This window comes from Andrographis paniculata, unplaced genomic scaffold, assembly GCF_009805555.1.
Source record: "Andrographis paniculata isolate CXL003 unplaced genomic scaffold, ASM980555v1 Contig79END, whole genome shotgun sequence".
Lineage (NCBI taxonomy): Eukaryota > Viridiplantae > Streptophyta > Magnoliopsida > Lamiales > Acanthaceae > Andrographis > Andrographis paniculata.
In genome coordinates, this window is record NW_026137616.1 from 4,373,257 (window position 1) to 4,445,345 (window position 72,089).

The 72,089-nt window shown below is 31.2% G+C and overlaps 3 protein-coding genes and 1 long non-coding RNA gene across 4 annotated transcripts; 3 read left to right on the top strand and 1 right to left on the bottom strand.

Annotated features, from left to right (window-relative positions):
* Nucleotides 1–10,092: 10,092 nt before the first annotated feature.
* Nucleotides 10,093–10,718, top strand: LOC127240527 (uncharacterized). Its single transcript, XM_051259247.1, has 2 exons — nucleotides 10,093–10,316; nucleotides 10,406–10,718. Exons 1-2 carry the CDS (start codon nucleotides 10,093–10,095, stop codon nucleotides 10,716–10,718), a joined length of 537 nt encoding a protein of 178 aa, XP_051115204.1.
* A 3,295-nt stretch (nucleotides 10,719–14,013) lies between these two features.
* On the top strand, nucleotides 14,014–15,958 carry LOC127240593 (uncharacterized). Its single transcript, XR_007836343.1, has 3 exons — nucleotides 14,014–14,107; nucleotides 14,540–14,596; nucleotides 15,717–15,958. It is a non-coding gene; the product is annotated as an uncharacterized LOC127240593 (long non-coding RNA).
* Nucleotides 15,959–17,105: 1,147 nt separating this feature from the next.
* LOC127240528 (uncharacterized) lies at nucleotides 17,106–18,324 on the bottom strand. Its single transcript, XM_051259249.1, has 2 exons — nucleotides 17,941–18,324; nucleotides 17,106–17,802 (listed from the first exon to the last, which is right to left on the bottom strand). Exons 1-2 carry the CDS (start codon nucleotides 18,322–18,324, stop codon nucleotides 17,641–17,643), a joined length of 546 nt encoding a protein of 181 aa, XP_051115206.1. The 3' UTR covers nucleotides 17,106–17,640.
* A 34,949-nt stretch (nucleotides 18,325–53,273) lies between these two features.
* LOC127240625 (SAGA-associated factor 29 homolog A-like) lies at nucleotides 53,274–56,975 on the top strand. Its single transcript, XM_051259404.1, has 9 exons — nucleotides 53,274–53,565; nucleotides 54,793–54,886; nucleotides 55,100–55,173; nucleotides 55,662–55,774; nucleotides 55,879–55,964; nucleotides 56,071–56,124; nucleotides 56,247–56,397; nucleotides 56,512–56,528; nucleotides 56,621–56,975. Exons 1-9 carry the CDS (start codon nucleotides 53,448–53,450, stop codon nucleotides 56,766–56,768), a joined length of 855 nt encoding a protein of 284 aa, XP_051115361.1. The 5' UTR covers nucleotides 53,274–53,447; the 3' UTR covers nucleotides 56,769–56,975.
* The last annotated feature ends 15,114 nt before the right edge of the window (nucleotides 56,976–72,089 follow it).

Consider the following 72,089-nt stretch of genomic DNA (forward strand, 5'->3'; position numbering starts at 1 on the left):
TAAAAGTTATTAATAATAAGTGATATTGCTTTATTATTGTTTATATGAGTAGTAGTTGATATTTTAAATATTTTTAGGATTATATTTTAATAAAAATGCATACAATATGGATATTATATAATACAAATAAATAAAAATATACTCCCTCCGTCCCAGAAAATATGAGACTATTACTGTAGATACGATAATTTAGGTAAAGTATAATTAGTATATAATTAAGAAGTGTATTAGTAAAAATAATTATTATTTAGTAAAAATAATTATAGACGAAGATTAATATAAGTAAATTGTTTAATTAAAATTAATAAAATTATAAAATTTAAAATTTAAAATGCGATTAAAGTGCATAATTATATTTCCAAAAATAGAAAGGACAAGTTATGGGACGGACAAAAATAGAAAATAGGGACAAATTATGTGGGACGGATGGAGTATATTTATTTATTTATAATTAACTTAAAACAGATTATATAATAAATGAGAAGTTTTGAATATAAATAAAAATATTGGTTTATGGAAGAGAGATATAAATAAAAAAGTTTTGAGTACGTCATACGTGTAAAAAATTAGAAATTTAATGAAACTGATTTATATTTGTTAAATATGTTTAAAATGAATAACTTTACTAAAAATAAAAATTGGCATATTTAGGACGGACAAAAAAGAAAAATGTGTGATAAGTGGTGGAATGAATATTAATATTCATTTTTACTATATTTTTGTTGTGTTTTGGTATTTTGTTATGTTTTGATATTAATACATTTGGATTTAAATAATTATTTGATGTAATATTAAGTACTTATATAATATCTTATATATTAATATATATATTATATACATTGTCTTGAACGTATGTATATTTTAATATCTTTTTAATATTAATTGAAAATTGTATCAGTAAAAAAAATATTGGATAACACACTATTTTTGATATTTTTCTTATATTGAAATAAAGATAATAATTATATAGTATAATATCAATCAATATTGATATAATTTTAGATAAATAAAAAATAAATACTAATTTCGTTCGGCTTTAAAGGTCTTATTTACTTTTTACGTGTTGATATTTGTATATTAATTATTATATGAAAACATAATATAAATTAAGAAAAAATTTCAAAAATAATTTCATTAGTGTCTTATAATATTAATAGAAGGACATTTGTACAAAAAAAATTATATAAATATAAGGAGATTTTTAATGGTAAGTATAATGACGCAAAAGGTAAATGTGACCTTCGGAAGCGGACGGAGGGAGTACTATAATATGATTTTTTTAAAAAAAATAAAATACTATACTCCCCATTCCCTTAACAATATATTCATTTTTTCATTTTAATCTGTCTCATAATAAAATATCAATTTCCTTTTTTTTTTTAGTAACTTTACTATTTACCTAACATTATAAATATCTTTACAATTTAAAATATATTATACAAATATCATCACTTTTATATCATACAATACTAATAAAGTTTGTTAAGTCTTTTTATCTTTATTTCTATTACATTCTACTATAATATTAATATTTTTAAACCTCTGCGTGAAAAAATACAAGGATAATAGATAAGATACATAAGGAGTATTAGTTTTCATTATTATTTACTTTAGTATGGAATTTAATGAAAATATTTTAAATGTAATCTGCAATATTTTTTTTATTATGTAAAAACCCCCTTCATTCGGTAATTTAATTTTAGCATTTTTGAATAGACACGAAAATTTTAAAAATAAAATTTTTTTACTAAAAATTGATAAAAATATATAGATAATTAGATGTACTTATGAAACTTATGAAAGAGAAAATATGGATAAAGTGTAATACTTCCTTCGTCCCATATACCGTGTCTGCTACATTATAGACACGGTATTTTAGGAGAGATGTAATTAGTAAATAATTAAAAATGTATTAGTAAAAATAATTATCTTATGATATAAATAATTATAAATTAAAATTAAGATAACTACTTACTTTAATTAAAATTTAAAAATAAATAAAAAAGTTTAAAATGAGATTAAAGTGTGTAATCATTTTTCAAAAAATGAAAGTGACATGAAATGTGAGACGGACAGAAACGGCAACATAGACATGGTATGTGGGACAGAGGAAGTAATAGTGATATTTTTTTTGTAAGTAGATATTGAATGAGATAATAGTTAAATATTTATATTTTGACTTTTTCAAAATTACTAATGGACTGAAAAAAGAATATAAGAATATATTGAGCGGGTGAGGGAGTACTATTTGGTCATTGTGTTTTAATTTGATATAATATTATTGATGTAAATAATCGTAAACTCAAGAATATTTTAATATTCTATATGTCCCAAAATAATAGGAACATTTGAGTTCGATATGAAATTTTAAAATTAATAATATTATATGGAAAGTGAATATAAAGTTCATAGTAAAATATTAAAATATCTTTGTGAGTGTATTTGTGTAATAATAACGAAAAAATAGATGCATTTTTATAGTGAGATTATTTATGAAAATGAAACAATTATTTTAAAACGAACATAAGAAAAAAAAATTATTGTTTTGAAACAGAAAGAGTATAATAATTAATATTTAAAAGACTTTAAATAAAAAAATTTTAACATTTCAAATAAATAGAAATAATAATTATAATAAATAATTAAATGAAAGACTGCTGCGTCAAGTTAGAAGTAGTCAACTCCTTAAAGTGTGGTCATTCTCAACTATAAAGGTTTCTTGATCTGTTTTTAGAGTCCATTAGATTTAGAGCATTTGAAGTAGCTTGTAGAATAACCTAGCTCTACAGTCAATTAAATATTTCACCTACTTTTCTATCACAAAGTGAATGTAATATAGGGGAGAAGATCGTATTCGTATGAATAATGTGATATACTTTCTTTTATTTAGTGTAATAAATTATAATGGAGGATTTTTTCTTTTTTATTAAAAAAATAATCTAATGAAATAAAATAAAATAACAATTAATTTAATAGAGGACTTTCGATAGAAGTGCCTAGCTCAAGAGATATGCAATTACGGTACCAATTTATTATTAAACTTTTAAAACTTATTAAACTATAAAAATTAATTTTTATTAAACTATTAAAACTTATTATAATTATTTACAAGCTTTTATAACCATTTTGCCTTACAACGTAGATAATAAAGGCACATTTGTTAAGTATTCATAATTAAGCTAATAAACGTAGGTATAATCTTAAGAATTATTATCTATTCGCATTCAATCTAAAAAAAATTAATTCAAAATAATTACTACCTAAGATGATAATTTATATTTAATTGTCTAATCTCCGAGAAGGAGTTATTTGATTTAACTGTCATATATTCAAATACGAATACAATTATAAATATTATATTTGAATTGATTGTCGATTATTAAATTGAATTACATATCAATACCAAAATATTCAATCAATCAAATAATGATAAATTTTATTTCAAGAATGAAACAAATAATGTACGGACGAAATAATAATATTATTTTTTATTTAAAATAATAACACATATTTTACTATTTCAAAATAGCTAAAAAGTACCATACTAAGAAGAGAAACATCTGTAGGAATCAAGAAACTCTCGCCTAGTGTGACTTGCCTTGTCGGTTCTAGTTTACAGGATATTAGGTTTGGTCGAAATTTATCCAGTGCACGCTTTTGGATAGCGATTACGAATTCTCATATTATATATATATAAAAAAAACCACTCAACATAGATAATTTTAGGGAAAAAAAAAGAAAAAAATATTAAATATCTTTCATTTGCCTATAAATAATAATACCTCCATTCAATTAATGTAAGACACAATTAATTTACTAAATATCTCACCTCACCCATCCGGCTCTCTACTATACTTTCTCTCTCTATTATCTTATAATACATTAGATATAAAATTTAGACTAATATATATACTTACATATATATTTATACTTACCTATATATATTATATATTACGTTATCAGCAAGAAGACTCTTGCCTATTTTATTTTTGGTAAGTTTTATTTTTATACTTATCTATTTTCTCTATTATGGAAAATTTTGCAAATTTTTTTTTTAAACATTTGTCTCTCACTGAAAATAATTTTCTGACTTAATCCGTAGATGTAGAAATGCATCTATTTTCTATGGGCCTTGTTCATACAATTGCCAGTGAAAATACGACTACAATCCAAGATCGGGCTTAGGCTATTATTTTCATTTGTCATCATTTGGACATTTCTTTACAGCCTGAATATTTAACGGTGAAAGATCCACTTGATCTGTGAAATGAATTAAGGGAGATATTTGGACACTTGAAATATATCATTATCCTGAAAGCCTGACATGATTGGCTTAACCTGCGATTGAAGGATTTTAAAATTATTACATGGTACAACTCTGCTATCCATCAGATTACATCTCAGTTAAAACTCCGCAAAGAAAATGTTACTGTGAATGAGAAATTGGAAAAGACTTTCTCTACCTTTTATGCTTCTAATGTTTTGCTGCAACAACAATATCGTGAGAAAATTTTTCAAAAGTACTCACATCTCACTGCATGCTTTTTATTAGTTGAGTAAAATAATGAGTTACTGATGAAAAATCATTAATCCCGGCCCACTTGTTTCAGTCTGTTCCCTGAAATAAACATGACATTTTCTGAACGAGGCCGTGGACGTGGTCGTGGTCGTGAAAGTCAACGCGATCTATTAGAATATGAAACTGAAACTCTCTATTTCATTTATAAGACATACATATATGAAACTGAAATTCTATATTTCATTTATAACACGTACATATTTATAGTGATATACAAATCGTCTAAATAATGCAAGAATCCTACAAATCTCTTAAATAAGACAACTACCATAAATATAATATATTGCTTCTAAATATATTTTAACACCCTCTTCAAACTAAAGATATGATTGAACAAACTTGAGTTTGTCAGAAGTGACCGAAAAAGATATACCTGAGATTTTCCACGTACAAATTTGAATTCGTCAAGATTGACGGAAAGTGGTGTAGTTGTCCACTGGATGAGAGTCAGAAGCAGAACTCTCAACATTGTTAGAGTTGAAAACAGGACTCGCTCACTCTTAATAGAGCTAGAGTTGGAAATAAGACTCTATCGCTCTCAATAGAGTTAGAGTTGAAAACATGACTCTCAATGGCGTTAGAATCGAAATTAGACTCTATCAGTGTAGTAGTAGAGACGGGGACAACATGAAAATAACATCATGACCGTGAATGGAAGCATATACATCAATAAAATATAAAAATATATATGGGATATAACGGGTCATAGATGTACCTGGAGATAATTTGATTCTGATACCATATTAGAATATAAAATTGAAATTTTCTATTTCAATTATAAAAATGCGTACTTATTTATAGTGATATACAAATCGTCTAAATAAGGCAATAATCCTACAAATATCTTAAATAAAACAACTATCATAAATATAATATATTGCTTCTAAATATATTTTAACACGGTTGACATACCCCTTACAATTGCTGTAGTTTTAACATGAACAGGATACAGAGTAAACCCCAATATGAGAATGTAGCCGAAAAGGCTAAACAGGGAAATAGGAAATCAAAATTTGTAATCGGTGTGGCATTTAAGGTCATTGGACCAATACCTGTAGAACAACCAAATACCTAGTTGATCTTTATCAAGCCTCACTGCAGAAAAAATGGGAAGAAAGTCGAGACTAATCACGTTGATAATGATGACGACCCCGATGATGATCTTCTAGATTACAACGCATCTTAATATAGCAGATTTGGTCATAGATCCAGCAAACCCCCAATGACAGACATATTATGTCATTTTACATTATGTTATTTTATATTATGCAATCTTTAAATTATCGCATATATCTTTTTGCATTGCATTTTGTAATATTTATATTTGCTTTTATTAATGTTGTATTTATTTATATTTGAAGGTTAAATAGATTCCAATCAAAATGATATTAATATGTGTTTCATTGACAGTGCAACGACACATACTATATTGAAACACGAAAAATATTTCTTCTAGTTTTGAAAAAGAAAATAATGAATGTCAATACAATAAGTGACAGTGAGAAATTAATTGAAGGCTCTGGAAAAGCCATTATATTTCTCTCTACGGGGACGAAAATTGTGATACAGTATGCGTTGTTGGCCACTAAAAATGGAAAATACTGAGCTTTTATGACATTCGGAAAAATAGTTATCACATTGAGACTATGAGTGATACCAATGGTAAATTTTTGTCAATCACCAATATTATTGATAAAAAGAAATGCATCATTGAGAGATTACTCCCACTCTATACTGGTTTATATTATACCAGTTAGGTGTTGTTAAAACACACCTCATGTAGATAAAAAGATTACTGATTTTCAAATATGACATGATTGCCTTGGCCATCTTGGCAGTATAATAATGAAACGAATAATTGAAAATTTGCATGGCCATTCATTAAAAGGTCAAAAAGTGTTAAACTCAAATGAGTAACATGTGTTGTCTGCACTCGGGAAAAATTAATAACCAGACCATCGCCAACTAAAGTAGGTATTTAATCACCTATATTTTTTGAAAGAATACACAGGGATATATTTGGACCAATCGACCCACCGTGTGGGTCATTTAAATATTTTATGGTGCTTATTGATGCTTCTACCAGATGGTCTAATATCTGATTATTATCCAATCGCAATATGACATTTCCGAGATTGTTTGCCCAAATTATTAAATTACAGACACAATTCCCTGATAATCCAATTAAGATTATACGTCTGGATAATGATGGTGAATATTCATCGAATGCATTTAATGATTACTGCATGTCGATTGAAATTCATGTAGAGCACGCAGTTGCTTATGTTCATACACAAGTTGGTCTGGCGGAATCACTTATTAAAATGTTGCAATTGAGTTCTAGACTATACTAATGAGGTCTATGTTGCCCGTTTCAACTTGGGGGCATGCAATCATAGCTATTCCCCTATGCAATTAGTATTTGGTCACAAACCAAATATATCTCATCTATGTATGTTGGAGTGTGTTGTTTATGTTCTTATTCAACCTCCCAAAACGTACAAAAATTGTCCTCAACGTAGATTGGATATTTATGTCGGATATGAATCACCGTCAATTATAAAATATCTCGAACTTATGACGGATTATTTATTCACTGCAAGATTTGCAGATTTTCATTTTGACGAATCATATTTTTCGACATTAGGGGAAGACAAAAATGAACCGAAAAGGGATATTAATTGGAAAATTCCATTGAATTTTAATGATCCTCGTACAAAATAATGTGAACTAGAAGTTCAACGCGTTATACACTTACAAAATATTGCAGTTTATACAAATTGTTCAAACATCATATTAAACTAGAGGTCTCTGGACCAATTGTTCAAACATCATATGGTATAAAACCAATTGGATACAAATGGGTGTTTATACGAAAAAGAAATGAGCATAATGAAATTGTGAGATATAAAACCCGTCTTGTAGCTATGAGATTCTTATAAAGACCTGGAGTAGATTTTGATGAGACATACTCTCTAGTTGTTGATGAAATAACATTTAGATACCTTGTAAGCGTAACAGTGCGAAAAAAACTCGACATACGTCTTTTAGACGTAGTTACTGCATATCTTTATGGCTCATTAGATACTGATATTTATATAAAAGTTCCTGAAGGATTCAATATGTCTGAAGCATACAAATTAAACCCAAATGAATTATATTCCATCAAATTGAAAAAGTCAATGTATGGACTTAAACAATTAGAGCGAATGTGGTATAACCGTCTCAGTGAACGTTTAATAAAAAAATTTTATACTAATGATCCAATATGCCCATGCGTGTTTATAAAGACAAATAGATCAAATTTTGTCATTATTGCAATATATGTTAATGATCTCAATTTAATTGGAACCCCTATAGATATTCAAATTGCAGTTGAATATCTAAAGAAAGAATTTGAGATCAAAGATGTTGGAACGACAAAATATTGTTTGGGATTACAAGTGAATTATGTTAATAATGGAATATTTATCCATCAATCTACATATACTCAAAAGGTATTAAAGGAAGTCCCGTAAGGAATAGCCTGGTGATGTGGGGAGTGAACTTGTGACCCTGAGGTCATGAGTTCAAACACATTTTTTGTTATCTTCAGGGGACTCATGATCTCGGTCTATTTTATTCGAGTGAATCTCGAAATGAATTAATTGGTTATGTTGAGGCTGTTTATCTTTATGACTATTTATTTACATCTAATAAAACAACACTCTCGTGAAGATTTGCTAAACAGACGATAACAATTACTTCTTCAAACCATGCTGAGGTATTACCTCCTACAATATTATTCGAAGATAATGCAGTTTGTATAACTCAATTAAAGGGACTATATTAAAGGCGATCGGACAAGGCACATACCCCTGAAATTGTTTTTAACTCATGATCTTAAGAAGAGTGGTAAAATTAATGTACAACAAATCTGATTGTCTAAAAATTTTGCAGATTATTTACGAAGGTACTAGCGAATGCAACATTCAACAAATTGGTACAATAACTTGGAATGTGTTGGCTGAAAAATATCAAATAAAGTCCAAAACAGGGTGAGCGTATTAATACATTAAACATTGTATTCTTTTTTATTCACTAGAATTTTTTTCAATGGATTTTTTATTAGTAAAGTTTTAACGAAGCATATTCTTTGTATAAAAATATACAAAGAGAGTGTTGTACACTACGTATATATGGTATAAGTAATATTACGTGGTCTTTATTGTATATTTCATTAGCCTATAAATGAGCATATCTTCATTCAATTAATATAAGATACAATCAATTCATTAATCTCTCACCCTCCCATCCGGTTCTCTATCTCTACTATACTTTCTTTTTCTATTATATTATAATACATTAATATATAAATATTACACTAATACATACATATAATATATATATATATCTATACTTACCTATATATACTATATTTATTATATAACATTAAACTTATATTGAAGTTGCTATGCACAACAACTTAAGAGATATTTTATCCTCTCCAATTTATAATTAAACTGTTGGAACACGCAAGAACACAAAGTCATACGCTGACACTACATGGTATTCATGTGGATGCATAATATCCATTCTTCCATCACTTTCCTATCTATAAATACCTGTATTGATATAAAATAGATGAATTTAAAAAATCTCTCGCATTACTCTCACTCTCTCTTTATCCTTTCATTTATTAGTATTATATAATATATATCTATATACCTATAATATATATAACGCACACACAATACACTTATATATATTATTACTTGCACACGCCACACCTATATACCTTTATATACTATATATGTATATACAATATTATATACAATATATAAAATAGTGGTTAGCGGTAGAAATAATCAATATTTTTATTGGCTAATCCTATACTAATATTACAACATAAACCTTATTTTATATTTATTTTATTTATTTATAAATATATATTATATTTATTTATTTATTTATGTATGATATACATATTAAATATATATATTTTTAAATAATCAATATTTTTAAATAATCAATATTTTTAATCAATATTACAACATGTTATCAGCATGATTGTGCATTTTAATTTTTGCAAGGTAATATTTTATATTTTATCTGTTTATTATGTCTAACCTTGCCAACCAAAAATTTCGCACTCTTCTCGTTTCTAGCCAAAATTATATGTAATGACTCGCGATGTTAAAATACATCTAGCTTCAATGGGCTTGGAAAATACCGTTGCTCAGGATAAAAATTCCCCGAGTCAAGATCGTAAAAATACCATGATTTTTTTGTGTCATCACATCAATGAGGCATTGATAATGCAGTATGTGAAGTTGGAATTTCCACTTGAATTGTGGGAGAGATTGAAAGAAAGATACGATCACTTAGGGCTGACTTTGATGCCAAGGGCACGAAGCGAATGGTAAGGCTTACGGCTTCTGGACTTTAAAATAGTCCAAGAATACAATTCTACTATGTTTAAAATAACATCACAGCTGCGCCACTGTGGCGAAAATATATCTGAATCTGATATGATGGAGAAAATTTTATCCACTTTTCATGCCTCTAACATAGTTTTGCAGCAGCAGTATCGCGAAATAGGCTTCCAAAAATATTATGAGCTGATCACCTGTCTTTTGCTGGCCGAACAAAACAATGAATTGCTGTTGAAAAATCACGAATCTCGGCCGACAGTGCAAATCCATTTCCAGAGGCAAATGCAATACAACCGGCAAATCCGGTGCGTGGTCGTGGGCAGGTCAGGAATCAATGAATTGATCGCGATCGAAATCAGAATCTTGGGCGGGGCCCGACAAACGCATATGGTCATAATAATGATCAAAACAGGCCCCGATATGTGCCAAATCGGCATTATAATGACAGAAGGCCGTACAGACCTCAACAAAGGTTCAACACGGGGAGAAACATAAACAATGACGAGGAATGCACCCGTTGTGGAATCAAAGACCATTGGGTCCACGTTTGTCGCACAGCCAATCACTTTGCTGAACTGTATCGGGCCTTAAAAGAAAGGCAGGGAAGAATTGTTGTCGAAACAAACCACGCTTCCCACGATGACACATTCGATGATGTGATGAATGAAAATATCACGCACCTGGATGCTGATGATCTGCTTGACATAGCTGATGAAGTTAAATGATAAAATATTGTTGTATCTCTTTTGTTATTTTACTGTTTTTTGCCCCCCTTTTTTTGTATTACCCCCTATAATATAAGTCTATTTTGATTATGTTACTAATACATGTCTTTTATTATTTTTACCTTATTCCAAAGATATAGATGTCAAAAATTTTGGAGCCGATGACAATATATGTCTTATCGACAGTGCTACAACTCACAACATTCTGAAAAACAAATGTTATTTCTCTCACCTAAATATGAGAAAGACCACTATTGTTAATATCAGTGGTGCATCAAAATTGATTGAAGGCTCAGGAAAAACTATTGTATTTCTCCCTAAAGGGACAAAAATAAAAATTGAAAATACCCTGTTCTCGAGCAAAGCTCGAAGGAATTTACTGAGCTTCAGTGATATTTGGAAAAATGAGTATCACATTGAAACATTAATTGAGGCAGAAAATGAGTATCTCCTGATAACTCATTGTGAATGACAAAAGAATTGTGAAAGAAAAATTGTCATCATTTTCTTCCGGCTTGTATTATTCAAAAGTCAGTGCAATTGAAACATATCACCTAGTAGACCAAATGGCAACTAGCGAATTTAAAACGTGGCACGATCGACTTGGGCATCCTGGCAATGTAATGTTGAGGCGAATTGTTGAAAATTCAAATGACCACTCATTGAAAAAGAAAATATTTTGAGCCCGAATGAGTTTGCTTATGCTGCCTGTTCCCAAGGGAAGTTAATAATTAGGCCATCTCCAACAAAGGTTGGATTTGAATCCCCAGCTTTTCTGGAAAGAATTCAAGGTGATGTTTGTGGACCAATAGATCCACCGTGTGGATCCTTTAATTACTTTATGGTACTAATCGACGCGTCAACACGATGGTCACACGTATGCTTGTTATCTACTCGCAATCTAGTTTTCGCTAGACTACTTGCACACATAATTAAATTGCGAGCACAATTTCCAGATCATCCGATAAATAAAATATGTTTAGATAATGTTGGAGAGTACTCATAACATACATTTGATGATTACTGCATGTCAATTGAGATTACTGTGAAACATCATGTTCGCCATGTACATATGCAAAATGGCCTGGCTGAATTTCTTATATTGCAATTAATTGCTAGACCATTGTTAATGAGGTCTAAACTTCCCGTATCAGTTTGGGGACATGCTATATTGCATGCTGCAGCCCTCGTTAAAATAAGGCTGACAAGTTATCACTGTTATTCCCCTACTCAATTGGTATCTGGAAAAGTACCAAATATATCTCACTTGCGAATTTTTGGGTGTGCTGTTTATGTGTCAATTGCGCCACCTCAACGTACGAAAATGAGACCTCAAAGAAGATTGGGTATATATGTCGGGTATGAATCACCCTCGATTGCAAAATATCTTGAACCAACAACGGGTGATTTATTTACTGCAAGGTTTGCAGACTGTCATTTTGATGAATCTCATTTTCCGACATTAAGGGGAGATATTAATCAACTGAAAAAAGAAATTTCGTGGAAAATACCACTTGAATTTGATCATCGTACGAAACATAGTGAACTTGAAGTTCAAAGAATTGTGCATTTGCAGAAAATTCCAAATCAATTGCCTGATACTTTTAATGATGCTGCCTGAGTAACGAAATCATATATTGTAGTAGCAAATGCACCAGCTAAAATAAATATCCCATAAGGGAAGGTGTCGAGTGCTAATGAGCATACTGCACGCGTAAAACGTGGCAGACCGTTAGGTTTCAAGGATAAGAATCCACAAAAGAAGAAAATTGTAAATATTGGTGAAGAGATCAACAATGATCAGATACCTGACCACAACCCCTGAAGAGGTTGATACTAAAAATTCTGATGAAAGTGATGGTGAAGTTATTGAAACTTCTGTTAACTATACCAGAAGTGGAAAATATTGGAACAAAAAGAAAACAAATGTTAATAATGCATTTGCATATTCTATAGTACTCGATATAATGAAAGATGACGAGGATTATGAACCTAAATCAGTTGATGAATGTCGGAAAAGAAATGATTGAGGAAAAAAAATAATAATTAAAAAAATAATAAACGTTAACTGTCACTTCTTCAAATCATGCTGAAATATTGACAATACATGAACCTAGTCGAAAATGTGTTGGTTGAAATCAATAACTCAACATATTATGAAAAATTGCGGGTTAATACCCGACGATAAAGTTCCTTCAACTACATTGTATGAAGATAATACGGCTTGTATAATCCAATTGAAATGGGGTTACATTAAAAGAGATAGAACAAAACATATTTCACCAAAATTCTTTTTCACTCATAATCTACAACAAAATGGTGAAATTAATGTGAAGCAAATTCGATCAGATAATAATTTGGCGGATATATTAACCAATTGCATTACTGACTGCAACTTTTGAAAAATTGGTGAAGTAAATTGGAATGTATCGGTTAAGGGATCTCAAATAATGCTCAGATTAGGAGAAGCGAATTGATATAAGAATGTTGTACTCTTTTTCCTTTACTAGGATTTTTCGTCCCACAGGATTTTTTCCTAGTAAGGTTTTAACGAGACACATTCTTCGTATAAATGCATCCAATGAGAAGTGTTGGAACACACAAGAACACAAAGTCATACGCAGACACTACGTGGTATTGTGGATGCATAATATCCATTCTTTCATCACTTTCCTATCTATGAATACCTGTATTGATATCAAATAGATGAATATAAAAAATGTCTCCTATTACTCTCACTCCTTCTTTATCCTTTCATTTATTAGTATTATATAATATATATCTATATACCTATAATATATATAGCGCACATACAATACACTTATATATATATATTATTACTTACACAAGCCACACCTATATATCTTTATATATTATATATGCATATACAATATATAAAATAGTGATTAGGTATGAAATAATCAATATTTTTATTAGCTAATCCTATACTAATATTACAACATAAATGTAATACCCCAATTTTGGAGTGTATAAAATAATATTATTATAGCAAATAAATATTTTTATAATATTTTGGAATCAAGAAATTAATACTCTGGAATAAATTTTATTCCTATTTTATATATTGATTATGATTGAAAAGACTGTTAAACGGATAAATATCGATAAATATAAATATAATATATAATATATATATAAATATAATAATATAATAATAATAAAGATAATGATGATGAAGATAATATTTATAATATTAATAATAATAATAACGTTAATAATAATAATAATATAATATATATAATAATATTCACAAACTCAAACCTTACTTGCGAAGAACGATCAAAGCAGAAGAATGCGAAGGAGAAAGAAGAGAAAGAAGAAAAGAAGAAAGAAAAAGATTTAGCCGTCCGATTCCAATTCCGACTTGGGTATGGTATTCCTTGCTATTCGTAGAGTCCGATTATAAATTTTAATACGAATTTTGATATTGGAGTATTAAATTAGAAATTCTTCAAAAATTCAAAATTGGCTATTTAGCTATTTAATCGATGAATTTCTTTAGCTAATAGCCTATTCGTAGCCGACATTATATTTTGAGAATTTCGTACCAATCCAAGTCGAATAAAAAACGGCAGTATATCGCACCTGCCTGCTTGTTCATACCTTTGCGTATTTTTATTTAATAATCGGGCAATATAAATATTATGAGGTAGAAGGATTTTATAGCTAGAATATCATATTCTACTAAATATAAAAGTTTGGAGCCCGACGAGTTAATTATAGAAATTAGCTTTTGAATAAGCAGGTAGCTCCTGAGAATAAGCATAAAGCTCATCTGATTTGAGTAAATAATGGGACAGGTGTACGTTGGAGGAGATTTGGGTGAAGTTATAAAATCCAGAAAGTATCGGTAGGAGGTAAGCAGTAGGGAATTAAATCTAATTTTAAGAAATTAGGTATGCATGTTGCATGCGATTCTGATTAATATGTTAGTGTGATATTATGTGAATCATTTTGTCAGTGCATGTATATATTTATATATATGTGTGTGTATGCATGTGGGAGACTTCACGGTTTATAATATTTGATATACGTATTTGATCGTGTTGGTGAATTTATAAAAAGGAGGATAGGTGGGCCGTCTCACCAGCCCTTTTCATTAAATTCACTTATTGACATGCTGCACACATTGCACGATTTATCGGATATGTTTTATGGATCTATCGTTTAGTCGCCGTGTGCGGTAGTGCTAGGCGAGGGCATCATCTGGGGTTAGGATATTCGACCCCGATGTACCGTAACACTTTGGCGATAGTGGACGATAGTAGTCGGGCAACTGGGTGACTTAGTCGCACGGTCATTCAGGGATTAGACCCATTGCAGTTGAGACGTATTTGGTCTAATCATTCGGGTTCGGTGTTGTTCCACTCATTGGAGTAGCTACTAGTGAGGTCTACCGGTAGTTTAGGATCAGATGCCAAACTCCAAACGCGATCCCGTTAGGGCGTGCGAGGAGGAGTAGAGTTTCCGGGTTTCCTTCGGGTGATTCCAGGTTGCATGGATTCTACTACGTTACACGGGGTAGGGCTAGACAGGAGGGTCCTATCTTCGCTATCACAGACTATGGGGTGTCTTGTGGTTAATGGCGACAACGTTCGACTATCCATGTATTGATTGCGGGAGTCGTATGGTGGGTATATGGGAGTGACCGGGTGACCGTTATATTATTATGGGTTTACCAGGTCCTTCCTTGAGCCGAGGATTTTCCGGCTATTTATTGATGATAGTCTAGTGAGCTGTTATTATGGAGCCGAGGTTATTCCGGCTGCTCACTTTGACATATGTATATGGGTATATGTGCATGAGTTGTCGATTTTGACATTATTGTTACATTATTTCAGTATGGGCATGGCATGGCATTTATTTTGCAAATGACGGAAATTAAACTCTATTTTCGAGCATGACATGGCATATTTTATGTTAGTTCTTAAAATGGATTTAATTCTAGACTGCTTTTAAGAAAAATATTTGATTCAGGTACGCATGGCACCTCCGGGACAGGGGACGTCTCGGGAGATAGAAAGACGGGCTGAATGAGTGAACTGCATCTGATGTATTATATGTAAATTCTAACTAGAAAAACCTCCCGTTTTGGGAGTATGTTTTTGTAAATATTTATAAACTATTTTTTTTTTGGGAATAATAAAATGCTTATATAATTAATTTTAGCCTTAACACTGTGTTGTGGGGCCCGAAGTAGGAGGTGACGACCTCATGATGCAGTGTGGCGGTAGCATTTCCAGTATGAGCCAACTGGGGGTGTTACAATAAACCTTATTTTATATTTATTTTATTTATTTATAAATATATATTATATTTATTTATTTATTTATGTATGATATACATATTAAATATATATATTTTAAAAATTTAATTTTAAAATAAATAAATTTGATATAAAAATAAAAAAAATGTATGTGGTAAAAAATGAGTATCACATCGGCATTGTAGAAACGCTTGTATGTATTTCTTGAACACAGATGGTCTAAAACAATGTCAAAACTCATGCTAACAGAAGAGTAGTTGGAAAGCAACATCATAATTTTACATGGAAATTTACATCAACTTCCTTCCTTCCCTCTCTCTCAACTTAACATTTAGTACACAAATGGCAGTGGCAATCAAATTAATCCTGTGGGAAAAAAATGTGCCAAAACTGGATAAGTTTGGATATTTTTGCTCATGTTTACCTTTCTTTTGGTTTAAATTATCAATTTTGAATTGAGAAGGAAGATTTGATTGATGTTCTTGTTTGATTAATTATGGATTTGATTGGATGCAATAGGAGACTCTGTAATCTAAAATTATTTACAAGCCCTGTAAGAAAGAGTGTATTTTCCTAGGCATTTTTTTTAATCTTTCTTACTTTATGAACTCTTTATTTTCAATATATATATATATATCATAAAATATCATATAAAATTGTATTTAAATACAAATTTTAAAATTAAATCTTGTCAAGCATAGCCCAAAAAGACAAACCCTCGTTTTCTTTGTTGTGCATTTGAGTTTTAGTAATTAATAATAGAAAAACTGACAAAAATAAGTACGGACTGAAAATTCAATTCAAACCCAATACGAAAAAAATCGTGTTTGGGCCTATAAAACAGACCTGAAAAACTTCGGGGCATATTTGGGTCGGCAGGAGAATGAACTAGGCATGCCCGGCCCGACTCTAATTTAAGATTAAATATAACTTTAAAAAATAAATTTATAAATATATTAATAAATGATTTTACTTTAAAAATTAAGTGCACTTAATGAATTATGTAGTGTAGATAATGGATTCAATTGTCAAACTTAACATATAAAATTTTATTAAATTATTTTATAATTAAAAAAAATAAAACTAAAACCGGACCGTGCCTAGCAGCTCCAAAATATTCTCGGGTCAGGCTGGCAGGCACGAAAAAACGGAGCCGGCCCAATTTGCCACCCCTAATTAACAACACCATAAAACAGGTACCAAACCAAATAGGAAAGAAAAAGAGTCAAAGCCAGGATCTAAGCTAACAAACAAGCACATACCCACACTAACCAATTGATTTGATCATCCACTATAAGTTTCTTCTGCATCAAGAATTCCAACCTAGAAAGGCCAATCAGATCAAATCACCAGGCGAAAAAGAGAGAAATGGAAACAATGCCTGCAAGACACATTAGGGAAACACAAAGTCAGGAAAAGAAGACATCCATTGTGGACTAGCCTGTTCTTCCACACAGCACAAGATTTTTTTTCGAATGGTTACGCTCTACAGGATCACTGATTAAAGATAGATTAGAAATACATACCACACAAACATACAACTGTAGCATTTAGCAATGGATCATACAGCTTTGCCTAATGGAAACTCTCTCAATCTGAATTATACCTTCATATGACCAAAGTACTTGCTGCTAGCTATTTTTCACATAATTCAGCCATCAGGTGACGCGGGGATGATTCCCAAATTGGTAAGTCGCAGAACTGTTGTTTCAATCTGTCCTCTTGGGAGTTCAACAGTGCTTCAGCTACATCACATAAATCTGAAAATCTTTTGATTAATGCCTCCTGAACTTGAACCTACACATAAGAATTGAATAAATTCATCAACCTCTCTCTAATTTTTGGGGGCAAAAGCTTCAAGCAACGAGGAAAGTAATTCCAAAGTAAAATAGTATTCGCAATTACGTTTGAGTTCCTGTGTGTACTGAACATTACCCGGGAGAGAAGATTATCAACTACTCGATGTCTTGCGGAATCTGACGTGCACCGTTGTTCTGAGCTCAATACCTCATCAGACGATGTAGTGGTTTCCAGATCCTGACACTTGAGTGAACACGTCATGGCTTCCTGCTGCGTTTCCTTCAACTTTTTTGATAAAAGTTCCCAGCGGCTTATCTCTTGTAAATACTTGCTCCTTAGCTTCGCGAGAGCTCTCTTCTTCCGTTGACGACGGTACCTCCTTCCTGCCGTTGGATCCAGTGGGTGATAAGCAACGGCGAGGTCGAGGCGCGGCCGCTTTTTGCGCTTGTGCACGAATCCATCGTCGTTTATCAGCTCCCACCCGTCGGCGTCTTGGCAATCGGCCTTGAGGAGAAACATACTTGAAAATATTTAGAGATGTTTGGGCGGGAAACGTAAAAGTGTATTTATTCCAATTGTCATTTTGGGACTTTGCTGTTGAACCCTTCATTAGAATTAAAATATCACAATCGCCCCTTTTGTATAATTCATGTAACATTTGCAATTAAGGGTGTGTTTGTTTGGGGGATTTAATAAGATTTCTACTATTCATCCAATTTTTTCCCCCCCAAAAACATCAAATCAAACACCTATTTTTCATTTTTTATATTATATTAAAAATCAATTTTACATTCAAAACATCACATCAACACCTATTTATATCACATCATACAACTATTCAAATTCAAAATTTTTACTATTCAAATCCCAACTCAAAATCCAAACCCCCAAACAAACACACCCTTAGTCAAATGGTCATGGCTGGCTATGTTTAGTATATAGTACTCTTCCTTTTGTCAAATATAAGAAGCAAATATTGGAATTTCCGTAGAAAAAAATAAAAATTAAGTGATTAGATAAGATAAGATAAAAAAAAGGTATATTTATTTTTATTATTTGAGTAATTTGATGAGTTCAAATGTTTAGTTATATTTTATTTTAAAAATATTGTAATATATATGAGACCTATCAAAATAGAAAATATTGAAAAATATGTACGTAAGAGGGAAAGAATATATGAATATTTGGTAGATTTTATCATTGTTGTAATATCATTAGTTAATTCTTTCATTTTAATTTCAATAGATAAATAAATAAATAATTTTAAAATTGAAAGTGAATATATTAATATATAATACTAATTAAAACAAATAAAGATTCAATTTGATGGATATCTTGTTAGATAATCTCTTAATTATTTAATTGATAAAATTTAATTTTAGAAAATTATATTCAAAATTTACGGAACCTATTAATCGACAAGTGAAAATGTCATAGACCGGTGAACCAAATTAATTAATTTTGATTAAGTATACAATTTTCTTTTTTTTTTGGTTGTCATCTAAATTTATTTTACTTTTTTAATAAAAAGATATCATTTTTCTACTTTATTTTTTTTACCCTAAATAAAATAATTTTATTTTTATCCACCTTTCTTAAAACACGTGTCCGATCAAATGTGCATATATTTTGATGACCGAGGTATGTATTTTGGATATGTGACTTGGTTAATATTAACTATTTTTCTAGACAAATTAAATTGTGAATCTCAAAGTTAAACTCAGGTGGATGACTAAGTCGCAGGATTCTCTAAATAAAATTCTATCCGACGGATGTATCCATTACAATGTCAAACAAAAGGTTTGAAATTAATGTATATTACGACTGTCTGAATCAGAATGTTTGATATTAACATAAATTACAATACCAATTACATTGATAATTAAAGCCATAACTATAATAATAATTAATCACATGTCATTTTGATCGAGTGGAGCCGCTTAGAGCACATAAAACGATTCGTCGATAGAAGCTCTTCCCTACCATCCCAAAGCACTTCCTTTCCCTCCTCGAAAAATGTCATCCACACAAATTTAATTTTCGACCGTAGAATTTCGATTAGAAATCGAGTGAGTCCTCGTGCAGGCGAGACCACCATCGACGGCATCACTTCTCTCTCCTTTGCCTCTCTCTCCCCGCTCGCTGGCTCTGGTGTTCTCTTCTTCCCCAAATCCATTCTCATTCCCATCTCTGACGACCACTCTTTTTTCTTTTCTTGTCATTTCACCGCAACGTCCCTCTGCCCGACCGCTGCTCTCTGTTTTTCCAACAACCCAAATACACATCTCCCTCCACCTCTCTCCCTAATTTTCTAGTTTTCAACTGTTTAATTTCCGGAGAAAAACAATAAATGTACTGAGGAAATGGTTTTCTTTAATGGCGATAGAGGTATGGTAAACTTTGCACACACTTCTCCCTACTTCCGATGCCAGAAATCGCCGGTTTGATTGGGGATGAAGGGTTTGGTGAAGATTGATAGTGAATATTGTGTGTGAGGAGGAATACTTAATTTTTCAAGAAAGAATTTTGAAGCGAGGAAAGGAAGAGCTACTGTGTTGTTTTCTGAATTAAAATCGTTAGATATAAAATTAGGGTTTGACACGTCGGACACACGTAAGAAATAGAGGTTTTTAATCTCATCTACTTCTGTATGTGCTATTATATAAAGGATTTCCCCCTTTATTCTCAAAATACACTAAACAACAAGTTCTTTTATCTTCTTTAATATCATCGTCTTCTTCCCAAAAGTAAAGCTCAATTCCATCCTCATTCTTGTTTGCCGGAGTTTTGACTTATTGAGGTACCAACTAAGCTGGAGACAAAAATTATTTTATCTTTGAGGATAAAACATCATCACCGGAGGCACTGTTGAAACGTAATTTGTCTTGTGGATAGAGACTATCGTAAACTCGGCTTCGTTCTAACTTGCATTATTCTATGCAATATTTGATTTTATTGTATTAATTAATAATGTTTAATTATTATCCCACATAATAATAATATTATTATTATTATTTTTCAACATATTCAACCATTTCTAATAATTTTTTCTAATCTCATATAATCGTTATATTGTCATAGAGTCGGCATCAGTTCACCTCTGCAGACACCCAGCCACGACTGTTCGAAGACAAAGATTTACATTATATACTTGGAATAAAATATGCAATATAACTGAAATAATTTAATGTTAAAATAATATTTTAATTTATTATGAACAAAATCAATTAAAATATATATAGAAGTTATACATATATTTGAATGTGTTTAGAACTTGATTGATTATGAAAATAAAATTATTATTCATATACATATAACAATTACAATAAAATCAATCCCCCATAACTTAATTACAATATTGTAACTCTTTATGATAAAAAAATAATAAAAATAACATATAATTTAATATAAATTATAATCAATTGCTAATAAGAATTTAAATTACACTTAAATATATAATAAAATAGCTAAACACCTGAAAACAAATCACTATGTGAAAAAATTAAATACAAAATGAAAAAGAATAACCATAATTAAATATAAAACGAAAAAGAATAACCATAAATAAATTCACGTCCAAAAATAACCTCATAAAAAGAAAACATTAGGCAATGAAAATAAATCAACAAACCTAAACAAAATTTAGAAATAAAAGCGAGCGAATCATCCTACAAACAATTTAGAAAACAACCACTACAAAGAAAAAATCATTTTTGTAACAAAACTTTTTTGTCTCTAAATCTACTTTTTCCGTTACTAATGACATTAGAGACGGAATTAGTAATGGAATTACGTTAGCTACGTTAACTTTAGGGACGGAATTCCGTTACAAATATATTATTTTTTTGTAGTGAACTTTATACAAAAATTCAAAAAAATATAATTAATAAAAATTTTGTCTTCTATCATATAAAAAACATGGCTAAAAAATTATACAAAAATTCAAAAAAATATAATTAATAAAAATAAATATGAATCAAAACTTACTTACTGACTTCTGCTTGGCAAGCTTTTCCAATAGAAAAATTTTGTCTAATCAAATAACAGGAAAATTATAAGAACTTTGAGAAAAAAAGTAAAAATTAAATTAAAAAAAAAAAGAACACACCGTGTAAAATTTATTGAAAAACTTAAATTTATTCAAAAACTTACTTCAAGAAAACGGAGAGCAATGACAAATTTATTCAAAAGCTCAAATTCATTCAAAAATTTACTTTAAAAACTTACTTCAAAGAAGATGGAATTTTGCGGCTGGAGACCTTAGAAAAACTTTGTCATTCTACCATTAAAATAACAGGACTAAAAAATTATATAAAATTTTAAAAAAATATAATTAATAAAAATGAATATAATGAAATAACAGAAAAATATAAGAATTTGACAAAGAAGTAAAAATTAAATTAAAAAACAGAACAGTGCTAAAAATATTATACAATAATTCAAAAAATAATAATTAATAAAAATAAATATGAATCAAATAATAGGAAAATATAAGAATTTGAGAAAGAAATAAAAATTAAATTTAAAAAAAAAAAACACCTTGTAAAATTTAGTGAAAAATTTAAATTTATTCAAAAACTTATTTTAAGAAAACGGGTTTAGGATTTATTTGTGATTGAATATGAAGATAAGTCTAAATTTATTGAAAAACTTAAATTATACAAAAATTTGGATAATTCATCAATGAAAATTTATTGAAGAAATTAAATTATTCAAAAATTTATTAGATAATTCATCAATGAAAATTTATTCAAAAATTCAAATTCATTCAAAAATTTACTTAAAAAACTTTCTTCAAGAAGACGGACTTTTGCTCATGCTCCTGTTCCGGTGGCAATCTTTTCCGTGTAAAATTTACCTGAAGAATCTTCTTCTCCTGGTGAGAATCTTTTCTAAAAATAAAGCAGAGCAAAAAATATATACAGCAAAAAATATATACAAAAATTCAAAAAATATAATTAATAAAAATGAATATAAGAACTCGAGTAAAAAGTGAAAGAAGCCATAATTTAAATTTTAGAAAAAGAATAACATTATGTAAAAACTTGCCTGAAGATATTCTTCTCCCGGTGGTAATTTTTTTATAATAGAGATAAAATTTCAGATATAACTTCACTATAAAAACTTATAAAAACTACTCTTTGAAAAACTCATCCACTTAAAAATAAACTTCCAAACTGTATCTCATGTAAAAAACTGTAAAAGAAAAAATCAAATTAAAAAACAAAAAAAAATCTCAAAATTCCGAGATTGCAGCATTTGAGAAATATTGTAAAAAGTGAATCTGCATTGTGCTGTTTTATATATATATATATATATATATGATATGTTTGCAACTGCAACAAAAATTGTATCTATCACAGGTGACGGTTGTTGCGACATCCATGAAATTAAGAAAGAACATATATCGCCCCCAATCACGCTAGATTGAATCATGATTGAAAGAGCACTTGATGTTCTTAAAAAAACTAATTGTAGTAGCCGATGCTTTTCGAGAATCATAAGAATCTAAGTTATTGAATGTTATCAATAGCTAGTGAGAGTCATGATGAAAACCTGGAAGAGAAGAGAATGGTAAAAGGAGAAATCTGTATTGTCGAAAGTGAAAGTCACGATCAAAACCTCCAAGGAAAAACATTAAAAGAAAGTTGAGGAAGGATCGCCTAGCAAAAAATTGTTCATTAGAGATGAAAAATGAAGAATGAATGTGGAATATGATATTTATAAAGTAGGTAAGAGAGCCAAAATTTTCCTTATTTATGATACAATTTTCTTGTTTTTGAGTGCTTAATTGTATAAACTCTTGTACTTTCAAATTATTCATAGTAGATCATTTTGCTCGTGGGCAAATAAAGTCATGACAATGACGACTGATAACGTAGAGACATAATTGGTACCGTAGCTATAGAAGAGCCTTTGCTGCCATCATCACTAACACTACAAGAAAATAGCATTTTAGAGATGGAAAAATTCCGTTCCTAAATCTATTTTTTTCGTTACTAATGACATTAGAGACGGAATTAGAAACGAAATAAATTCCCTCTGTAAAGTTCTCGTAGCTAACACTAATTGTTCCTAATTTTGTCTCTAAATTAAAGATGAAATTAGGGACGGAATTTTCCATGCCTAACCTAAACAAAAATGTGGTCATAAAGTCAATGACGAAAATTTTCCGTCGTGAATTCCGTCCCTAATTTAAGGAGAAAATTAAAGACAAAATTAAGAATGAAATTAGGGACGAAAATTTCCATTACTACACAAACTACAAATTTGGTGCCCAAAATAGTGACGAAAACATTTCGTCGCTATTTCCGTCCCTAATTTCGGGGATGGAAATAGATTTTAGGATGGACAAAATTCGTCGCAAATTCCATCCCTAATTTTACACAATTTTTCATTGCACAATTTACCGATGTATTTTCCAACCAATACACGAATATGAAATCAAATTTCAAATCACAATCGAACAACCGTACTACAACCTGTACACAAGTACAAAACGAAATTTGAAACCACAATCAAACAAAATATGAAATCAAATTTCAAATCACAATCGAACAACCGTACTACAACCTGTACACAAGTACAAAACGAAATTTGAAACCACAATCAAACAAAATATGAAATCAAATTTCAAATCACAATCGAACAACCAAACTACAACCTGTACACAAGTACAAAACGAAATTTCAAACCACAATCAAACAACCATACTGGATCAACTAAAAATCCATATTAAACGTCCAAAATATCTAAAAAAAGTTTCAATTACAGAATTTGAAATATTCCAACATCACATATGGTCCAAAACATATAACACTACAAGAAAAAATCATTTTTGTAACAAAATATTTTTGTTCCTAAATCTACTTTTTCCGTTACTAATGACATTAGAGACGGAAATAGGAGTGAAATTACGTTAGCAAGGTGAACCTTAGGGACGGAATTCCGTTACAAATATATTATTTTTTTTGTAGTGTAATCCAGTCATAATATCATCAATACTAAATATTAATCGTGCGGAAAACATAAATGTCAACAAACCGGAGGCGCACTAGAGTCCCCATCATCGTTGCGCTTGTCCAAGCAAGCATTAATCATCTTGAGCTGCTCAATGATGGTCATGTGATTTTTCTCGAGATTCTCCAAATGTTGGGCGTAACTCGGACCACTCGGGGTATGCCCGTCACTAGAATCGAAAACCTCCTCTATTGGCACCGCCGCTGCAAGTGATCCAAGCCCATAAATTCTTTTCTTTTTATCCCGGTGGACCAAGGAAAGAAATGCCTCATCGCGGCTATATTCTGTATCACCGAGCTGAGACATTCCTTCATCGATCGCAGTCATACCTTCCTGAAGCAATGAATATAAAAAAAAAAAGTTATAGTAAAAATTGATAGTCATAAAACATTAATACGGCATACCTTTAAATAATTTTCATATGCATTAAGAAAAATGAACATGCTACTTAACAAAGTAAGTTTCATATTTAGCAAATTCCACATAAAATGCAATAATTGAACACAATAATTCTAACACAAGACAAAAATAGAGTGTGTAGGGGTGACAAACCTTCAACTTGCTGCCGGTGGAGCGATGTAGGGACTATCCTAGTGTAGGGTGACTATCTTCTGGTAGATGATGGCGGGGAACTGCATAGCACAGGGCAAAGCATTGGTGGCAACATTGATAGTTCACTGTAAATGAAACTTAAAAAATAATGGCAACATGATAACATCTTAACATAGAGATTGAAGCCCTATAATGCATATAGAGATCATGATAGATGTCTTTGTTATCACATAAAGAAATGTAGTAACAATGAATTAGCATGTTCTTGGTGTTCCAGAAGTGAAGACACAAGAAGTTCCCATTCCATTCATTTCTAGTAACTCATAAATGCAAAATTGGAATGTAATTCGATGAATCCGCAAATATCCATCCATTAATTCAATTCAATAAAAAGGACATAACATAACATAATATAATAGAACCATAAGAATAAATGTGAATACCAACTCCATCTCCATGCCATTGTTATAAACAAAACTAATCACGAATGCAGGAAACCCCAACAACAAATTGAAAACATGATAGAATGCTACAGGCAGAGCAGAATTTCACATTTGTCTTTTCTCGGGCAATTCTGAAAACTGCACATATATATATCTATATATTTATGACATAAAATAGTATTATTACTTTATTTTACAAAATATTCTTATTGAAGTTACCATTCGAATAAGATATAAATAAAAATATATCAAAATCAAAATAAAACACCAAAAAATGTGGGCTGAGAAGCAATCAAATTCACTCAAAATATATAAAACCAGTCTCATAAGCATATGACTATTTAATAATAAGTAGAGAGATTGGCGTACCTATATATACCCATGAGTTTACAATTAAGTTCCAGTTCCAGTTCCAGTTGTCTGAAAGTATGCATAATATTTTAGTACTTGTTTGTAATATAATATAGCCACAATTATAATGAAGATAGCACTGCAGATTCCCTTTTGAAGATAAAATTTACGGTCAACAAACAAATAAAAATATCACTAGAATGAATCAAAGATAGAATAACAATATGAAGAACAGTGAGCAAAATAAAATTCTTTGTAATATACTATACATCATTTTTTCTAATAAATACATTTAACTATCCATTTACATCGCATTACAAAGTTATACAACATCAACAGGTAATATTTCAAACCTTGTTGAAGAAACAAACCATTTCACTTATTAGTCTTCTATGAGAGAGTACAACCAACGCAGTATCAACATCTTCCTAAGAAACACAATAAAAAATCAAATCAAATCAAATACATACACAACACAACATCTCTCTAAGAAATACAACACAAAGCAAAATCGGTACCCAAATCGACACTGTACCAGTAGAAAAAAATGAGAGAATGAGAGAAAGAAACACATACACAGAAACCGACGGTGATTTGCTAGGTCTACGGTGAGATGCGGCAAGCGGCTGGTGTGGCTAGCGACGATTTCAGAGGTATTATGCGAGGTAGAGCTGTTGCTTAATCGATTTCAAACCGGAGGTGTCGAACCAAAACCAAAACCAGATTATCAAATCGGCTAGTTTATGGTTCGAACCTGGGTTTGTAATTTTTATTTTTTATTTTTTAAAAATTAATATACTAACTTGGTGGGAAGTTGGGACCAACGATAGAACATTTGGCTGGTGGATAAAGAATAAGGAAAGTAAGAGAAATGGAGAAGGAAGAACGAGAGATTTGAGGAAGAAAAAAGAGATAGAGGAAGACCAGTGTGTTGCTGGCGATTATTAATGTGTAATGTAAGTGATTAGGTAACGTGCCAAAAATATTATTATATATTATTAATTTTTTTATGAAATTAAATAATAGTAATAAAATTTTATTAATAATTCATATTTTAGATTTTATAAAATTCTATTATAAAATTATATTTAATTTAAATTATATTATTATCTAATACACTAATATTTTTATGTTTTGATAATTAATTTAAATTTAATTTAATTATTTATAAAATTTATTACTATTTTAATTATTTTTACACACTTTGGGAAAATCCAGTTGATAGTAAAAATTAGGGTAAAAAAAAATAAATTTAACATTTGGATTAAAATCCCTCTGAGCTAATACACATTTAAATTCAGTCCATTTTCATTTTCAGAGTGCACTGCACTCCCTACTTTTAATTTTAGTTTACACTTAACTCCCTAATACCCATTTTACCCCTGAAATCATAATATAATGTAACAAATGTTGTATGTACTTCTGTTAATTTTATATAAATCTACATAATCTAATTACATACTCCAAAATTATCCCGCTGTACAAAGAAAATGTCAATTCATGTGCCTGGAAGTTTTATTTATGTATTGAAATCAGTTACATAAATTTAAAAAAAAAAGAAGAAAAAAATAAAACTCTAATAAAACCCACCATCTGAAGTTGTGGCTTGGTTACTTTTTAAACTCATCTCACTCTATCATTCTCCGTTGAATCCCCCGCCAAAGTAATCGCCGTCAATCCTCATCGCATAGACTTTCGCTGCCGTCGAAAGTCTTCACTCGCCGGCCAGAGCTCCGTTCCCGCTCGAGATGTCGAAGAAAACCTCCTCCTCGAAGATAAATTTGAAAAATTAAGTTAAAGTTTATATTTTTGGTAAGATCAAGTTTTTTAGTTGATGGTGTACTTGGATTTATTTTATTTGTATCTCACTTGGGTTTGTACAAGAATTGATAACGGATAATTTTACTTTGACATCGTATTGCACCATCGATCGAATATGAGTTATTTTGATGTGTATAAAATTTTAAATGACCTTGTTGTCTTTAGAAGTACATTTATTTGCATTTTTCTAAATTTATATTAAGAGTTAAATGGTTGAGATGTGAGACGGTGGTGCTTCTTGTTTTCTTCAAATACCGTAGACAAATTATTTCTTGTCGGGTGATTTTTTAAGTACTAAGGTGTTGGACGATGTCTTTGTTATGAAGTTGGTTAGGGTTTAGGGTCATAGATGTATCTATTTTGTCAATTAGTAAAAAATTTGTTTGTTCTTTATATTACTTTCGAGTGTCTCTCATTGTCTTTGGTGTGCTTTGATTGTTGATTTATATGTCTCAAATAGAAGATTACTTATCTTCGTAGTTATGTCATAAACTTGTGTTTGTGCTGGGTATACTCATGAAGACATGTTTTTGTTGAAATGATGGCAGACCTGAAAAAATATACAAAAGTCTTACCTCTAGATTATCTATACATTTCTTTCATATAAAGATAACTAAACTTAAGAGACTGTACATATGCCAAGGTGCGAGTCTCGACTGTGGGCCACTTGTATGCATAGCTGAGAGCTACGCTTTAGAAGATAAAGACCGTTACCCACCGGGCGGTTGGCGTCCGAATTCGATGATGTCAAGACTTGAGGGCTAAAATTGTTGCAATAATTTTAGCAAAGGGCACCGGAGGGTCTGTCTAGTCCAATTTGAATGTTTATGATGCAATTTGTTACAGTCGGATTGATGAATAGCTTAGATTTGTGGTCAAGTATGGGTATTTAACCATTGATGTTATATTTTAAAGTAGATTTTGTTGATCACCGACTATTTTAAATTAACACGTGATATTTTAAGAGGTTGTTAATATATACTTACATTTTGGTCATGTATATGTCTCTATTCATTATAGGTAATCCAAAATTTCTAATATATACGTCTATATGTTACTCGAACACCCAAATCATGTGCACAGATATACTGGAGGGGATCAAGTACCCACAAAAGTAAATGATATACTTCAGTTGGGAAAATTCCATAATTGAGTGTCGAAAAACCCCTAGATCGAGATCATATACCCCTATGGTGATATTTGTACCTTCATTTTTAATTTATATACCTCTGAACTAATTGAATCTACTTGTACGAAGGAATATGATATCTAAGTAACTTTACCCAGAATCAATGTACATTGAAAAGATGTGTACTCACAAATTATTCTGAAAACACCGATGGACCGATGACAAATCCACATCAATGACTAATATGTTCTCTACATTTTGGAAAGTCCAATATGTCTCACAATTAATATATTCTATGTTGTCTAGTCCATTTACTCTCATTTGGTGTTACTTCTCACTCTAAAAAAATGCTTGGACGAACAATCACATTACAAAGAACGTGTTAGGTCATTAGTTATGCAGTGACTTCAATATGTCTATTACTATGGATCATCTCAACATATTTTATTTCATATGTATCGTGAGTGACATTCTTCATCCACTATTGAATGCATTGATAGATTCTTTCGTATGTTATCTCAAAAGAATTTCCTACTGTGCATTCACTGCCCAGAAAGTGGATATGATGTAACCATCTGATAGTTATTTGATCTAACAACAATCATTGACAAATTTTGGCCATGTTGGTTGAATACCCGTGTTCACATTAATAATACCTGCACTCAAATATGAATACTTCTATACACAAAGATGCATCTGCTTACTTGTACTATGTATACCTCCGGTATTAATAAATATACTTCTCAAACATCATAGAATACTTGCATTGTCATTGCAAAAACTCCGTCGAAAAAATTAAATGCCTACACCTGATTCAATGTTAATGTAATTTGAGATAAATAATGAAAACACATTGTGGGTCATGTTATATCGTAAAGAGTATTTCGGGGACACAAATAACCTCAAGTATTATGCTGAATTTAATAAGCCAAGTTCTATATCTAGTGTATTGTCATTGCAGAAAATTGTTATTCTTGGTCAGATTTTATACAACTACAATAACTTTAATGCATTTTCGTTGTGAATTCATATACCCCTGGATACGGCTAATTTGCTATTAATTCGTAACGATACATACCCCACATATTAGTTGTGTACAGTACGGAATAAGAGGGGAATATCATCTAATTTTGAAATCATTCAATATTGGTCTCGTACAAAGATCTACTTTCAATGTACAGTCAGTCAAAAATAAAAAGAAATTCTAGTCATATGATGAGAAATAAAAAATAGCTAAGCTAAATCCTCCTTGCAACTTCGTTGGTTCTATCCTTGGCGACCACAACGACCACATTGTTTAGATTTTTTTATCTGTTGTGATTTAAACCATCTTTTTTTTGGCCGAGTTGGTTGGATAGATGTTGTAGAAGGAATTATTTTTGCTTGCGGGTTGTTCTGTGCCACACCCATATCATGAGTCGGCACTGGATTAATGGATTCTTCGTAAGTAACTTTGTTGAAAACGGATGTGCATGGTTTCTGGTGCGTTGGATATCTCTGCATTCCATATAATAAATGTAATTATCTTGTTGCACATATCATAAAAAATGAAACATACATTCTACATATACATGTGTGCAGAAGTTGTCCAGTAAGTGTTAGAAGCAGTATGCGTGGTGGCTCTGAAAAATACGATGGGAATAAATTAGAAGTTCCGAGTGTCTATCCAAAAAAATATATTCTTTCCGATTATACTGAATATCAACATGAAGAAGAACCTTAATCTCCAACAAAATTATTCCCAATTTTTGGTAGACACGGCTGCATAGCAACAAGATTTTATGAACATCCAATCTAAAAACACATGTAATATATACCAAGGTTTATACATGAATAGTCGAAGTACATATCAACCAAACCAGGACATTTTAAAAAAAAAAGAAAAAAGCATACAATATCAAACAACATAGGTATAAGATTAATAAATATAGGTATACTCCACCAGAGAAAGGTTTTATGTGAAAATGGCCACACATACTACCATGAAATCCGAACAGCCTTATTAAAAGCTTTTTTCTCTATACATATTGCCCTATACTGTAAAAAAAATATCATCTGCTGCACAAATAATCTCGAACAAAGCACAATCACCAAAGGATTAGTGAAATAATAGTGAAGATGATCGATCATATCTGAATTTCAATCTTCGTCTTCAGTGGAACGTGGGTAGGATCGATCGTGAACCCTAACAACACCCGTTGTAATCAACCAATAAAATTACCGCAACAAAAGAACATTCAAAATCGAAACTTCCATTTACCGGTGGTTTTCTCGTGCGAAATAAACCTAAAGATTAGAATTTGGATTCGACATTACCATCGATCACACACATATAAAACAGAAGGATGAAGGCTGAACAGAAGCTCTTCGCGCGAAAATACCTAACAAGGAGAGAGAAACATCATAATAATAAAAACGGAGAAGATGAGGGTATTATAGGAATTGGAATTAGGGTAGGGAGTTAATACTAATATTTTTTATAAAGTAGGGAGTGCAGTGTGTGTGAAGTTTGAGTAGGGACTGAATTTAAATATCAAAATAGGGATAGGTAGTTTTATCCAATTGTCCGTTCTTTTAATAAATAAATTATTTATTAATTTTTATTTAAGGATGAAAACAATTTTTATCCCTAATTCCGTTCTTAATTTGGGATGGAATTAAATTTGTTATTTATTTTGTTGCTAATTACTAATGAAATAACATTGTCTTTAATTTATGTTTCTATCTGTGATAGAATTATTTTCATCTCCAATTTCCGTCTCTAATGGGGAAGATTCTTTTTTGTCCCTTCATAATTTCCGTCTATAATTAGGATAGATTTTTTTTCTGTCCCTATTTTTCATCTCTATTAAAGACGAATTTTATTCCATTCTTAAATTCCGTTGCCAATTGGTAAAAGATGATCAATTTTCTAATTAAGTCCTTAATTCCGTTACTAATAAGGACAAAATTAATTATGTTCCTAATTTCCGTCACAAAAAGATTAGTTTTTTGTAGGGACTTCATCTGGCATGGCCGAAGAATCAATTATCGTCTCACTTCTTTCTCACCACCTCCCCCTTCCCCATAGCCATAAGTATCTCTTGGCCTTTGAGAAAGAAATTGAAGAATGTCACACCAAAGAAAAGAATAATTGATCGAAAATGGAGTTTTAATTTTATTATTATTATTGTAAAATATATATGAATGAAGGAGGCACAGTTCTTGCATACCAAGAACTTATAAGAACAACTTGAATGTGTGTGTTTTTTTAATATTTATTTTTAATATATATTCTTGATGTTCCAACTACCGTGTCCATGCTACTTTATACACGAGAATTTCAAAGGAGTATAATTAGTAGATAATAAAATATTCACCGACTTTACCTCCTGCAAATATTCACCGAGTTCAAGCAGTGCTCGAACTTCTCCGTCGGTAACGCCTTTGTCAACATATCAGCTGGATTGTGTTATGTAGCTATTTTCTGAATAGAAAACCTGTCTTCCTCCAGAACATCACGGATAAAATTCAACCTCACAACAGTATGCTTGGTTCTCTCATGATATACTGGATTTTTAGTCAAACTCAAAACACTTTGACTATCACAGAATAACACCGGTTTCTCCACCTTCAGACCCAAACTCTGCACCAGACGATGTAACCATAAACCCTCCTTAATACCTTCAGTCATTGACATGTATTCCGCCTCAGTCGTCGACAGTGCAACCGTAGGTTGTAAAGTAGACTTCCAACTGACTGCACATCCAAACAGAGTGAAGATAAAGCAAGTCAGTGATCTTCGTTCACCAAGTCACCCCCATAATCAGAGTCTGCATAGCCACCCAGACCATCTCCATGGCCTTTATCATCATGTACCAGATAAATATCAGACGCTCATTTCAAATATCGCAAGATTCACTTTACAGCTCCCCTGTGTGCTTTACCCGGATTAGCCATAAACCTGCTCACCACACTAACCACATAAGCGAGATCCGGTCTCGTACATACCATCGCATACATAAGACTTCCAACTGCACTTGAATATGGAATCGTCTTTATGTAGCTAACCTCTTCATCTGTAGCCGGTATAGTGCTTCAATCAAGTTTAAAGTGTGCCGCCAAAGGAGGTACTTACCAGTTTGGACTGACCAACAAAGAATGACTGCAAAACTTTCTCAATATACTTTTCTTGAGAAACCCATACCCGTCCTACTTCTCTATCACGCCAGATTTCCATACCTAGTATTTTCTTTTCTGCACCCAAATCTTTCATCTCAAACTCACCCTTTAGTAGAAACCCTTATAATAGTTATCCAATGATCCTTACTTGGATTGCTAGTGTATTTGCTCAGTTTGCTTATTGATTACGCAAAATCAGGGCGAATACAGTTCGTCAGGAACATAAGACTCCAAATTATCTTTGTGTATTTCTCTTGAGCTACATGATCACCTTGATTTGTGCTCAACTTCACGCTTGGATTAAGCGGGCTTTTTGTTGTTGGCCTATCATTGGCATTAAACTTAGCCAATATTATTGAAACATAATGGGATTGTGTCAGGAAGATTTCTTCTTGGTGCCTGACTATTTTGATCCCAAAGATCACATCAGCCAACCCTAGATCTTTCATCTGTTTCGTCTAAACAATAAGTCTTTAATCATTTTGATTCGGCGCTTTCTTAAGTCCATTTAGGGACTTGACCAATTTGCATACCTTACCATCTAGGCCAGGTACTACAAATCTTTTGGGTTGTTTATAAAGATTTCTTTGACTAGGTCACCATTCAAGTGTAATTGCCTTGGCGTTTGCTTAAAGTCCATATAGGGGCTTGACCAATTTGCATACTTTACTTTCTTGGCCAGGTATTACGAATCCTTTGGATTGTTCTATATAGATTTCTACCTCTAGGTCACTATTCAAGAACTCTATCTTGACATCCATATGATGAATCTCTAAATTGTGCAGGACAACAATCGCGAGAAGCACCCTAGTTGAGGTGTTCCTAAACACGAGAGAATATATGTCAAAAAATTTATCTCTCTCCTTTTGATTAAAGCCCTTAACAACCAATCAGGCTTTAAACTTCTAGACCGAGCCATCGACTTTGTATTTTCTTTTAAGGACCAACTTGCGTTCTAGGGGCTTGTAACCCTTTGGGAGATCGGTCAAGATCCAAGTGCGATTTCGCATGATCGATCAATTTCGTCATTTATTTCTTCATGCCAGAATTCAACATCTGGCCCTGACAATGCTTCTTTCATTGTCCTTGGTTTATCATCCAACATATAGGTGATGTAATCCGGACCAAAGTCCTTGGATATTTTCATCCTCTGATTATGTCTCGGTTCTTCTTCCAAGAAATTAGATTTGGTAGTCATCTCTCTTTTTCTGTTCTGAGAACATTCATGAATGGCGTCATTATTCTTATAAGGGCATACATTTTTAAAGAAAGTCCTATTTCTTGATTCAATCGTCGTCCCTTCATTAATGTCAGAGATTTATGACTTGCGAATGAGAAAATGGTATGCGCTACTGTTCAGGGAGTAGCCTATGAATACACATAAATTGTTTTTGGACCGATGGTTACTTTCATTGGCAGAAGTACTTCCACCTTAGCCAAACAGCCACCACACTTTGGCGTATTTGTTAGAAAGCTCATAGCCTTTCTACAAATAAAAATGATCCACAGCCTTACCTTTTAGGGGAATTTAATTAAAAACTTAACTAAAAATTTAACTCATCGTCGATACGGCTCCCCCTCGTGTGGCCTTAGGCACTTGTTTGAAAGGCTTACAGTCTTTCCATGACTCATAAGGAATTACATCTTTACCTTTTGGGAAAACTATAACTTTACTATTACTATGGCTTTCCCTCACATGTCTTAAGTCAATTGGTAGAAATTTCAAGACCTTTGTACAACAAATAATGAATTACATCTTTATTTTTACGGGAATTACTCGCCGTCAATAGGTTTTCTCTCGCATATTCTGAGATAATCCAGAACTCATCAGCAAGACATTCATTATATCTTTCAGCATCAAGTGTTTTGCGCTCATTACTTTGAGAACCCCCTTTTTTTGTTATGGAAACCTTGGGCTCTTTACTTTTGCCCTCATCAGCCTTAGTCAGGTTCTCCTCTTCTTCGAGAGATTACCTCACTTCGCTAAGTTGGTCTATTGTCAAAGACCTTCAATTTTGAACTCTCTTTCTGATTGTCATCTTCAATGTGGAGTTTGACAACTAGGTCCTTAAATAACATAGTCTTTCGCTTAAGTTTTGAGGTAGTTCTTAAAGTTCTCCATTATGGAGACAACTTTTTCAATAACTATTGTCACATTAAAGGCACCAGGAACAACATTCCCTCGGTTTGGACATCATATACAAATAGTTAAAACTACTGTACTTTTTCAACAACCAAGCGTTTGTCCATCATATAGTATGACAGATTTCTCGATATGGTATACCTCTTGGTATCTGCATTCTTCAGTTTTATTCTTTCTCTCTTTGGTATCTCTATATACCGATATATAAAGTACAAAGAATCATAAGAACCGTTCAGAATAAAATAAATACAAAAAATGTTCCTTGTCTCAATTGATCACAACCAAGTTGTCTGGAAAGGATGGCATCTTCCCAAAGGATAGTGACTTCTTCAAAGAACTACTCCTTATGTCTCTCCAGCGATTCACAAATAGACAACAACAACAAACAACTTCCATTGGTTATTATGCATCTGATGATTGACTATAACTACCAAAATTTTTATAAGGCTAACAAAATAATCCAAAGACTTATCAAGAAAGCAATCAAAGAACCAAAAAATATTTCCAAGCAGTTCAACAGGAAAATTCAAGGAAGTCACAATCAATTTCAAGAAATTTATCCAATTACCAAGAAAGGATACATAGCCAACAAACTTTCAGTATGTTATCAATAATATCAGATGAAAGATATAACAAAAAATTCAAGAGAGAAGAGTTTAGTCTTTTACCCATGGATCGAGTCCTACCAAGATCGAATCATAAAATTTCTTTCAGTTTCACAATCGATTAACGTCTAAGGCTTTGAAAATATTGTTGTATTTCCATTCTAGGATTGGGTTTTTCGAACAATATCTCATAAATACAAATTTATACGAGTTAATAAGTGAAAATAAAAAAACCCAAATTAATGATATCAAATTGAAACTGAAACATATAATATAAAGGCTAAAGATTAAAAATTTTAAAAACATATAAGCAATCATAAAAGAAGATAAGGCACAAGAGAAACTTTCACTTCATAGTTGTTTTCAAACGATAGAGACAAATTTGGTCGTTCATCCAATCTTTGGACCAAGTCTGCCGACGACTATGCGCAGAAACCCACAACCGAATTATGTAATATTCTGGTAGAGATACAGACTTTTTATCGACAATCCCACCGTTGGATTGGAAAACTAATGAGTTACAAGCATTTATTAAATATTTCAGCTTAATCCAATGGTTAATGAAGCGACTATCATCCTTTTTCTGAGACTGCACAAACTTTGACGGAAATTTTCTTTTTCCTTTTTGTCTTCCATTGAAGGTGGCACCGGTGGTGGCGGTGGCACCGGAGGTGACTTCAGAGATCTTAGCAACAAATAGGCTATCCATTAATAAATTGGGTTCATTATCGCCTATATTTTGCTCTACGACTGTTGAAAAATATGAGGCGATAATGATGTAGTAGAAATGAAGCTGAGTCGAGAAAGACCTCTTTCCGTATGGAGAAATATGGCCGGTAGTGATCCGGTGTATCCGTATCACTCCCAAAAATAAAATAACTTATATCCTCTCGAAGCAGCACAAAAAACAAAGAGGTCTGGGGAACATGAAGAGAGTAGGATAGTTGGCAGAGGGAGGAGAGGGGAGTAGTATCTCATGATGAGAGTGTGTAAGCTTATTTATGTATTGGCCTTAGGGTTAGGATCATGCCTATTTATAGACTCTCTGCATAACAAACTTTTGGGGGATTCTCTCTAAATATGGTGAATCACTCATATCTAGAATCATAGATTTTAGGATATAACATCAAGAGTCAAATCTCATAAGATATGATCTCAAATTTAGATATGAAAATCAATTTTTAAGATATGACTTTTACATTTCGTATTGATAGAGTTTTTCTGAAATTTTTTATCAGATCCGTGAGCTCACCGACTCGGTCCAATGCCTAATCCGAATTCACAACTCAATTCGACACATAATTATGTGACATGAATAATGATATTATCTCATCTATTTCTCACTCACCATAATTCGGGTTTGAGAGTAAGCTAAACATTTAATAATTATTTAATTTCCTGAATTCTCAAAATAAAAATTCCTCCAAGTGCATATCATATAGGCATGGAAAGTTTCTCCGAAAGCACAAAGCCAATTTAGCAACTTAATTCAAATTTTCGGTGCATGGTCATTGTTGATTCAAATGATTGTACTTCTTGAAATTGAAGCACTTTTAGGCTAAGTAGTAAGTGCTACAAAATATATATTAGTAGGTCTGTTATTCAAGTATGACAATTTATTGGATCATATTTCACTTGAGGAGAACAATACGTTTCAAACAAATTCTGATGGTTCCCATTTTCCTTTAGTTGTTATGTTTTTGTTTTTATTTTAGAACAGCGTAATCATTTCTATTTTAGCATTTTTTTAATTATTTTTTTTTCTTTTTTTGGTGTGATTTTTGTAAGTATTTCAATTGCATTTGCTCTTTCAATTTGAATCTAACTATTTACTTCGGTAGATGTTTTTCTATAAATGCCTACTTGAATTCTTTAGATAGCTTTGCTATTTAGTTTTGCTATGCACAACATATCATGTATATTCTGTATTAAGTTATCATTAATTAACCAATTATTTAATTTATCTTACTTAAGTAAATAAGTTTGTCTATCTTTTCTATATTATTAAATAATTACTTAATATTTTCTATATGATTTATTTTGTTAATATTTATTCGATATGAATAACTAATAGCCATTGCTACCTAATAATAATCTAACTGATGCTCTGAATTATGCTAATAGAAATAATATAACTAACAATATCCATCCAGATAATATGTCGATGCATCATTCAATTATGAGCATAGCCTCATTAATATATTTGTATATATGTATTCTAGATGAAAATATTCTAATAGGCATTTGACATTTAAATGCATTTAATTATTACCCATTTCACTTCTCATAAAATAATATCATATCTATTTTAATAGTGATGTCTATGATTTGGTTGGTCAAATAAGAATCATTATGAATAACGGTTTGTTAAATTTTTTACTTAGATATACCAAATTGAAATAGATACAAACGATTTCAAATATTTAAGATAATATCTTTTGTCATTTTTTTTATAGGTCTAAAAATTTTGCATTTGGTTATTCATTATTGTCTTTTTAGCACTTGTATCGGTGGAAGATTGCTCATGAGCTATTTGATGCTAAGCTCTCTTATGTATTGCGTAGTGCTTTAAATATGTCATGATCAAAGAACAAGGCTTCACGATGGTTTAATTATGTTTCTTCCATGATATGATAATGTAGTGGTAATTAGTGAGTTATAAAAAACTACAAATATATATATATATATATATTGATAGCCGTAACAAAAATTATGATGCAAGACTGAATCAATACCACGGTGGATGCTTGCCAATTGGACCTGCTAAAAAAAAATGGTATTGCAATCCATATATCTTATAATTTATAAGATGCCATTTTTTGTATAAGTTAATTATATTTATATAATAATTTAGTATCAATCTTGCTCTTATTCGAAGAGGACACATTGAATTATTAATTTTGTAAGCTGACCATTTCATGATCTTATGTTATGTTTAGATTTGTGTTTATATTTTGGATGGTATATAAAGAAATGTTTATACAGACACTACTATAATTTTATTAATCTTATTCATATTAAAAGTATAGACTCAGAATAATTTATACCCCAAAATATACGTTAACTATTGCTATGGTAGTTGTTTTGTACAATTTTTTCAGCAGATTAATTTATGAATCTTGCTAATTGTATTTAAAAATGAGAATTAAACTTAGGTCAAACTTCCTTAGAGCTTGAAATGCATTATAAGTGTTGATGCAAACAAAGTTACATGTATGCATCCGAATTTACAAAAAAAATTGAGGTAATTTATTCAATTAGTAATTTTATTATATTGTATATTTTTTTACATTTTTCATAATATTCTTATCTAAATAAATGAAATTTTTATTAAGTCTGCTCATGATACGAAAAATAGCTTTGTTCAAGCATCTTCAAAGAAACTTTTTCATGCATATGAAAAATTTAATTCTAAAGGGTGACTATCATGATTAGGATTACATTGAAAGATTGCTAAGGTAGTGCTTTGAGATTCTTATTCTCAAAGAGATAGTTAATCATAATAGTTACTAGTGTTAGTATTTTTTAAATTTATTTGTCTATATTTTAGCTCATTTATCTTGTTTTGGTTTTTTAACAAATTGTAATTATACACAATATTTATGTACTTATTATTTAGCATTGCTAAAGGGATGTTGTTCATGTGGATTATACATTTTTCTATAACTATTAACAAATTAATTATTTTTATTGTCCAAAGCACCAAATTATCCACCACCACTTTCAATAGGATATTTAGATAAAACTCGATCAACACAATATAAGTTAGTTGATGCCAAAAAAAATGCACTAGAAAAGGTCATTTTCATATTTAATAATAAATCATTTGATAGTTCCGAGGATTGGACTAACTTAACACTAGGATGATATTATTCGTTTTGAAGTGAGCTCGCACGAATTTGTTTTTGAAGTTCTTCAAGAGTCATCATATTAGTAGAGTTATATATGAGATTTCTCAAGAGTTCTTTTTTTTATTTTTCAATGTGGGATTTAGTTTGCATATGAATAATCCCCTTCTCAAACCAAGGACTATATAACACGTAGCCTGCTCTCCAATGATATTCTATTTAATCTGCCATGTTGCATTGTCTTTACCAACAAAGGGACCCGCTATCTAACCACACACATCGGGGATCACCACAACGTTAGGACAACTTTTGACACAAGACACTATTTTATATTTTCAATGATGAGATTAACAAGAGCTTCCCACAACCAACATCATTTAGTCAACTCCACCTTAGCTTTGATACCAATTGTTAGAACTTATTAATTCAACCCTAGTATGATATTGTCCGCTTTGGGCCAAACTCGTAAGGATTTTCTTTCGAACTTTTCCAAAAGATCTCATACTAGTAGAGTTAAATGTAAGACCTATGAAGAGTGGGTTCTTCTTTTGATTTTTCAATTTAAGAGTTAATTAGTTTACACCCCCCATAAATAATGTTTGCATTATAAGTACAAATAACCGATCAAGTTAAGGCTTTGTCTCGATGGATTATGTATATTCATAATTCTCACATACATTTTAGTGAAGACATTTTTCCTTCTCAATGACCGATACACCTCTCAACTCATATGGAAGATTCACCACTTTTAGATAAAAATGATCATATCAAATTTTTTATAACATATGAACAAGATAACAAAGAGGATGATGATGATAAGACAACAAATGACTTTTAGTTGGATGGAGAGCGATGATTTTAAATTCTAATTATTACAAACTTAATATAATTACATTATTTTACTTTTTCTACTTAATATTAAGAAAATTGTGCGTATTTTTTTCTAATTTGATTACCTATTCTTGTGAAGTACAATGTGCTAATTTGGATAGATGATTTTGTTTATGATATGATATACATAGACTTTGATAGAAATTTCGTAAAGAAAGAACTATTCAACATATTAAGCTTATTTTGACATCAAAATTCTTATTTTGTCTGAAACAATAAATTGTTAATGTAGACTTGGTAGCTCGATATAACTTATTGCCTCAAAGTTTGACATAATGCAAATTCACAAAAATATCTCAACTATATAATAAAAAATATTTTTATAAAATAGTTTTAGATATTATCATGATTGTTAGAGACTAAATATAAGGTGTGTTTACTGTTTAGACAACATATATTCAATATTTTGCTACTATACATATAAGGTGTGTTTACTGTTTAGACAACATATATTCAATTTTTTGCTACTATTTCATTTGGGCGATAATAAAAGTTACTGTCCAAAAAAAAAAAATAATATGCCCAAAGTTATAAGACTACGTGAATGAGGTGGGCTCAACTCAAATAAGTGGGTCCGCTATTTTTAATATATTTAATATATTATACTATAATAAAATATAATCATATAAATATATATTTTATATCTTATATCATTTTAAATTATTTATATTAATAATAAATAATTTTTTTTTAAATTTTTGTATTATGTATATTTTTATTTTTTAAAAATAATATACATATTGATTATATTTATATTAATATATTTTAAAAATAAATTTTAATATAAATCATTATATTAAATTAATTATTTTATTTAGTTATTATAAATCACGGTTATAATCTAAAAACTATCCAAAAATATATTAAAATTTTTTTATCTGAATACATAAAAATAATTCTAATACAATTTTTATTTTTCAATTAAAAAAAGTTAAACCCAAAATATTTTAGACTAACGTAACTTTCAAAACTCTTGTCTAAACGGAGCCATTGTTGCTACAACTATTTTCTGATTATCAAAACAATATATAATCTTGGATTGCTATAGATATTTTGAGACAATATAATATTGGATACAACTACATTATTTTGAGATAAAATATAATTTTGAATATTGACACAATTATTCGAGACAATATATAGTCTCATTTGCAACAAGTTTTCAAGACATAATACTATTTTGGATATTTTCAAGATTGTTCTAGACAAACTATAGTTTTGGAAATTATGACAGTTGTTCAAGACATAATATAGTCTTGAATATTGTTATGGTTGTTGAAGATAAAATATAGTTTTGAATAATATCATAGTTGTTCAAGATAAATAGTCTTGATTATTATCACGGTTATTCAAGATAAAATAAAATCTTGACAAAATTTGTAAGTATATATCCGAGACAATCTATTCTTAGGATATTCTCTCGTTCAAGATAACGAGATATTTTGTACACTACAAAAAAAATTATAAATTACTACGGAAAAATTCCGTCACAACTGACAAAATTTATGTCGCAACTTTTAATTACAACGGAATTTGCGACCAAGTGGAAGTTGTAGTAAATATTATTGTAGTAACCCAATGTAACAATTAAAATTTTCCGTTGCAGAGAATTGCAATAGAATTAGTGATAGTCATTTCTATCGCAATTTTTTGTTACGGAATTTTACTACAGTGGCTAATTCTGTTGCAAGTTTTTGCAATGCAAATTGCGAGAGAATATAACTATTGCTAATTCTGTTGCAAGTTTTTGCAAAGCAAATTGCGAGAGAATATAACTAGTGCTAATTCCATCGCAAGTTTTTAATAGAATAGCAAATTGCGAGAGAATATAACTATTGCTAATACTGTTGCAAGTTTTTGCAACGCATTTTAAAAAAGAATATATATGTTGCAAGATCCGTTGCAAATAGAATAGCAAATTGCGAGATAATATAACTATTGTTAATTCCGTCGCAATTTTTACAATTTCTTTTGCTCATTTCTTGTCAATTTTGTTTTTTCAAATTTAATAAATTTAATGATTCGATTAATATATCTTCTCAAAGATACAAGAACTAGTTGAAATCATATAAAATTTTCAAATTTAAACACTATCAATATACCAAAAACACAATGTATTTAGTATGAGTACCACAAGTAGCACATATCAGAAAAATGTATAAATCTAATTCAAGTTATCATAATATTATACGAAAACAACTAAGGTCGTAACTAAAACACTTGTAATGATAAAATATCATGATATCGGAGCACTACCACCATCTGAATCGGGTTCGGACCTATGAATGGATGGTGCTCCCATACGTCGTAATTGCTCCATAATGGTCAAGTTCAAATCGTATATGGCTCGTTGTTGGTTCTCCATATTTGTGACACGTTGTTGCATCACTTCCCATTGACTATGTCCCACGGCAAGATCTGTCCTCAACTCACCCAACTCACACTCCATCTTTGTCAATCGTTCCTCAAGAATAAATATGCCCGGAGTACGACCATCGCTGCAGAAGGATGATGGTCGAGGAGGAACAGTCGCACCTAATGACCCCAACCCATAAATGCAATTTTTCTTGTCACGGGGTACTACGGTGAGGAACACATTATCCGGATCATATGACGTATTTCCTTGTTGAGTTAGGTGTGCTTCAACGGCATCCACCTCCTCCTGAAAATAATTTAGATGAATACAATGTTAGATTTTCAAACAAAATCATAAATATATTTGATACAAATGAATAATAATTATAATAATAACAATAATAATAATAATAACAACAACAATATAGTGGCAATGCATATGACTTCAACACTAAAATTTACATGCCTCAATAAATGCCCGGAATGAAGCAACCAAATCCAATTAAATTCAATATTTTCAATAGGTCTATAATTTTTAGTGCCTTATGTTAATCCTTTAATCATGAGCTCAATCAATCAATACAAAACAAAATTCCTGCTCTTGAAGTATATTAAGATCAATAAACAGTTACTTTTTGTCCAACTTAATTTACAACATCAAAGAAAAGTTAACGTAAAATATACGTCCAATTTAACTAATACCAGAAACTAAGACCAATTGCAAATTTAATTTTTATTTTTCTAAAGGTAAGGTAAGGTATGCATTCTACTTAGAAAGATTGTAAATTTTTAAAAAGTAAATTTCAAATAAAAAAAAATGTTGTGGTAATGCACTAGGATATGACAACCATTCAAATGCAAACACAAAAATTTGATCGAAGAGCCAAATAACATTGTTCTAATCCAATGTTCTCATAACGAAAGTAGCCTCTAGCAATCAATTTAATTATCATGTGGCAATTGGTGTTCCTCTTAATTCCACATAATACAAGCTTAATTGATACTAAAATTGTACATTTGAAACGTATGTCTTGCGAAACAAGTAAACTGCTTGACAGCTAGAATACAACCTTTCAAATGTATACGTGTGTTAGAAAAACAGATAAAGCATTTGAAATATATTAAGCAAGAAAACAAAATTTCACAAGAATATTTATAGTGAAGGAAAAATGAAGTGAGAAGTAAAGAGTGCGTACGCAATGAGTTCCCTTGTAGTAACTCTAGTCAAATCCATTCCTTCATGTGTTTTAGGTTCATTTTCATTGTAGTCTTGGACGCAAATGAAAAATTTGCGGGCACGTCTCTTTTCAAAGATTCCCATGAGAGGTGATTTTAGAGCCTCCATGTTAGTTGCAGGTACTTTGTGAATCTATAAGATTGAATTTACCATCAAACATGGACCAAATTAATGATTCGTGTGAACAAAATCATCAACAGCCATATAAAAAAATGGCACAAAGAACTAGGCCAAATACCAAAAACAATGAAATACCTTCCCTTTGTTGAAGACAAAGCTTCCATCAACAGCTTTAAAATACAAGTATTTGGTAACATCTGTATGAATGAGGACTCGAACAAAGGGGCCATTTGCCATAATAAACTGAAATCGATAAACGATGCATTTTGAATGCATATAGTTACAAGAAAAGATATCATTTAAAGGGTAACATGAGAACACGCATAATACACACCTTAGGGATCATGTCGACATTGTAATCTCTACTGGAACCCAAATGCGCCGGAGGTTTATCACTCCCTCTGAATCTCTTCCACAGCTGAGGGTATAGCAGATATCCATAAAAAAATAATAAATGACATGCGGAAGACTGCAGTTATAAGCTCTTTAACAGCAATATTTTCGGGCATTCAAGAGCCAAAGGGTATTTCAATCTAATTCAACCAAACACGTACCTGAATGAGATTGAATGAAGTCGATCCACCACCATAATAGTCATTGCGATCCATGTGCAGAACCTATTTTCAAAGACAGGACAACAGCGTTAAGAAGTAACATAATGGAAAGAAAACCGTTAGTTTACAAAAATGGAAAGATAAGAAGTAACTATTTGAACAACACAGCTGTATGAAAATTATCTGGTTAAGAAGTAACTATTTTCTCAACTAAACATAATGGAAAGATATCAATCTAGTGTAATCAATTTCTCTTAGGTTACAACATAGCTGTATGAAAATTATCTGGTTATTTGAACAATATTTATTTACTCAAAGAAAACCGTTAGTTTAAAAAATAGAATCAATCAGCTATATAACTAGCTAATATTATTTTTGAATTACTGGCTATCTAAGTTAGGGTTCCCACAATCAAATACTCTAAGAACTATAATGTTTTCTAAGAACTATGATGTTTCCTAGAGTTCCTCGATTGAGATTAAATTGCAAGAAAGGCAAATCGACTTAACTGCAATGCTTGGCAAATCAGTTTAACTGCGAGTTCCTTTCACAATCCTTACATATTTCTGCAAAATAAACAAAGATATTTTGAATGTAAAACAAACCACATCATCCAAATAAATAAATACAGAGTCATCCATACCTACCAAACAAACGTCAGGTATGCCTCTTTGAACCACGCAGAAAAGGATTTCCAGCCTCAAGTCGATTTTTGTGCTACCTGGAAGGGCAACGTCGGAGCAGATGATAGGGCAACATCAGAGTAGATGATCGGCGGCGGCGAGCAGAGTTCAATTCTGAGAAATTAAAATGTCTTTGTGTAATTGTTGCTATTTCTCCTTCAATTCCTTTAATTTCATATCTGGAACTTGGAAAATGAGAAGTACCTGCGTTTGTTTGCGTGGATAAGGAGCGTCTGTGGTTGAGAAGGTTCGGAAAGAGGAAGAAGGTTGGGGAAGAAGATGGGAGGAAGAACGAGTGTGTCTTCTGTGGTTGAGGAGGTTTGGAAAGACGAAGAAGGTTGGGGAAGAAGATGGGAGGAAGAATTTTACCATGGCAGGGGCAGGCAGGCCCGCAGCAGCAGAAGAAGAAGAAAGAAGGAAATGAGGAGAAAGGAAAGAAATGAGAGGAAGAAGGAAGGACGAAGGAGAACCTGTGTGTGTGTGAGGGCGGCTGGAGTGTCCGTGGAGTGGAGACATGGATGACTACCTATTATTAGACATTCGGGTTAAATTGTATATACGTTATAATAATATTATTATATTTATAATTAAAATTTAAAATATAACAATAATAATATTAATAATATAAATAATTATTAATAATATTAAAAAATAATAATACTATTAGTATTTTTTTATTTATATTTTATATTTTATAATTTATTATTATATAATTTAAATTATTTTATTATTTATTACAATAATTTTATAATTTAATTATTTATTATTTTAATTATTTTTATATTGTAACAATTTAATTAATTATTTATATATATAATTTTTATATAATAAATAAATAATAAATATATCTAAATAAAATTAAAATGAAATTTAATTATTTTTAAATAAAATTCAAATTTTTAGAAAAATAGAAAATAAAAAAGAAAATTATTAAAAATGAGTATATATAAACCGACGGTTCAAATCGTAATCGGCGGATTTTAAACCGAAATCGACGGTTTATAAACCGTAATCGAAACTGTCAAACTGTAACCGAAACCGTCATTCAGAAGGTTGGGTTTCGGTTTGATATTTTGACAAACTGTAACCGGCGGTTTGTAATCGTAATCGACGGTTTGAACCGTTTGGGCAAGTCTAAGCTTGTTTACGAGTGAGCAGCGTCGAGTGAGTATCGCGAGTGAGAATTATGACAGATTTGGTAAAAAATCAAAATTAATAAAAATATATAAAAAAAATTAAAAATTAAAAATTAAAAATATTTAATAAATAAATAAAATTAATTATTAAAAATTTAAAAAATAATAATTTTAAAAATTAAATTAAAAATTTAAAAATAATAATTATTAAATTATTTATAAATTTAAAAAGTTAATTTTTTTTTATTTGAACTCTGCAACAAATTTAATTTGTTGTTATTTCTGTCGCAATTTTGCAACGGAATATTATATTTGTTGCATAATTTTTAGAAAATCTGCAACAGGTTTAATCTATTGCTATTTCCATCATAATTTTGCAACAAATTTAATATGTTGCTATTTCCGTCGCAATTTTGCAACGGAATATTATATTCCTTGTGTAATTTCAAAATATTTGTGACAAATTTATTCTATTGCAATATTCTCTCACAACATATAGCAATTGAGACTATTTCTTTGTTGCTAGCAAGTTCCGTTGTAATTTTGCAATAGATTGTATTCCGTAACAATATTCCATTGCAATTTTCAATTTTTTTTGTAGTGCGCTAGCATTCGATGACTCCACAGATTGTCACAATCAAACAGTTGCGTAAAAGGTTTCTAGATAATTTTCAAGAATATTAGATTAATTGTCTTGTATCTGTGCAAAGTTTGAGACAATATTTTTTTTAGATAATTCTATATATTTATGTATATTTATGTTAGTGATTGAAATAAAATGGAATTGAACAAATATTTAAAATATAGCACTTATATTCAAAATGAATATTCTCATCTAGCTAAAAATGTGATACAATTAGATTCAATTTTATTTGAGAGTTTAATGATTTGATTTTTATTTTTTATCTACCCATAGTTATAACTAGAGGTGGAACTATGATTTCAAACAAGGGGAGTGGAGGGCTAAAATTTAGAACTAATAGTCATACAATTTATTTACTGTCAGACAACTGTATTTTTGAAGTTGTCATATTTTGAAAATATTGCAAAATAGCTTCCGTATCAATCTTTTCAAATATTTTATTTTCAATATAACATAACAAAGAATCTATCAAAAATTCGTCTCTCATCTTGTTGCGCAAATCACTTTTGATAATCTTCATCGCAAAAATTCAAGATTTTTCAATGGTAACCGTTGCAACAGGTAGAAATAACTTCAATTCGATAAGTCGATACACTAACTTCAAAGTAGTATGTTGTTTTCTTTCAACCATTCTTTTGGAAAGATTTTCAATACTCTTAATATTGAAAATAATGCACACTAATTTTTTTAACGGTGGAGAGGTATTGTTTTAGTTTTGTAGCTAGCATAACTTCATTATCAGAATCATATGGATATAACTTAGTAAGATGAAATACTTTATCAATATCAAAGCTAGAAAATAAATTTTTAGGATCAAGACATAAAATGCTTAAAAGAATTTCTAAACTTATTTCTGCAAAATAATTATCATTTTCTTGTGTGATATGATCAATAATTTAATATAACGGTAAAACAAACTCATAATTTGTAAAGGAAATAAACTAGTTAATATTTATAATATGCGATAGAAGTAGACATGAAGAAGAATATAAGTCTTTGGTTGACCATCAACTTGCCTTTGAAATCTAACTCAACCAGGCACAAGGTCTTTTATATTCAACAAAAAAATATCTTTAGTTAAACTAAAGTCCAAGACAATTTTCAAGACTTTCTCCCAACTATCATCCTCTTGGAATTTTTTCAATTCTATAATCAAAGATACAACATTACCAATATTATGAGATTTTCATTGCAAGACAGCTAACAACGGATTTATTTCTCTAATAATGTGAACATTAAATGAGCAATGAAAAAAAAAATCCAAAACTCAATATTTTTTCGATTGAACATGCAGCAGCACCTCGGCTTCTTTATCAATGTCATCCTCAACAATAATTTCAAAAAAACATTTGTAATTGCATTCACATGTCAAAAATATGGTTAATTGTCCTATAATGAGAGCCCCAACGAGTATCACTTGAACAAACTAAACCCATTTTTTGATTTTTTTTTTCTTTTTTCGTATCAATTTCACCATTCTCTATGCGTCGTAGAAGAGCATCGTGATGTTTTTACTGAAGAACATCTCTTTGTTTACATGAAGCTCCAACAAAATTCATAACTATAATTAAATGATCAAAAAAATTACTTACCAATGCATGATCCTTTGAAGCTACTAACCGAAGGAGGTAAACAAAGTATGAACATAATGTGCTTGATGATTTTCGTTTAAAATAAGTGCTTTCAAACATTTGAAGTTATCACACATATTATAAGCTCCGTCATAATCTTAACCTCTAAGCTTTGAAAATAATAGACTATGTTTTGCAAAAAAAATATCAATAAATTCTTTAAAGACTTTGAAAAAGTATTATTAATGTACATAACTTTAAAAAATTGCTCAACCACCTCTTTTTTGTTGTTCACAAATCTAAAAAATATAGACATTTGTATTTTTACCGAGTTGTCTCAAACTTCATTAATCAAAAGAGAAAAACACTTATCTCCAATCTCATTAAAGATAACTTTTCTCACTTATGTTGCATAATAATTTCTTTTTGAATTTTAGAAGAAGTGAGCTGATTATTTCCTGGAGCAATTGAATTCATCACTTTTTTCACTTATTCATTCTAATCACAATACCATTTCAAGAGTGCAAGAAAATTATCTCTCTGCATTGACGTCTCTAACCCATTGTGCCCACGAAAAGCGAAACATTGTTGTAAAAGAAAATGAACTACATCCATGATTGTTGTTAATCGAACACGGTAATCGACTTCCATCTCCTTGGTTTTTTTTGTGCCAACATATAATCAATATTATGACGTTGATTTTGAAATGACAAACATTGATTTTAGCATAACGATGTGCATTTGTTGAAGGTCTTTTATGTTCTTAAAATTTTTATATGGCTTTTTTCCAATCTCTAAAACCAACTTCGATAAATAAAAAAATAGTATCTCCATCATGCTTGTGACCTCTATTAAACAAGTAGCATTCAAAAAAAAATGCAACATCTTTTTGTACGCTGTATTAACACACTTATATTAATCAAACCAAGTTGATTGAAACTTTTTTCATAATTTTATCTAATGAAGTTTTTGAAAAATTATGATCATGTGGTTGACAAGACCTTTTAATTAAATACCGTCTTCTTAATTAATCTTCAATATCAATATAATAGCTATCAATTGGTTTACGTAACCCTCGCTAACAACATTGCTTTTTGAGAATTCTATTTTTACTTGTTTTTTTTTTTAGCACATTCTTTCTCATAAGACATAAATAGACTAGCGAACACGTTACTTGATGTGGGAAAAGATATACTCGAAACCGACGAAGTTGGCCTCTTTGATTTAATAACAAATTTATCCATAAATACATATCTAACAAAAAAAAATACAAATAAATCAATATAAATTATCTGACATTAAATTATCAAATAAAACTAATATTTACTAATAAAAAATTAATCCATACACTGACATATAACTAGAAACAAACAAAACACATAAAACAAAAAAAACCCAAAAATTACCGAAGATTAATTAATGTCTACACTTCGATTAAAATGTAGTTGAAAATTGAAGAAGTAAAAATAACCCAAAAATCATCAATGACGAAAGAGTGACAATGCTATTTTTGTTTTGATGATTTTAGGCATTGTGGAAAAAAAAAAAAGAAAAAGAAAAATAGGGATGGCGGGGTGAGGGTGCGACTATGTTTGTTTTTGTAAATTGTAATATTTTTAGGATTGTATCTGTAAATTGTAATTTCCAGGGAAGGGGCTTATGGTTGTGTGTGTAGACCTGTCAAAACGGGTTAGTGGGGCGGATTGGCCTACAACCCACCCTAACTCGCAAATAAGCGGGTTGATTGCGGGCCAACCCGCGGCGGGGCGGATCAAAATTTCATCAGCCCAACCCAACCCACCGGCGGGTGGCGAGTTAAGCGGGCTAGCCCACGGGCTTTTTAAAAATATGAAAAGAATATTAATATTATAAATATTTTTGTAATTAATATTTAAGAATAGCAAAAATAATTTTATTGTAGAATTTAAATAATAAATATTTTAAAATAAATAACAAATATAAAAATTCTCAATTCTAAATATTATTAATTGGTGTATTTAAAAAAAAATAATAATAAGAAATACTTCATTTTAAAAATAAATCATAATTAATTTTATGAATTTGTAAGATTATAAAATAATAAAACGGAAGACGAACAAAACAAATGATGAAAAATCGAAACAAATAACAATGTCATGAATAACATAGTTAGAAAAGAAAAACATACGTGCAGACAATATTAATAAATTATTTAAACTAATGATAATCTAAATTTTATCTTATTCGTTTTAACTTATTTAGCTCATTTTGACGGGTCTATGTGTGTGCATATATATATATTTTAATAAATATAAACTAAATTATTATATATAAATATAATAATTTTTATATAATATTATACAATATATATTATAATTTTTTTTATTAAGGGGGCATCCCCCTCCCCCTGTATGGTTCCCCCTGTGGGTATGATCCCTTTAAACAATCAACTTAAAACTATCTAAAAGTTCCTAATTATGAGTTTTTAAAATTTGTCTAATTTTTCTTTAGAAAATGAATAACATTTGAACCTCTATATCATGAGGCTGAAAATATTTAGGCAAGGATCAATGATTATTTTCAACACTTATGACTATAATTAGATTATAATTTATATTACTATAAATACAAAACTCATTTTAAAGACTTTAACCACAGATCTGCACTGAAATATTTATGCCAAAATCGACTCTCTTTGATCAAAGTGCATGCCTGATTTTCTAGAGATGAAAATTGAAAATTGGTGTGTTAACCATAATTTAATAAATTTAGATATAGTTTAACAAACGCTTTATATTTGTTAAATAATATCATTTCAAAACTATATATAAATAGTAAACTGTTTTTTTAGTACCTGGACACTCTTATCATTTTAGTCGTAAGTGGAGCATATTGCAAACTAGTCTCATAAGTAGAAATTTTCATTGTTTTAATCCTCCGAAACCGGAGACGCCCGCGTGGCTTGTCGGAGGCCACGTGTCCGCTAGGTGTCCCGCCAGGTCAGCGACACTTGGCGGACACGTAGATTTTTTTTTTTTTTTTTTTTTTTTTTTTTTTTAATTGAACCAAATAAAAAAATTAAAAACGGCAAATAAAATTAAAAATAAATTAAAAAAATTAAAATCCACGTGTCCGTCATATTTCGCTGACCTGGCAGACACGTGGCCTCCGCCGAGCTACGTGGGCGTCTCCTGCCTTGGACTAAAACAACGAAAATTTTTTACTTAGACTAAAATGATAGAGGGGTTAAGTTACGAGACTAAAAAAAAAAACAGTTTATCCTCGTATAAAAAATTATATAACTAAACCATGCATGTTCAAAATTGTGCTTGGGGTGGGCTTCCGGGGTAGTTTGAGTTTGGGTTAATTGGATTGATATTAGTTTCTAGAATTTGTGTATAATTGTGGGCTTCAATCAGATATCAGGTATTAATTTTATATCCGATTTTAGTTTTTAAAAATTGTATGTAAAAATAAATAAATGAATTAGCTATAGTGTAGGCAAGGTGTGTATTTATGCTTAAAATATAATAAAAAAATTATCTTTCAATTTATTCTTTTAAAAAAGATTATATATATATATATATATTCAAAATTCGAATTATCAAGAATCCAAAAAGACCAGACTGATTCAGACAACATTATATATTACATACTATCTAAATTTAAAATATGCAACCCTAATTATTGTTATCTTTTTTTAAATAGAGTATATCCAACACAGAACGAAGGCATTTATGTTAGGTACACAATATGGTCTTGTTCCAACAATTTTGGTTACTTCATTCAAAATGAACACAATAAATAAGTGTCCATAATAATTTTGTACTAGGTAACTATTTAATGATATATTTTATTTAGAAATAATTTGAAATTACAGGAGCAATATAAGGATGCAGAATTATATCAACTCGCGTGTAATTAAGTAAGTAATTTAGTGCTCAAATTAAGAAACCTAATTAATGTAATTACATAACAAAAGTAGACTTTGGTCAATTAATTTTCATTTTTTTTTAATATATAAAAGTAATTTTAAACAAAATCTATTATTATATTAAATAAATATTGGGTAGAAAACAAAAGTGGGTCGATGGCGAACGATGACATGAAATGCAAAAGTCCACGTGGCGCGCATCGGGAGAGTTTGACGGCTCAGTGATCGTATGTATGTATATATATATATGATATCGATACCGATGGTGGTGGTGTTCTGGGCGATGCTCATATTGAATCCCTGAAATTTCGTTAAAAAGAAATATATCTTCTGATACCCACACGATTAGGATTTTTTCGCATATACAACTCCCCCGGTACAAGCTTTATCGCGATCAACAGCTTGGTAGAGAATCTAGAATCAGGGGAAGCGACAAGCGCAGGTTCTTCGGTGGGGGGTGAAAACGATGTCGTCGTCGGACATTGCGGCAATAATGCACAATGCCAGCGAGTTGGAAGGGGTAAGGGAGCAACTGGAAGAGATACTTGTCGAGATCAATACGATTCACGAGAAGCTGAAGAACAGTGAGTAGCCGTGACACTTGATTTACGATATATATGTGTGTATATATATATATATATATGTTTGTATAGTGTCTGCGTGATTACTGTTTGATTTCGAACATGTGTAGTTCGATGTTGAGTTTCAGAACTTTATTCAATCACGAAACTGCAACGGATTGTCATAGGGAAGTGTGAATTAATTTTCTTTTGTCCCCAATTTTGTTTGCAATTTATGGTGGGGACAGATATTTGGTGGGGTTTAATTATACACATCATTGAATAGTTATCTGGTGGATGATCATGTCTGTTGGAGTTAAACCTTACGTTTTGTTTGCCTTTTACTGACTTATGTTGAATGAAGTTGAATGTTTTTATTGCTTGTAAAACCAATCTAGTGGAGGGAATGGACGATTTCAAACCTTTTCTAATAGTTATTTTAATTTACAGATTAGGATTGGCCTTGGCTTGATTGTTTAACTCTAGCCAGAGATAGATTGCTCTCATGTGTACTTATCCTAGCTTTCAAGAGATTAGGCTGATCTTCATTATTCACAAAAAACACATTTTGTTTAACTAGAACATCGAGCTGAAAACAGCTCTACTTTGATATAGAACCAAATTCGGATTAGAGTAATCTGCATATCCTTTTCAGCTGAATGTGAATATACCTTTTGCAGCCGGAACTGATACGAATGCTGCATTAATGATTGCGTCACGACTCAGAGATTTTTTTACTATTTATTCGTTATCTTGTTTTTGTTTGATATTGGCACGTGGCGTGCATTATTTAGAATGTTGTCGTATGCTGCTCAACAAATCCGGAGGATCAGTAAGAATATAGTAATGATATGTTATCTAGCAATGAGACATATCTGCTACTATTATTATTTTCTCAAACCACGTGGCACACGGGAGGTCTTTGTTCTGTCGTCCATTATTTATTGAAGCAGAAGAGTAAATAAGTGATCTTAAAGTTTAGTTACGATCATCCGGTTCAGGAGTAATTGCGAAGTGAATGTTCATTATTCCAACATCCTTGATGCTTAATTGAAACTAGGATCTAAAGTCCCTTACACAAGATTATATTACTTTTTATACCGAATTTGAAATTTCTAAGTTTCACTGGTGTCCATCTCTGCATAGTGCTTCCTTATTAAGAATAGTTTGCAGGTCTTACTTATCAGATCAGCTAAAAGCTCCACTATTAGTTATGTTTACTCATTCTCTGTTTATCTATTTGTTATGCAGCTCCAGAGGTTGTTGAAAAACTTGGTGATTCGTCCCTGTCGAGAGTCAGGATGCTATATATGCTAGGCAAAGAGCTTTCTGAGAGAGAAGCAGAGTATGTGTATTTTCATTATTCCACTTTAGATGTTTCTGTTTTATTAACAATTTAGTGCTTGTCGTTACATATCTACGTATCTTTAATAACTCACTCACTAACTCTTCCAGACATATCATTAATATCTGTCTAGTAAATAGGCCATGCAATCCACAGGTTTGAGACGCATCACGATTTACATTTGTTCTTATCAGCTTTATTTCTTTATTGCAGGGTTTCCTATCAGTTGGTAAAACAGCTTGATGCATTTTTGGATTCTATTGTGGGCCGAGAACAGTGGATGACTGGTTAGTACTTTCTCATTTAGCAGCTACTCTTCTGCATTCTCAAACATTCTGTGTAGAATGATCTAGGAGTAACAGGGACCATTAATTGGTTGTATTAAGTTATTTTTGATGTCATACCTTTATAATAGTCTTTGCATCCTTTATAAATTCTCCTCTATAATACTATGATAGGATCATTGCTGCATGAAGAAAGTTACAGTAAAGCATAAATTGGGTCCATTTTTCAGTCCCTGCTCAGTGTACCTTTGTTACTACCACTAGATAAATCGACGCGTACTTGCAGTAGAAGTCAATTAACATTTATTGCCAAAGCTCTGAACTAATCCTATATGCTATATGCACAGGATGGACTATTAGTGCTTGAAACTTGGAGCATAGATTGATTGGGTTTTCCTATGCTTCAATGAAATACATTTATATTTGGGTTTTTTTTTTTTTGAAAATTCATCCTTTCTTCTGATATGACCATGAAATTTCGTTAACTTCAGAAGAAGATGTTGAGTTAGAAGCGTTTATGAAGGCCAATTTAGATTACTTGAAATCGTCCTCTCCCTCCATGCAAAGTGATCCTGACTCTCCTGCAAGTTTGAAGGGTGAACAAGTATGCATTCTGTTAATTATAACCCTGTCAAATTTCTGTTTGTACAAAGTTTTTCTCTTCTTTCTTGCACATTAATGTTTATTGGAAACATCTGTATAATTCAGGTAGCTGCGAAGGTCGGTGTAGATGATAACCAGTCGGAAATGTGGTTTGTGGTTAGAGTAATCAATTTTGACGAGGCGACCCAAGAGTTAGTGCTTTTCAACATATAAAAACTAAACATTCCTTCAAAAGTTGATGGCGGCATTGCCTCATAATGTATAACGACGAATCTCTGCAATTGTTGTTCCATATAGGTTTGAAGTACAGGATGAGGTACCAGGTGACAACGATGAGAGGACCTGGCCGAGGTTGCCACTTTCTTCCCTTAGTGTGCTTCTGTATTTAATCACTTCTTATATTTTAAATTGCTGAACTATTCGCCGTCAGACCAATAACTTCCACCTGATGCTCAATCTTGCCTTGCTTTCAGGATATACAAGCTGCCCAAATCAGACATCATCCCGTTGCCCAAGTCAACCGATTTTCCCAACATTCACAATTTCCCTCCAGAGTGCCGTGTTTTGGCCGTGTATCCTGAAACCACGGCTCTATATAAGGCAACGATGATCCGCATACACAAGGTATGAATACTTTGCTCGGTATTTTGCCATAACCATCGCAAGCACACTTGGAAACCAAAGCCTAACAATCCTCCCTTTCTTTTGCATGTGATGATGTTCGATATGCTATTGCAGCAAAAGAGGGTTGTCCAGTAAGTTTCTTTACCTGCCATTGTTCCATAAAGATTAAATGACAAACAAATGCTTAAAAATTTCATTTCCAATGTTGGCTTTTAATCTACAGTTTTGTGTTGACATTTGACGGCGACGAAGAAGTGGATGGCTGTTTGCCTCTTCGATCTGTACCCTTCTACTGGGTGGTTCCTCTTCCTAAAGAATGCCAGGAAAAGAAAAAAGAAGAAGAGGAAAAAGGCAAAGCAGCAGCAAGGTAGCTCAAGTTCTTCTTGTGTGTGCAATAATTCTGATACATATGATGCAATATGTTTGGAACAGGGTTTTTGTGTTTGTGTTTTCTGTTGTAGTAATTTAGATCGATGGTTGTCTGTAAAATGGTTTTTGAGATGTGATGATAGGAGTTTTCATGACAGAGGATTTAGGGAGAGAGGAAGGATTTTGTTATTTTCAACGTTGGTTTTAAGTTAAATGCTTCATCTTTGTTTTTTTGTTTTTACATTGTAATGTTACTGTGAGTTTGTTCTTTCTGATCTCTTCTTTGTCTGAGTCAATGTGCCATGTTTGATCTCGCAGGATTGATCAATTATTATGCTTCATATGTTAAAATGATTTTTTAAACTAATTTATACTTTGTTCATTTTCGTTTTGTATTTGTATTTTATAGTTAGAGGGTAGTTGAAAGTAATGTTTTATATATAAAAAAAAATTACTATACTTTTTTTAAAATTATGAAAATTGTACCATAAGAAAAAAGAAAGAATTGAAATAAAATAATCATAGTCTTCATGCGTTATATATATATATATATATATGATGCTAAACCAATCTAATGAACTATAGTGCATACTTTTTTAACAAAATGTTAAAGACAATGGGAGAATGCCTTATGTGCAAAGGGGCTTGAGGAACCACCAGCCCTAAATTTTATTTAAATTTTTTTGTATAAATTATTTTTTATAATATAATTATGTTAATTTGCCCATCAAAGTATTAAAGTTATCACTTTGTTACATTTGTTGGATATTACAAAAGCAGAATAACTAAAAAAAGGTAGTAAATCAGTATGAATTGTTTGGTCATTGTTGTGTGTGCACTCTCAATGTTTGGAGAAAAATATTACTTGTCTTACACCCATTACGAACTCCTGCAAATATAAAGAGATACAAAAAAATTTTTAAAGGCAACAAACAACAACTAATAATTGCAGACACAAAAATATCAAGGGAATTGTTGTAACAATAAACTATAGTAAATAAACAGTCTTTAGCAAACTAGTAAATACTAGACAAAAAGACAAAAATATTGTTCAGTAAATAAACAGTCTTTAACAAGCCAGTAAATGCTAGACAAAAATACTGCTCTATAAATGCTTGAAAATTTTTTGAACAAGTTTAATTTTTATCATTTTCTCCGGTGAAACTTGTTACTCCTTGAACTTGCATATGAAAGGTGTGTTTGTTTAGAGGTTTGAATTTTGGTTTGAGATTTGAATAGTAAAATATTTGAATTAAATAGTTGTATGATGTGATATAAATAGGTGTTGATGTAATATTTTGAATCTAAAATTGAACTTTTAGTATAATAAAGAAAATAAAAATAGATGTTTGATTTGATTTTTCGAGGAAAAAAATTTAATGAATAGTAAAAATTTTGTAAAGATGGATAAAAGAACACACCCCAAGTTTTATTCTCCGATGCTGAAAAATTTCAGTCTGAATATATCTGTCACTTGATTACTTGTGCTCACATGTTGCAATTCAACTTCCTTTGATTTCACATGCTTTATAATGAAATGAAAACGGGTATCAATGTGCTTTGAACGTTCACGATGAACTGGATTCTTTGCAAATGCAATAGCTGACTTGTTGTCAATATAGATTGGTCAGATGCTTCTGCTATAACTTTAGTTTACCGAACAATTTTCTCACCATATAGCATGACAAACACAAGATGATGTATAAATGTATTTTGTCTCACAAGTAGATAATGAAACAATGGACTGCTTCATTAAGACCAAGTAAATACACAACCAACAAAATAAAAAATGAATCATGTAGTGCTTTTTCGATCATCGCGACTTCTGGCCCAACCATTATCACTGAACCTAACAAGTTTAGGATTTTCTTTTGTTGAATATTACATTCCATAATCGATAGTAGTTTTGATATATCTAAGGAATCTTTTTGCTGCCTTCAAATGAGATGCCTTTGGTGTCTCTATAAATCTGCTAACAAGCCCAACTTCATATCAAATATCAGGCCTCGTACATGTCAAGTACCTCAAACATCCCACAAGACTCTTGAAATATGTTGGATTTGTTGACTTGCCTTCTTCTTCTTTAGTTAGAGTAGTCCCACACTCAACTGGTGTGTCCACAGGCTCACAATCTGTCACAGCAAATTTCTGCAGTATCCTTAGCATATTTTTCTTGTGATCCAAAAATGCTCGTTGTATCTTGATGTACTTCAGTTCCAAGGAAATAACGCATCAAACCCAACTTAGTCATCTCAAACTCTTTTTTTACGGACTTTTTGAACTCCTTAATCATAGAAGAGTTGTTGCATGTAAAGATTTGATCATCAACATACAAATAGACCAATAACAAGTCATATGCATAATTCATCTAAGCATAGAGTGAGTGTTCGTACGGACACTTCACGAAGCCATTTTCTAAGAAATAAGAGTCAATTCTCGAGTTCCATGCTCTCAGTGCTTGATTTAATCCATAAAGAGCCTCTTCAATCTATAAACTTTGTCTTCCTGACCTTCAATTTGAAATCCAGGGGGTTGCTCAATATATACCTCTTCTTCAAACTTTCCATTAATGCCAAGTTAAAATCTATTTGATAGATCTTTTAATTTCTCTTAGCAACAATGGAAATTAGTAATATCACAGTTTCAAGTCGTGCTACGTGGGCAAAAACCTCTTCATAATAAATCCCGTATTTCTGCTTGTATCCTTTCACCACCAATCTTGCTTTATGGCACTCGATTTTCCCTTCAGCATTCATCTTTGTTTTGTATGCCCATTACATGCCAATCGATTTGTGACCTTCTGAAAGTGAAATAAGGTCCCAGGTTTTGTTTTTCTGAATTGCTTGATTTTCTTCCTCTTTAACTTTCTGCCACTTAGGATCTTTCGCAGTTTCTTGAAATGTTAATGGGTCTAATCCAACAAATAAACACAAATTGTTATATTATATATCAATATTATCTTCAACAACCTCTATGTTGTCAAGCAACTCCTAAATATTCTCATTCTCCTTACTGAGGGACTCTTGGAATCATCACTATCAGATTCGCTTCCTTCATGGTTGGGTGGTGTTGCCCGTTTTTTCTTGTTTTTTCCTCAACAACTTCAATTATTGGATTTTGCTCGCCTTGCTGGTTGTTGCTCCAGTTATAGCATTTTTCTTCATCAAATGCCACATTTCTGGACATAATAATCTTCTAGGTAATTGAGTTGTACAACTTGCACTCTCTACAATTTTCACCATATAGCCTAATAAAATACACTTCTGTCTTTTGTCTTCAAGCTTTGTTCTTTTCTCATCCTACACCTTAGCATATGCAATGCTTCCAAAAATTTTAAGATGATCGACACTTGGTTTTTGCTTGCTCCATGCTTCTTCGAGAGTGATGTCACCAATTCTCTTCGTTGGAAACCTATTTAATAAATGGACCGCACAGGCTACAACATCTCCCCAACACTCTTTTGGCACCATTATCTTTTCTAGCATGCAACAAACCATGTTCATGATGGTTCTGTTCTTACTTTCGGAAACTCCATTATGTTGCGGAGTTTGTGGCATAATTAGTTGATGTTGTATGCCATGCTCTTTGCAGAATCTTTCAACCTCTCTTGAGGTGTATTCTTCTCCAAGATTTGTTTTCAAACGTTTTAGGTAGTTCTCACTCTGTTTCTCCACCAGGTTCTTGAACTCTTTGAACTTGGTGAATACCTCACTATTTTCTTTCATCATATACATCTATGTTTTTCCACTTTAATCATCTGTAAATATCAAGAAGTACCTGTTTATGCCAAATGTAGTTGGTGTAATTGGTCCACAAACATCAGAATGCATCGACTCGAGCCGTAATGTTGCTCTTTTTGCTTCATACTTGCTGAATTGTTGTATCTGTTGCTATCTCATGACACAAACTTCACACTGATTGCTCACTAGTTCAATTTTGGGCAGTCCCAGCACCATATTTTTGCTACCGAGCGATTTCAGTCCTCCAAAATTAAGATGCCTATACCGCAGATGTCACAAAGTACTGTTGTCCAGAATTGTTACCTTCTGGCATTACAAATTGCTCGCTACCATTAGCTTCAGGGGAAACATTATGTTCCTGGTCATTCTCACATTTGTAACAATTTGAAAGCTTTTCACATAGGCTCATCATCAGATTATTCATTTTGACATCATAACCCTTTTCAAGCAACCGTCCAATAATAAGCAAATTGCTTTTAATTTTAGACACAAAATAAACATCTGAAATGAGTACCTGCCTACCAGATTGCAATTTGAGGGCTATATCTATTTTTTCTTCAATTGAGCATTTTGATAAATCACCAAATGTGATGTTTCCCACAGCCACATCCTTGTCACCTTCCTCGTCCTTCTCTTTCTCTTCATGGCTGAAATCTTCCACATTGTGTTCCCCCCTTGATGCATCATTTTTCTTGAATTTTTTAGACTGGTTTGGAGAGCTTGTTCCAAAGAACTATCGTCTCATCTTCTCATAAACATGTGCTCATAGGCTTGGAGTGAACCCAACAACTCGTCTACCGTCATCTCTTCCACATTTTTGGACTGTTGAATGGCAACTGCTACAAAATCATACTTCAGATGTAGTGACCTCAATATTTTTTGATTAATTTTGGCATATTCTAGTTCCTTTCCATTTCTTCGGATCTGATGCGCAATGACTATAACACGAGAGAAGTAATTTGCAATATTTTCTGTCTCACCATGGCTCGATGCCTCAAACTGAGCCGTCGAGGACTACAGTCATGTCTGAGCAGTGGATATCAACTCAAAATCTTCTTCATCAACACCTTGATAGATTGTGAACAAAGCATTCTTTTCCCTTTTCTTCAACTCATTCTATCTTTCCACATTAACTTCTTCATCTTCTGCTTCTACTTACCTACATTCAACCAGGTCCCATATATCAACAGATCCCAACGACACCTCAATCACATCCTATACTTTTCTTTCATCAACTTGGGCACTGGAAAGGAACTGTTGGACACCATATCCGTCTCTGGGTTGTCTCTCATCGCTAGGCTCTGATACCACTTGTTAGATATTACAAAAGTAGGATAGTTAAAATATGTAGCAAATCCCGTATGGATTGCTTGGTCAGTGTTGTGTGTGCACTCTCAATGTTTGGAGAAAAATATTACTTGTCTTACACCCATTACAAGACTCCTGCAAATATAAAGAGATACAATAAAAATTCTAGAGACAACAAACAACAACTAATAAATGCAGACACAAATATCAAATGGACTGTTCTAACAATAAATCGCAGTAAATAAATAGTCAATTAGCAAACTAGTAAATAATAGATAAAAATATTGCTCTATAAATGCTCTGTTTGAAATCTTCTTAGACAAATTTAATTTTTATCAATTGTTTTTATTTTTTTCCTTTTCACACTACAAGAAAATAGCATTTTAGAGATGGAAAAATTTCGTTCCTAAATCTATTTTTTCCGTTACTAATGACATTAGAGACGGAATTAGAAACGAAATAAATTCTGTAAGTTCTCGTAGCTAACGCTAATTGTTCCTAATTCTGTCTCTAAATTAGATACGGAATAAGGAGCGAAATTAAAGACAAAATTAGGGATGGAATTTTCCATGCCTAACCTAAACCAAAATGTGGTCATAAAGTCAATGACGGAAATTTTTCGTCGAAAATTCCGTCTCTAATTTAAGAACAAAATTAAAGACAAAATCAAGAATGAAATTAGGGACGAAAATTTCCATTATTGCACAAACTACAAATTTGGTGCCCAAAATACCCGTTCTAGTTGTCTGAAGGTATGCATAATTCTTTAGTACTTGTTTGTAATATAATATAGCTACAATTATAATGAAAATAACACTGCTGATTCCTTTTGAAGATAAAATTTACGGTCAACAAACAAATAAAAATATCATTAGAATGAATCAAAGATAGAACAACAATATGAAGAACAGTGAGCAAAATAAAATTCTTCGTAATATAATATACATAATTTTTTCTAATAAATACATTTAACAATCCATTCACATCACATTACAAAGTTATACAACATCAACAGGTAATATTTCAAACCTTGTTGAAGAAACAACCAATTTCGCTTATTAGTCTTCTATGAGAGAGTACAAACAACGCAATGTCAACATCTTCGTAAGAAACACAATATAAAATAAAATCAAATAAAATAGATACACAACACAATATCTCTCTAAGAAATACAACACAAAGTAGAATTGGTACCTAAATCGACATTGTACCAGTAGAAAAAAATGAGAGAATGAGAGAAAGAAACACATACACAGAAACCGACGGTGATTTGCTAGGTCTACGGTGAGAGGCGGCAAGCGGCTGGTGTGGCTAGCGACAATTTCAGAGGTATTATGCGAGGTAGAGCTGTTGCTTAATCGATTTCGAACCGGAGGTGTCGAACCAAAACCAAAACTAGATTATCAAATCGGCTGGTTTTATGGTTCGAACCTGGGTTTTGTATTTTTTATTTTTCATTTTTTAAAAAATAATATACTAACTTGGTGGGAAGTTTGGACCAACGATAGAACCTTTGGCTGGTGGGTAAAGAAGAAGGAAAGTGAAAGAAATGGAAAAGGAAGAAAGAGAGATTTGGGGAAGAAAAAAGAGATAGAGGAAGACCTGTGTGTTGCTGGCGGTTATGAATGTGTAATGTAAGTGATTAGGAACATGCCAAAAATATTATTATATATTATTAATTTTTTTTATGAAATTAAATAATAGTAATACTATTAAATAATAGTTATAGTAATACTATAATACTAGCCACACCAGCCACTTGCCGCCTCTCACCGTAGACCTAGCAAATCACCGTCGGTTTCTGTGTATGTATTTTTTTCTCTCATTCTCTCATTTTTTTTCTACTAGTACAATGTCGATTTGGGTGCCGATTTGCTTTGTGTTGTATTTCTCAGAGAGATGTTTTGTTGTGTATCTATTTGATTTGATTTGATTTTATATTGTGTTTCTTACGAAGATGTTGACATTGCGTTGGTTGTACTCTCTCATAGAAGACTAATAAGCGAAATTGTGTTTCTTCAACAAGGTTTGAAATATTACTTGTTGATGTTGTATAACTTTGTAATGCGATGTGAATGGATTGTTAAATGTATTCATTAGAAAAAATTATGTATATTATATTACGAAGAATTTTATTTTGCTCACTGTTCTTCATATTGTTGTTCTATCTTTGATTCATTCTAGTGATATTTTTATTTGTCTGTTGACCGTAAATTTTATCTTCAAAATGAATCTGTAGTGTTATTTTCATTATAATTGTAGCTATATTATATTAAAAATAAGTACTAAAGAATTATGCATACCTTCGGACAATTGGAACTGGAACTGGAACTTAATTGTAAACTCATAGGTATATAAAGGTATGTCAATCTCTCTACTTATTATATTAAATATTGCCATATGCTTATAAGACTGGTTTTATATATGCTGAGTTAGTTGATTGTTTCTCAGCCCACATTTTTTGGTGTTTTATTTTGATTTTGATATTTTTTTTATATCTTGTATTTGAATGGTAACTTCAATAAAATATTTTGTAAAATGAAGTAATAATACTATTTTATGTCATAAATATATAAATATATATATATATATGTGCACTTTTAAGAATTGTCCAGGAAAAGGCAAATGTGAAATTCTGCTTTGCTTGTAGCATTCTATCATGTTTTCAATTTGTTGTTGGGGTTTCCTACATTCGTGATTAGTTTTGTTTACAACAATGGCATGGATATGGAGTTGGTACTCACATTCATTCTTATGGTTATATTCTATTATGTTATGTTATGTCCTTTTTATTGAATTGAATTAATGGATGGATATTTGTGGATTCATCGAATTACATCCCGATTTTGCATTTATGAGTTACTAGAAATGAATGGAATGGAAACTTCTTTTGTCTTCACTTCTGGAGCACCAAGAACATGCTAATTCATTGTTACTACATTTCTTTATGTGATCACAAAGACATCTATCATGATCTCTATATGCATTATCGGGCCTTCAATCTCTATGTTAAGATGTTATCATGTTGCCATTATTTTTTAAGTTTCATTTACAGTGAACTATCAATGTTGCCACCAATGCTCTGCCCTGTGCTATGTAGTTCCCCGCCATCATCTACCAGAAGATAGTCACCGTACACTAGGACAGTCCTTACATCGCTCCACCGGCAGCAAGTCGAAGGTTTGTCACCACTACACACTCTATTTGCTAAATATGTAACTTACTTTGTTAAGTAGCATGTTCATTTTTCTTAATGCATATGAAAATTATTTAAAGGTATGCCGTATTAATGTTTTATGACTATCAATCTTTACTATAACTTTGTTTTATATTCATTGCTTTCAGGAAGGTATGACTGCGATCGAGGAAGGAATGTCTCAGCTCGGTGATACAAAATATAACCGCGATGAGACACTTCTTTCCTTGGTTCACCGGGATAAAAAGAAAAGAATTTATGGGTTTGGATCACTTGCAGTGCGGTGCCAATAGAGGAGGTTTTCGATTCCAGTGACGGGTATACCCCAAGTGGTCCGAGTTACGCCCAACATTTAGAGAATCTCGAGAAAAATCACATGACCATCATTGAGCAACTCAAGATGATTAATGCTCGCTTGGACAAGCGCAACGATGATGGGGACGCCTCCGGTTTGTTGACATTTATATTTTCCGCACGATTAATATTTAGTATTGATGATATTATGACTGAATTATATGTTTTGGGCCATACGTGATGTTGGAATATTTCAAATTCTGTAATTGCAAATTTTTTTAGATATTTTGGACGTTTATTATGAATTTTTAGTTGATTCAGTATAGTTGTTTGCTTGTGGTTTGAAATTTCGTTTCGTACTTGTGTACAGGTTGTAGTATGGTTGTTCGATTGTGATTTGAAATTTGATTTCATATTCATGTACTGGTTGGAAAATACATCGGTAAATTGTGCAATGAAAAATTGTGTAAAATTAGGGACGGAATTTGCGACAAATTTTGTCCATCCTAAAATCTATTTCCATCCCGAAATTAGGGACGGAAATAGCGACGAAATGTTTTTGTCACTATTTTGGGCACCAAATTTGTAGTTTGTGCAGTAATGGAATTTTTCTTCCCTAATTTCATTCTTAAATTTGTTTTTAATTTTGTCCTTAAAGTAGGGACGGAATTCGCGACGGAAAATTTCCGTCATTGACTTTATGACCATGCACATTTTGGTTTAGGTTAGGCATGAAAAATTTCGTCCCTAATTTCGTCTTTAATTTCGTTCCTTATTCCTTATTTAATTTAGAGACAGAATTATGAACAATTAATGTTAGTTACAAGAACTTTACAAAGGGAATTTATTTCGTTTTTAATTCCGTCTTTAATGTCATTAGTAATGAAAAAAATAGATTTAGGAATAGAATTTTTCCATCTCTAAAATGCTATTTTAAGATTATCATATCTACAAAAGAATATATCATTAGGAAAATTTATTGATTTAAAGTTAAGATTTGGTCTCGTAGTACTTATTTATTTTCTCAAATTATATATAAAAAGAAAAAATCTATTTTAAAATTAATAATTCATAATAAATTTTATACTAATTCATAATGCTACTATCATATACTTATTTATATCATTTTTCTGTCTGATATTAATGCATTTAAAATCACTTAATATGATTTTGTCCGCAACTCTATGGCACTCTCCTTTAAAATATCTGCCTCTATCGTTGAGGAAAACATACTCCTGATTTTATTTTTACAACATATCCACGATGACATTCTTTTTGGATTTCCTCGATTATCTTGATAAATAAATTAATATTTTCACTTAAGAATGTATACAAATAATGACTCGTTAAATATCTCATTTGATATCAATACTCAAGTCAAACGATATATATATATATATATATTAAAACAATGATTAAAATTCGATTTTGGAAAATGTACTTATTACCATATTGTCGCAACAATAAGATAACGGTACAATTGTCCCTGAATATTCGAATTGTGGTTGCAAGAATAGTAATTTCCTTTCGATAACATTTGAAAGTAGATATTTTATCTTAGTTTTTTTTTGCTTGATAAAAGAGTACAAAAATATTTACATCAACTATTATTTTTGGTATAGGATCCTCAGCACTGGTCTTTGACCTGGTCCCGGAGTTTCCACGGTCCCACACACATATATGCATACATGTGGGCAGTCCGAGACTGGGTTATGATCTAGGACCGAGGATCCTGACTAATTATTTATACTATAGGTTAGTAGTTGCTTTCGTTAAATCTTAAAGTAATTTTAGGGTGTATTTGTTTGGGGAATTGGATTTTGAGTAGGAATTTTAATAGTATAAATTGAATTATAATAGTTGTATAATGTGATATAAACAAGTGATGTTTCGAATGTAAAATTAATTTTTTAGTATAATATAAAATTTTAAAAATAAATTTTTGATTTAATATTTTTTAGGGGAAAAAAAATTGATGAATAGTAGAATTTTGAGGATTTTACCCTAACGAACACACCCTAGTAGATTGCTTGCAAGATAGATATATATTTTTTTATATAATGTGAAAATTCGTAGCCATTGAGAGTAAGCTCTATACTCGTGAAGAGAAGAAAATACCTACATAATGATTTGTATTGTTATGCATGACCCTAGCCACACATAACCAAAATACACAGGAAAATTTAGAGAAAATGATATGATTTCTGTGAGTAATTGATTTATCTCTCTAGCATTTTAAAGTTCTTCAATGGCTAATCAAGTTTGAAAGAGCATTGGAGAAGATGATCTATTTGACCTTGACATAACCAATGTTTAGTTCTTCTATTATGAATTAAACAATGGTCTATTGTCGTTGTGATCACATGAGAACAACCTCATTTTTAGGTGCATGGTTATGCATAGAAAATTCGTAGAGAATGTGAGTGAGCTAGAGCTTCGGTCGATGTTTCAATGTATGTTTGAACAAGTATGTTGTGAATATGTAGGGATGTCAAATGGGGCGGGTTAGCCCCGGATCCGCCCCGGATCCGGTCTTAATGGGCCGGGTTCGGGTCTAAAAAATTTGATTCGGAGCGGGTTGTGGATTTTGAGTTTTAGATCCGGCCGGGTTTGGGGCGGGTTACAGGTTTTACTATAAACCCGCCTCACCCTGGACCCGAACTCGAATCAGGATATTTTAATAATTATTATAATTTATTTATATTTTTATACAATATAAATTATATTATTTTTTTATTCAAAAAATTTTAAATATAAAATAGAACTTTAATTCTAAATCAAATTTATCTTTCGTATTTGTTTCTCCTACAATTCTCTTTATAATTGCGACTACTGCTGACCGTCGTCACTACGAACTATCGTCAATATTTGATTGTCCTTATTTTTAGAACTATAATTTTTTGGTACTTTGACGCATATTTTTTTAATATTAAATTATTTTTTAAAAAAATTATTTTATTCTTTTTTTTTAAAAAAAAAAAAAACGGGTTTGTTGAGTTGACCCCGAACCCGAAGGATTCGGGGCGAGACGGGTTCTGAGGCCAGATTGAAGTGGGGCGGGGCGGGTCTTGGGTCCTAATATTTTCTACCTGGGCGGGTCCCGGGGCCTACAAAACCCGTCCCGAACTCGCCCCGTTGGCATCCCTATGAATATGCATAAATTGAATCTCCCGACTAGGTCGAAGACCGAATTAGGTAAACAACTTGTTTGTGTCGTGTTTTCCTTTAATAATGAAACTGATGATCTTGTGCCTTAATTAATCTATTTATTCATTGGAATTGAAATATTGTGCTAGCGAGCTTTGTATTCAATTCCAGCAATATCTTATGATAAGTTTGCTAAATCTATATAATTAAAACATCAACTCCAACAACTTCAATTTCTATAGATCAACCAAGTTCTAACTATCCAAATGTGAAGCTCATAGAAAGATATATTTGTATATAAATGCATTGTTTAAATATAAATGATGCCCATTTACACTTAATATATAACTCACATTGTCATTATAGAATTGAAGGGCATGTACTTCAAGTTTACATTTAAGTTTGGAGTTTGAAAATAGTGAAATTTCAAATTGGAATAATATTTAATATGATATAAATATATAATTTTTTAGTGATTGTATATTCATAACATTGATTTTGAGCATGTTCACCTAAGCTGTTTTTCGTAAAGATTCTTAAATATGCCAATATGTCTAGGGATAGGCGCACTTTAAAAAAATTTATATATATATATATTTTTAGATTTTAATATTTATTTTGATAATAAATTCTAATTAAAGATTTTTTTATATATCAAGCGCAAGATCTTTAAAATTGAGAAACAAACACAATATCCTCTTTAGTTGGCCACACAAAAATTCATGCACTTAAATTAAAGAAACTTGCAATCTAAGTCCTCGAAGGAAAAGCACAAATATAACTTTTTTGCTTTTTTTTTGTTGTTTTTATGAGAGGAAGTTAATTTATTTTGAATATATTATTTAAAGTTGATAGAGTATTAAAAAATAAATAAATAAATAAAGTGGATAAAAAAAGAGGGTTGCAAGATCGGACAACGGAGATGGCAGAACAAAACTAAAGAGACGCATAAGGCAAGAAGTCAATCCGATCAAATCTCAAGCCATATCTATTTTTTTTTTTTTTTTTCTCTGTGATTATAAGTAAGTTTTTCTTCTAGTTTAGGAGTAAAAATAATTCAGCATGGATTTTTTAGATTATATTTGTTTTGATTTATGATATTTAATTGATTGGTAAATATATATGTGATTTCGTATTTTAATGTTCTATAATATTTAGTTTAGTTGCGTACTTCATATGGATATTTCACTTGCATTAATTATTAATTTGCTAAACTAAATTGGATTTCTGTAATTGTATTTTAATTTGGTTAAAAAAAACAAATACGAGATAGAAAATCCTAGGAAATCACGAGATTAATTTTAACTAATTATGCATAGATATTTTCTTTGAATTTAATTAGACTCTTCTAATTTGGAATGCGGTTAAGCTAGTAAATTATTTATTGCGTTATGGGGGTTGTAGTTCAACTAGGGAACAATTAATAGGTGTACCTCAAATATCTAATAATTAAGAAGAGTTTGTCATTAGATATATAACTAATTTGTTTAGACTCAAGCCCTTGTACATCAAATGCTGAGGCATCCCTCGCTTGGGGGCTTCAACCAGGGTTGGGACCGGCACCCGATGCATCATTCGTGGACCCAAACCAAGGTCGACGGTTTGGGTTGCGAATGCAGCAGAGGGTGTAGGCGTGTAGCAAATATCCAGGAAAATCTCCAAATTGTTTTTAGGGAAAATACTAAAAATAAAAAATAAAAAATGGACCAACCGGATTGGGGACCGGGCCGATTGAAAGGACAACGGCTAATGGACCGACGGAAAAGGCACCGGCAACTGAAAGACCGACGTAAAGGGGATCAGTAACGAAGAGTTTTGAAGCTCCAGGGATGGTAGGGTTAGTAGCAGCAATGACGGCCATTTTATTAGACTTCGTGGGGAGGTCAGTTCCGGCCAGTGTGACAATGGAGTTGCAAGCGCATCGATTGAGTCAACTACTTGGTCAATGGTCAATATTCTCACAGTACAATAACTACGACGATTGTTAGACAAATAATATATACGAGAATAAAAAGGAATAAAAGGATCGTATTAGCCGAGCCAAGGTAGCTTCTCTTTGCAATATAGTTATAGTCCAATAGTACCTTAAGTTGATGGCATACTACGCTAAAAATATAGAACAACTTTGTCGCTAATGAGAGATACCTCAAATTGTCGGAGTTATGAAAAATTGAAATGAAGATGAAACCGAGCTATTTCGAAAATTAAGAAGAGTTTTTCTGAAAAAGCTAGCGACCAAAGGAACTTGAGAGAGGAAAATAGTAGGAGAAGACGAGAGATTTTCAATTTTTGTGTTTAGAATGAGTGGGAAGGTCCTCCCTTATAAGCAAACTACTTAGAGGATATGGAAACCGATGCAATCAACGACCATACATTGGCCATGATTGTTATCTTAACTTTGGTTGTAATTAACGTAATAATGCAAATTGACTTCTCTAAGTGTATATATATACTAGTGCTTGTCAGCACGCTACGCCGTGCGCGTAATTGATAATGTAAGAATTTTCGATATCTATTGTTCAAAATAAAACAAAATTAATATTATCATGAGGATGTATATATATAATTGTGGGAGCTGAGTTTTGAATCGACGGAATTTATGTATATCATTCGTAAATAACTTTTTTTTTGTAATTATACCTAAAAAAAATTATTATTAATTTATAACAAGAAATTTCTTGAAAATAATTAAAACTATTTAATTTAATATTATTTTTTAAATAAAAATATAGTTGATTTGCAAAAATACAAGGATGGTTGATGCGCCACTTTGTGAGATCACCGATGTACACAAAGTGAAGGATAACCGATGTGCCCGGCATACGAGCGTTCTATTTCTTAATAACTATCGGTGACTTTAGTCTTGCCACCTGGTTCCGAACGACCATTTTGAAGGTTGGCTTCGTTGGATCAAACCATCGCAAGCTATGTATGTGAACCGTTTGGTGATGGAACCCGAGGTCGGACATTTTGAGAGGGGTCGGTGGCAGGCGTAGAGGAGATCAAACTGTGAATAAAAAGAAAAAGTATAGGAAGAAATCGGCTACCTATGTGTTACTTTTTTACATAAAGAATGAAATTAATTTCCATATGCTTTTAGATGAGGGAAAAAACATCTTATCTTTTTTCCATTGGTGATCCTGAATGCTCAGGTCTTTCTCATTGTTAAATCTTTAATATCCCAATTTTCATTCATCGCGATACTCCCTATCCTTATAGAAATGCGATCACTTTGCTCAAACTTGAGTCGTGATTCTTTGGAGGTAAGTAGTTCAGTACCGCGTAGCTTTGTAAATTTGAACTTTGTGGGGAATTATGTTGAAATTCATAACTTGTAGATTTAGCCATGAAAAATTTAATGAAAATATATCAATATGAATATCATTTTGTAATGTATATTTTTTTTATTATAAAAAACTAAAAAAATAAAAATTAAAAAAGATATTTCAAGAAAAAATAAAGAAAATTATATTGAATTGTTGGGCACAACAACAAAAAAATATATTAATTTTTTATTCTTATCTACGGTGATGCCACGTATTGTAGTTTCAAACCCAAACAATAAACTCACAAAGAAATTGGGATACCTACACGCGTATGAATGGCCATGCTTTAAATCACCGATGGGGAAGGCTAAG

Bases quoted from the DNA above. Each gene is read 5' to 3' on its own strand.
- LOC127240527 (XM_051259247.1), top strand. From the start codon at position 10,093: ATGGAGAAAATTTTATCCACTTTTCATGCCTCTAACATAGTTTTGCAG. The intron at 10,317-10,405 runs GTCAGGAATCAA...TGATCAAAACAG, and splicing joins CGGTGCGTGGTCGTGGGCAG to GCCCCGATATGTGCCAAATC.
- LOC127240625 (XM_051259404.1), top strand. From the start codon at position 53,448: ATGTCGTCGTCGGACATTGCGGCAATAATGCACAATGCCAGCGAGTTG. The intron at 53,566-54,792 runs GTGAGTAGCCGT...TTTGTTATGCAG, and splicing joins TCACGAGAAGCTGAAGAACA to CTCCAGAGGTTGTTGAAAAA. The intron at 56,125-56,246 runs GTTGCCACTTTC...CCTTGCTTTCAG, and splicing joins GATGAGAGGACCTGGCCGAG to GATATACAAGCTGCCCAAAT.
- LOC127240528 (XM_051259249.1), bottom strand. From the start codon at position 18,324: ATGTTTCTCCTCAAGGCCGATTGCCAAGACGCCGACGGGTGGGAGCTG. The intron at 17,803-17,940 runs GTAATGTTCAGT...TCTTATGTGTAG, and splicing joins TTGATAATCTTCTCTCCCGG to GTTCAAGTTCAGGAGGCATT.